At 42.6% G+C, this 72,089-nt stretch overlaps 1 protein-coding gene across 1 annotated transcript; it reads right to left on the reverse strand.

Moving 5' to 3' along the window:
- Window positions 1-305: 305 nt before the first annotated feature.
- Window positions 306-32,581, reverse strand: ZNF445 (zinc finger protein 445). The gene is made up of 7 exons (XM_043595931.1): window positions 32,462-32,581; window positions 13,039-13,613; window positions 10,418-10,586; window positions 9,989-10,065; window positions 9,580-9,706; window positions 8,715-8,825; window positions 306-7,716 (listed from the first exon to the last, which is right to left on the reverse strand). Exons 2-7 carry the CDS (start codon window positions 13,471-13,473, stop codon window positions 5,558-5,560), a joined length of 3,078 nt encoding a protein of 1,025 aa, XP_043451866.1. The 5' UTR covers window positions 13,474-13,613; window positions 32,462-32,581; the 3' UTR covers window positions 306-5,557.
- Window positions 32,582-72,089: the final 39,508 nt, after the last annotated feature.

The following is a 72,089-nucleotide window of genomic DNA, read 5'->3' on the forward strand; positions in this document are numbered from 1 at the left end:
ACGTAGGCATTGTTTCCTGTTTCCAATGCTCCTTCACTCCAGCAGTGGCAATTCCCTCTGGTAGCAGCAATTGGGTCCAGCTTGCAGTTCTGTCATCATAAGGCCCTCCTTTTGATTCAGACCAACACCAGCCCAGCAGTGATCTCTGCATACATCTGAATTCAGCCCCACAGGTGCTCTCTTCCAATGTCCTACCCTTTTATAATTCTGTTCCTGCTTTGTAGCTTGCCCTGTGTAGGTGGGATAAATACTGTGCCCCCAAACAGATTCAGATGTTGAGACAAAGGACACCACACACATCAGGATGTTATGAAAAAGTTTATTCTTCACATAATGCGGCTCTCTGGGAAGAGCAAGACAGGCACCCCAGCCAGTCAGTTGGCCTTGATTGCAAGGAAGGGCAAGTGACTGATTTTTATTGTGGTTAGGGGTGTGGGTTTCCAGGGCAATGGTTTGCATAAAGTTCACCTCAAGTGTTAAGATAGTGCCTGGTTTCCTTACCAGTTGGCCCAGATGTGAGGCAAAATGGGGAGGGCTTGAAAGCTGTCAGTTGTCAAACATCAAAAATGGGGTCAGACTCCATTACAGCACCCCCCACCCTCGTCCTGGGGTGGTACCAGGTTTCAAGTCACTACCTCCATGAACATTAGCTTTTTTTTTTTTTTTTTTGGCTTTTTACTTAGATATGCCTACTGAACACAATTCTAAGTTCTTTTTCTTAAAATAATTGGTATGGTTTTTGACTCCTGACTATAACCTGGGTGATACAAGTCTCTTTGCTATTCTTAACAGGGTTATTAGGATTAACGTAATATGCGTGGCAGTTGGGCATAAACATTTACTCCCCTTTCTTCATTTACCTAATAAAGTGGAATGGCTAAGCATCTCCATCCACAGGATCCCATTTCTTAAACTTTTCTTTTTTCATTTCTTAAACTCTTGAGTCTAAAGCTTTTGACCTAACTTGCTAGACTTAGGCCAAAAAGGTTAAAGAAAATATAATTTCCTATAAACTGCCTGTCTTGGAGATGTGTCAATACATGGAGAACATCCTCATTTTTTTTAACTGATGTGTAGTATTCCATCACAGATGGGACCAGAACTGTTCAACCATTCCTTTACTAGTAGCCATTTGTGTTGCTACAGATTTTTGTGGGTGAGGAAACTGGAGCCCTTGAGAGATTAAATGGCTCACTCTAAGTAACATTTCATAAATGGTAGGGCCAGGATTTCTAGAAAGTCATGAGATAACAGAGCCCATGCTTAAAAACACTTTTATTTTTAAGTATTTTAAGCAAACAGTTAAAAAAAAAAAAACCCACGCTATCCTGTTAATCAACATGTTGACCCATCTACATCAATATTTAAAATGAAATAAAAACACAACTGAAACTTCCATGTACCCTCCCTGATTCTATCTGCAAATCCCACCCTGGAAAGGCAGAATACGATTTTCACACAACATTTTAATACATGATTTTATGCTCATCATATAATTTGAATCCACAGGAATATATTATTGTGCAAAACAATAACAACATTGTTTACCATATGCCAACAATGCTTACATGCCAGCCACTAACCAAAACACTTTACATGCATTATTTCATTAATCATCCCCCCTCCCCAAATTACCTTGTGAGGTTGGCAACTACTATCCCATTTCATTAAAAAAGTGAAACACAAGTTTAAATAATGTGCCCACAGATACACATTTAATTTGACATAAATGGGGTATACTGTACATAGCTTCTACAACTTTCTCAGCATTTTTGATTTATCTATGTTGAAAGATGTAACTAGCTCTTTCACATTCACTTCCCAAAGTAGCAAGAACCACCCCTTTTATTTTCTTTTATTTTGCTTTTCTGTTGAAGGACATTTCGGTTTTTCCCACTCTTGCTACCTAAACAGTACTGCAATAAACAGTTTTACACAGATGTCCCTCCCCATGTGAAATTCTTCTAGGATTTGTCCAGGAGTGAAGCTGCTGGTGACACACACAACTTTACAAGGTTTTGCAAGCTGCCTGGTACAGGAGCTATTACAATTTCCACTCCCACCACAGTCAGGTCCTGCTGTACCACACACATGCCCATGCAAGGGCTTACAGAAACCTGTCATCTTGAGGCGTGTGAGATGGTACATATTAACTGACACTTCCTGTGCTTTCTTCTCTGTACATGCCTCTGTGTGGGCTGATGGTCAGTGAGGCTGGGATTAACCATACTGAACAACCGATTCAGACTTTCCAATACCTACTCTTTTCTGGGGGCTCCCAGCCCTCTGGCTCTCCCCAGCCCCAACTCCACTTCTTCCTAGGCAGTAAGAGAAAGCAAGGCAGGGTTCAAAGAAGACTGCATGTTCTCTAGGGCGAGATGGGGTACGACTTGAGAACTGGTGGCTGGGGCGGTCAGACACTGTCAATTGGAACTGCACCGCTGAGCTGCTAACTCGTGTGCCGGTGGGGGACCTCCAATCAACACTGTGCTCACGGTCCCTTCAAAACACTCCAATTCTGACTTAGCTGAACTAAACTCAGTTCCATATTCCTTAATAGAGGTAATTTTGTGCAAAATCTCCTCGGCATGGCAAACAAACAAGCACCCAGCTCTGGCCTCCGGAGCACCCTGTCTGGCTGCAGTGGCAGGCGTAACTCCTGGAAACTTGGATAATACTTGCAGAGTAAGATACAGGCACAAGGAGAGGTGGGACCAGGGGAGAGGCCTTAGGTGGATGAGGGGTAGGGAGGGCCGGGCCTTGAAGGGTGAGGACCTGGGAGAGCATGGGTAGGGTCTACACTCGTGGAGAAGGGAGTCAGCACAAAGCAGGCCAGTCCAAGGGTGTTCAGGGGCAGGCAATGAAGTTAAATCCAACACTGATTACACCAAAATGTTTAGCAGTTAGCTCTAAGTAGTAAGACTTTTCTCCTTTTCCTTTTACTTCATCTGTATTTACTAATAATTCTAGAATAATCGTGTATTACTCATATAATTAATATTATTTAAAAACTCAGGTTATTAAACAGACTCCATCAGCACAACCCCAAGATATTAAAGTCTTACCTCAGCATACAGGGATTTCTGTTGATTTTTACTTCTTTGAACATTTCAAATTGTGGTGTGAATGTTTAAAAGTAAGTATGTCTCACTTTATAAAAATGGCAGTAGAAAACCCCTATTGGGGCATGAACTCTATGAGGTGACAGTGGCACAAGGAATTGGGGGAGGGTGGTGAAAATACGAACAGAAAAGGGTATTTCCTTGGTTGTAGCACCAACTGATTTGAAGCTGAAACTGACATGGAGCTGCAGTTCTCGGAGGGCTCTGGTTCCAGATATCAGCTACCTAACCCAGAGCCCCGTATACCAAGTCCTCTTTTGGCACTCCTAGGATCAGGGAGCTTGATTACTCTAATTTTACACACCCGAAAATAGATGAAGATGTTCAGTGACTTATCCAGGATCATTTTGCCAAGAAAAGTCACACTGAGCCTGAACTCAGATCTGATAACTCCAAGGCCCTTCCCATGACCCTGGGCCCTCAATACATGGGTCTCTGGTCCCTGCCCAGCCACTTCTAGAGCCAGTTTTTGCTACTTTGCCAGTGATGGGACACCCAATTCCAGGCCAGAGGCAGCTGCTGCTGTAGGAAAAGGGTGGGAGAGCCAGGATGACCGAACCTTCCTGAATACAAAGCTGAATGGGGACCAGAACACAAACATGGATCTGCCGCAGTTATTTCCCTCTTCCCCACCCCTGCCTATTCCATGTGACATCACCACAAAGCATCAAAGCCTTCATTTTCACCCACCTACGACAATCCAGAAAGGATAAGAGTACTTGTACTGTACTGAAAGTACATTTTTTAGGTTCGTTTCTTCTTACTATAAGAGATGGCCTGTCCACCAGGTGTACCCTGACTCACAGCAGTAAAACATAGTCTGGGATGGTGCTCTACTATCAAGTGAGATATTTTATTCTTATATTCATAATGTGAGCTCTTCAATAATCAGAAGTAATGGCTACCTACATACATTTTAGAAAAGTCAGTCCTTTACCCTTACACCACCAGCTGATTCTTGCTATGTGCTTCAAGTCAAGTTGGCAAATGAGATGGGGGTGCCTCCCCCCACCAGGCCACCTTTCCTCCAGAGGGCATCAGTCAGGTGAACTGGTACCTTTGGGTTGAACCCGATGCCAGCACCGGATCTGACATGAGAAGAAGGCTACATGAAGGTTAGAGGGTCCTGTAGTGTCCTGTACAGATGCAAGTGCAATACTTAAACATTTACAATTGTTGCTGAGAGCTGTACGTCTTGTAGAAAATTCAGACGTTTTGAGGGGAAAGGAGATAGTCCCATTCATGGAAACTGGCAGCAGGGATAACTAACTGCATGAATCCCCGGGTCTGCGGTTAACCCTTGTAAATGTTAATTCACAGAGTACATTACTCCTAAACTCAAAACTGTCCCAAAGCTCCCCACCTCCATACCTCCCTGTGAAGCAGCTCCGGCCCCTGGGGGGACTCGATGGTGCTCACGCCACTTGGCCCACCAGCTCTCTGGGGCCCCTTCTTCTGCTGGTTCCCTCGACTCTAGCCCAAGGGCCTCCCTACTATTCTCCAAGATACCAGACAAGACCCCACCTCCTGTGCCTGGACCAAGTTTCACCTCTTCAGTTGAAGCCCTCTCTAACTAGCCTACTTAAAATCGCAACCCACCTCCTAATCCAGCACTGCCTCTCACTCTTCTCTGATTCATTCTGTCCACAACACATATCGCCATCCAAAGCACTATGTATCTCATTCGTTCACTGTCTGTAAAGATCCAAGACAGCAGATTTTTTGTCTATTCCAGTCACTGCTGGGTCTCTAGCACACACAACAGTGCCTGGCATATGGAAGGTGCTCAGCACATTTCTGTTGGAACACATGGCCCATTGCTGACCCTGCAGACTGTGGGTGGAGACAGCAATGGGGCACTGGGAGAGCCCCATTCTCCAGGTGATTAAGTCCAACCCTGCTCTCTTCCACGTGCCACTGAGACAACTGTATGCCCGTGGCAGATCTCCAAAGCCAGGCGTGAAGGCCAAAGCTGCAGCCAGAACTCCCAGGAGGCAACTGGGGAGACTAGGAGTTCTTGCTGTTGCTGCTGCTGCAACTTGTGAGATCAAATAGAATACACACCACCACAGTAACCAACTGGCCCCTTCCCAGCAGCCGCAGCCCATCACACCACAGACATTTCATCAAACAACACAGGGCAATGGTATCCGCCTTTAGACTTATACCTAAGTCTGGGGGAGCTCCAGGCCACTGTGCAAAGGCCACTCGTGGGGCCCAAGCCTCCAGAAGGGCCCCCAAAAATAGGTTGCTGCTCTTCCCCAGCAGGTAGGAAAGGAAATGCCCTGAGTTTTTGACCTCAGGATTCTCTGCCACCAGCTTCAAAAACAGAAAGGGCTGGACCCTTTGTGAAGGCTTTTTCCACACTGCCCACAATTAATGGTTCTCTGGCAGGGCAGCTAGGAACCCCTCTCCCCCCACTGTCAAAACCCAAGCTAATCTCTAATATGGTTTTTCATATGCCGAGCCAAATTTGAAGACCACCTGAAGGTATTCCCACACTCTCTGCATTTGAAGGGCCTCTCTCGGGTATGAAATCTCTTGTGGCTAATGAGCTGTGAGCTTTTGTTAAAAGTTTTCCCACAGGTGCTACATTTGTGGCCCTTTTTCCCAATGGGTATGTTCTGGAGTCCGGTGAGCCTGGAGCTCTGGTCACAAGCTTCCTCAGAATCTTCAAGTGGCTTCTCCCCACTTGGTTTTAATTCCTGTAAACTCACCCCTGTGTCCTGGCAGGAAGATAATGCAGCCAGGCTGCATTCAGACTGTGCCACTCTGGTGTGTTTTCTTTGATGAATGCGGAGAGTATGTCTTCCAATGAAATCTTTCCCACACCACTGACATTTAAAAGGTCTCTCTTTAGTGTGGATTCTCTGATGATTAACAAGGCGATGTTTTCTATCGTAAGATTTCCCACACAGATTACACTTATAGCGCTTCTCTCCACTATGTATTCCCTTATGATCTACAAGACTTCTTTTGCGTGTAAAAGTTTTCCCACATTCTTGGCACCAAAAAGGTTTCTCACCAGTGAGGATCTGCGGCTGCAGATTTGGAGTGTTTTCACTTTCATGGCACTCGTACCGTTTTTCCAAAGAGTGAATCCTCTGATGTCGGGAGAGGTTAGAACTCCATCTGAAAGCTTTCCCACATTCCCTGCACTTATAAGGCTTTTCTCTGGTGTGAATTCTCTGATGGATGAGGAGGAACGAGTGATTGCGGAAGGCTTTGCCACACTGGCTACATTTGTAGGCTTCCTCTGTACTGCTCGGAGGAACCTGGAGCACTGTGTCCTGACTTGAAGATGGCCCATCCTCGGGTCTTCTTTGAATGGCATGCTGCTTCTTATGAGCAATAAAGGCTGACCGATGGGTAAATTCTTTTTCACACTCACTGCATCTGTAGGGCTTCTCACCTGTGTGAATTCTCTGATGATCAATGAGAGATTTCTTCCGAGTGAACGTTTTCCCACACTGCTGACATGGAAAGGCTTTCTCCCGAGCAGGGGGACCCTGGAGCTGACCGCAGCTGGAGGCCAGTCTGAAGTCCTTACATTTGTCTTGATCATAGAACTTTTCTTCCTGGTGCATTCTCATATGACGAGTGAAATTTGATCTCCACCTGAAGGTTTTCCTACATTTGGTACATTTATAAGGTTTCTCCTGAGTGTGGACCCTTTGATGTTCAACAACATACGATTTACAGTGGAATGATTTCCTACACTGACTGCAGTCAAAAAGCTTCCCCCTACTCTGGTCTCTCAAATGATTATCAAATCCTGAGCCACAGGTGAGAGCTTCCTCACACTGATTAGACTCAAGAGATTTCTGCTTCGCATGGGTTTCCTGGTGTAGGCGGTAGGCAGACAGGCGTCTGAAAGCCTTGTCGCATAAACTGCATTTATAAGGTTTCACTCCAGTGTGAATCTTCTCGTGTCGCACACAGTTTGAGCTCCACCTGAAGGCTTTCCCACACACCCTGCATTTAAATGGTTTCTCTTGAGTGTGAAGTCTCTGATGACACGCGAGATGAGAGCTATGACTGAAGGCCCTCCCACAGTCACTGCACTTATATGAGGTCTCCACCATGTGAAGATTCTGTGCACGCTGGTGATGTGGGCTAAGGCGAAAATCTTTCCCATGTACATCCTTTGCATTCCCTTTTAGTCCAGCATGAATTCTCTGATGGAGGCTAAACCCGCCAACGATGCGCCTGAGCCCTTTCCCATATTCCTTGTAATCATAGTGGTATGAACTCCCTCTGAAGTGTCTGCCACAGCCATGTTTCAGGGATCGCTTTCTTCTGGGAACTCTCAAATACGTAGCATGTTTTAAATTAAGACTAGCACTTCTTCCTGACTCTTCAGATTCTTTTGCTGTCCTGTGACTGAACTTGGTCTCTTCCTTCTTAACTCTTGATTGTATGGGGCTTCCACATTGTTGCTTTAGCCTGCTCTTCTTTTCAAGAGATTCTCTGAGCCTGATTCCCTCAGAAACACTCATCACACAACATTGTGATGGCACAGCAAAGGTTTCTGCTTCTTCCAAAGGTTCATGTTTTAAGACGAACTTGTTTGTTTTAATCTGGAGCTCACCTCCTGACACAAAATAAAACAAACGACAGTGTACTTTTTCCCCATACTTGGAACTGCAGAAAGCACCGAAGGACAAAAAAAAATGCCACAATCTTGGGTGGTGAGGCTTTTGCCTGACTACCAATACCTTTACCAAAGAATCAGGGAAGGCAAAACGTGGAAGAGTATTCCAGATGACAGGGAAGGGAGGAGGAGAAGCAAGGTGGCCACAGAAGCTAGACATATGCAGAAATCACATCTAGTTGAAAAACAGAGTTGAAAAGTGAGTGTTAAACAGCAAAAGAGGGGAGAGGAGTCCTGGCATAAGAGGGTAAGAAGGTCCACAAGAGCCCAGGGGAGGGATCCATGGAGGACTGGATGAAAGAACTGAATGTCAAGCCTATCGCAGGGGCAAAGAAGAGAAGCTGGAGTGAAATCAGGGCTCTTCATAGCACAAAGGGACAGGCACGGGCCTACGGGCCAGCAGGAGTGCAGCAGAGGGAGGAGGAGGACCATCACTGACTGGAAAAGACTGCAACAGTGAAGCCCTCCAGTGGGCAAGAACACTTACTGAAAGGGTTTCTGGGGAAGGAGCAGGGCCAGAAACAAATGTCTAATAGGCCAGTCTGGAGGTGGGGGAAGGCCAAAAACCCAGCATTCCTTAGCATCACTGTTAAGGATCTTCCTTCTAGCAAACATCAAAGTTCCCTGTGACTTACTTGGTATAAAAGACTTTAAGAAAGAGAAGAGTTGGGGTGCCCACGTGGCTCAGTAAGTTAAACATCTGACTTGATTTCGGCTCAGGTCATGATCTCATAATTTGTGAGTTCAAGCCCTGTGTCGGGGATTCTCTCTCTCTCACTCTCTCTGCCCCTCCCCCACCCCTGAGATAAATGAAAGAAAGAAAGAAAGAAAGAAAGAAAGAAAGAAAGAAAGAAAGAAAGAAAGAAAGAAAGAAAGAAAGAAAGAAAGAAAAGAGTAGATGTGAGAGAAGCAGGATCTGGAGGGTCTCTGGAACTCACCTGCAGGGGCAACACCTGGATTCCCCTTGGGCTGAGCTCCTTGGACATTCAGGCCCCATGGCTCCCTTGCCTCCAACCAGGAAATCAGAACAGGTTTGGTGAATGGCCCCACTGCAGAAGAGAAGGGAATGAGATGAGATGGAAGGGTAGATAAATCATACAGAATTATTCTCCAGGACCCTCTCAGGCCTCAGGTCCTGGCAAGGACGAGGGAAAGGCCAGGGAGGCTGGTGGAAGAAGCTAGGACAGGAGGCCCAGGCAGCCATTTCCAACAGCTCTGAACAGAGATAAAAGAGGCTGAAAGATGGGGCGCCTGGGTGGCGCAGTCGGTTAAGCGTCCGACTTCAGCCAGGTCACGATCTCGCGGTCCGTGAGTTCGAGCCCCGCGTCAGGCTCTGGGCTGATGGCTCGGAGCCTGGAGCCTGTTTCCGATTCTGTGTCTCCCTCTCTCTCTGCCCCTCCCCCGTTCGTGCTCTGTCTCTCTCTGTCCCAAAAATAAGTAAAAAACGTTGAAAAAAAAAAATTAAAAAAAAAAAATTAAAAAAAAAAAAAAAAGAGGCTGAAAGAAGTCACAGCCAAAAGAATCATTAGGATTTTCTGGAGGTGGGAGCCACGTGACAACTCACTCAGTTAAACCAACCAACATTTTTTTGGATGTCTAACTAGGAACTGGACATATATGACTTTTAATCTTAACAATAACCCTGCATGACAATCATCATTATCACCAAGCTTCAAGAGAAGAGCCTGAGGTGACAGAGAGCCAAGATCTAAGTCCAGGTCAGGCCCCCGTCTAGACACCATAACAAAAACTAAGAAGGCAGAAGTAAAAGTGGGTAGAAGTATGGGGAAATTAATGTCTTACCCAGAGAAACCATGTTCCCATAATTCTCCAGCATCACGTCCCTATATAAGTTCCTCTGAGCAGGGTCCAGCCATCCCCACTCATCCTGGGAGAAGATCACTTCCACGTCCTTGAAAGTCACAGCCTCCTGAAAAACATAGTCCTATGTCCAAGAGCTGGTCTACAGCTCCCGGCTTTTGTAAAGGGGTAGGCTCTGAGTGAGAACAAGATGGATCTGGTAAGGGTGAAAAAGAAGAGCGCCACGCAGCAGAAGAGCTCTGGGCTCAAGGGGGATAATCTGGTCTCTAGGACATAGGTCTCTGGATGTGAGGTCACTGGACACAGAGACTCAAGATGAGGGGGAGCCTCAGCAGCTCCATTAGGCAGCAATGCTGGGATGTCACGAAGGACCAAAGGTCCTGTGGCTCACCTGAGGCTGGGCTGTCAACAGGTCTCCTGGGCACCCCTCTCTTTGGGAAAGAGCAGGAGCCTGGGCAACAGGAGGCTCTGAAGGAGAAGAAAGAGCCATGAGAGAAGGTAACCCAGCTCTTGGCACCCCACTGAGTAGGCCTACTCTTCCCCCACACAGAGGACTCCTGGGCCCATGAGCAGGTATGGACTATTGTTAAACATCCATTTCACATTTCCCCAATGTCCACTGAGGGATGGGGGGTGAGCAGTGGGGGGTACAATGGGAGGAGGAAAGTCTAGGTGGACATGGGTCACAGAAGGCAAAAAGGACACAAAGCTAAGGGCCAAGATAGAAAGGGATTCTCATGTGAGGATAGATGGTGAAATGACAATACTAATCTGGGATGTGTGGCATATGGCTGGGGTCTTAGAGCCAGATGGCGAGTACCGGATTGCCCAGCCAGGAAGTCACACACTCCTATTTCATAGGGAGGCTCCAGGTGGTCCCCAAGAGTAGAGCTGCTCCTGAGAGGTGAAGCAGGGGGCCATATCTGTGAGGCTCGCAGGGTTCCTGTACCCATCCAACGCACGTCTGGGCTCTGGGCAAGGGCTGGGTCCTGGCGGGAAGAAAATGTTGTGAGAGAATCCCCATGGGAATCAGAAAGCAAACTCAGAGAAGAGGCCACATGGCCAATCTTTAGGGGCAGGGACCCAGGGAAGGGCAGGCCAGGCCCTTTCTTATCTATAAGTAGAGGGAAAAGGAGGAGGAGAAAGCCCAAGGGGGACCTCCTCACCCCTCAGCCTCCCTAGCCTCTAATGTGGACCATGAGGGAGACAGGTGGAGTCAGATTTCAGCTACAACATAGGAAACACCCAGCAAGGCAATGCTGTCAGGCCTCAGGTGCTGCAGTGACTCCTCCCCACTAACCCTCAACCCCACCCCTGGTCTGGAACTTAGAAATGAGAGAGAAGAGATTTATCCCTGAGTTAAATTGATAATGGTTCACAAGAGAGATGCAGACAGATAACATCTCCCAAGTATCAGGGACTGCTCTAGGCAGTGATAAGCAAAGTGACTTCAAAGGACAGCTCCCAGACATTAATCTGATTGAGATAGTAAGTAACACTACCAGTGAGGCAATATTACTTGTGAGGGTCAGCCATGGGACCATAAAAGAAGAAGTCTCAGATCCAAAAAATGACAGTGCCCATCCAAGCAAACACTTGGAAAGAGCCAATTTGCCCTGGGACTTCAAATGGCTCCAGTCTCTTAGGCAAGGCTATCCCTGATGGAGAAATGAGGATAGAAAGCTTATGGCTAATGAACTGTAAGTTTTTTCTGGTTCTCTGGCCAAGACACTGACTACACTGCTATGGACGAATCTTAGCCTGAGGCTGTTAAACATCTTAAAGATGATGATCCTAGTCCTCCCAAACCCTACCAAAAGGAGAATAAAGAAACAATACTTAACGATGGAAGCACACAGCCCAATGAGTTTAAGGACAAACATTACCGGGCCCTAGTTGCTCAATTCTTATGAACCATAGGGTGATTCTGTAATTTTATGTGCATCTTGAGTTTTTCTGCTCACTTTTCAGAATTTAGAAGGTGTTCTCCCAGCCTGTTTTGTTTTCTAATTTCTAACTACTTTCAACCAGGTAGACCCTGTCTGCACATTTGGCAATGTTTTCATGGATTTTCGAATTCTAAATGAGTTAAATGTAACCAAGCTACAATTATGTGCCTACTATGAACCTTATTTGCTTTAATAAATTATTTTTCAATCCTTTTGAACATCTTGGTGTTTCAGCAAAAATGATAAATGCTCTTTTAGATTTTTAAAAATAGTAACGAATGTTACGCAAAGAGCTTTCTTGTTTAAGTCATACCTTGAATTGATTTATTACCATTTACTGGTAGATGTTCAGTCAGATGTGTTACTCAACTGACTTAATTTTCATATTATATTTGGGGGAAGAGTATGCCAAATACGTTTCAAATATCTTAAAGGTGGGGCGCATAGGTAGCTCAGTCAGTTAAGTGTCCGGTGCTTGATTTCCACCCAGGTCATGATGATGGTTTGTGGGATTGAGCTCCACGTCAGGTTCTGCACTGTCAGCTTGGGATTCTCTTTCTCTCCCTCTCTCTGTCCCTCCCCCACCTCTCAAAATAAATGAATAAACATTTTTTAAAATCTTAAAGGTAACTTTCATTTATGCATGCATCATATATGTAGACTTACACATATTTTTATTGAAAAAAAATTTTAAAGCCTATAAAAATGATAAATCCTCTTTAAAAAAAAAAAACCCTCAAGCTACAGGAAGCACTGAGAGGCTTGCTTGTGTGTAGCACAAGGGGCACACAGAGCTCACTTTAACTGACTGGCTGCTCTTTGCCAGCCCTAGAGCTCTGTTTCCCAGGTCTAAGGCTGGAACTGGGGACATGGTAGGCACTCAAATAGACACTGAACAAATTTGTTTGCATATCCTTTTCAATAAAGTGAGGCTCTGAAAGAATGTGAGCAAGAACAATGAGGCTGTGGAATAAATCTTCCAATTTCCTGGCCCTGGGCTGACCCTCAGTACTCTTCTTACCCTTGACCCCTGCAGAGAATAAATCCTCAAAAGCTTACTAAGAAAGAAGGAACATGTTACGAGTGCACTGCATTTATAGGTCTTAACGGGCACACAGAAGCCAAGAGTCCTGACTCTAACAAGCAAGAGACATCACCCCCGCTTAACCGGTCAGTATCCAGTCAAATTGGGTCTGTGGAGATAGACTCCCATAATCTAAGTTACTGTGTCCAAAAACTCATTACTGTTATCTATGGATACTTGCTGACCCTCTTCCTGGAGCTAACTGTCCTCTGGGAGGGCGAGAAGGGCTGCTGCTAAAAGGTCCTTGGATCAGAGCCCAGTTCTCTGCTGCTCAGGTGCCGTGGGAATGAGAAGGGAAGACTTTCCCTGCATTCCTCAGTGCTGAGCGTTCAGAGGCCCAACCCAGTCCCTCTAGACAAGCGGGCTCACTGACAGGCAGAGTTCACTGAGTACTACACACTTGCTCACCCTCAGCCTCCACGGTGTCCCATCGACATCCCTCTGCAGCTCTTCCAGCAGGGCCACGGCCTCCCCACCACTCTCAGGGTGATGCAGCTGTACCCAGGTCCGGAGCTCCCCAGGCAAGATGCTAAGGAATTGCTCCAGCACCAGCAGTTCCAGGATCTGGGCCTTGGAGAGAATGTCAGGCCTCAGCCACCAGCGGCAGAGCTCCCGGAGCCGGCTCAAAGTCTCTAGGGGCCCAGAAGATTCATGGTAGCGAAGCTGTCTGAAGAGCTGGCGGAACAGCTCCTGGCCAGAACGGTTGAGTGTCTGTGGCCTGGCAGCCTGCGCTGAAGTGTAGCCTTCATCCTCTTCTTCCTTCTTTACCATCTGAAGCCGCCCTTGTTCCCTTGAAGCCCGGGCCTGAGCTGGGTGGACAGCATACCACCTGCCTGGAGGCATCACTCCTGTTCAGGGTCTACCCAGCAGAGTGCAAACCGAGTCTATGTTAGCTGTGTCGCTGCTGGGACCTCAGGAGTAGTTTTTCAACACAGTGGTGGGCAACGTCATTTGCTGGGGCATCAGACATCACTGGTAAGAGACTAAAATAACAAATATTACTGTTCAGGAGGATGAGAATGATGGTGCAGTTAGATCCTGGTAGCCAGGTCATCTTTGGATGTACAAAAAGAGGGCACATGACCGTTTGCATACTCGTGCCTGCCCATATCAAGCAGACCACAGGGCTAGATTGTCACATTTTGGGGTAAACTAAGATAATATCCCAGAATACAGGAAAGCATGTACAGGGCTTGTATGCCAAAAATTACAAATGGCAGATGAAAGAAGCCAAAGAAGATCTAAATAAATGGACAGACATACTATATCATGTACTGGAAAACTTGACAGAATAAAGATGTCAATTTTCCCCCAAAGGATCTACAGGTTTAATGCTATTCCTATCAATATCTCAGCAACGTTTTTTTTTTTTTTGTGTGTGTATATATATATATATATATATATATATATATAGACAGACAAGATTATCCTAAAACTTATGTGGAAAGGCAAAGGAATTACAATAGCTAAACAATTTTTCAAAATTAGAATAAAGTGTGGGGAAATAGTCTATTTGATTTCAAAACTTAGAGCTACAATAATTAAGACTGTGAATCCAACAATTGCCCTAATAGGTATTTACCCAAACAACACAAAAATACTAACTCAAAGGGATACATGCACCCTGATGTTTATAGCAGAATTGTCTACAATAGCCAAATTATGGAAACAGCCCAAGTGTCTATCAACTGATGAAAAGATGTACAAACTGATGAAAGATGTAAAGGAGATGTGGTATATGGAATATTATTCAGCCATAAAAAAGAACAAGATCTGGCCATCTGCAACAACATGGATGGGGCTCGAGAATATTATGCTAAGTGAAATAAGTCAGCCAGAGAAGGACAAAAGAGCAAAGGGGAAAAAAGAAACAAGAAACAGATTCTTAACTATAGAGAACTGATGGTTACCAGAGGGGAGGTGGGTGGGGTATGGGTAAAACAGTTGATGGGGGTTAAGGAGTGCACTTGTGATGAGCACAGGATGTTGTATGAAGTGTTGAATCACTATATTGTATACCTGAAACTAATACAGCACTGTATGTTAACTAACTGGTATGTAAATAAAAACTTAAAAAAAAAAAAAGACTGTGGTAGTGGTGGAGGAAATGACACATAAATCAGTGGAAAAGAAAAACCTGAAATAGACTAACACAAGTATACCCAACTGATTTGTAATATCAAATGTGACCTTACTAATACTGTAATATAATATTTTAAAATGTCTCAAATAAGCAACTCAAAAACAAAACAAATGCTGATTAGGAATCCCCTAAATAACTATGACCCCACCAATGAATTAAGAACTGTAATTTGGAAACACTAATCCAGTTCTCTACTGAACTTATTTGCCTTTGTAATTCGTCATAAGGGCCACTTACTGGAGACAGCAGAGCTTAGTGTACAGAGTAGAGAACATACACTAAGACCTACCTAGGTTCAAATCTATCTCCCCACTACCTGTAAGACAGTAGGTGCACTTTACCTCTTTACCTCTTAAAATCTCTGTGGCCTCACTGTATAATATGTGTGTGGTTGTGGGATTTAACATTTTGGGCCCTCAATGAATGTTTGCCTCTTCACATTGGGGAAAGAGCTTATGCTGCGGGCCACATCACTGCATAGGAGTCTACTCTGCAGAATGTGCTCAACTGATTTTTTAGAAAGGTACAAAAGCAATTCAAAGAAGGAAGGATAGGGGCGCCTGGGTGGCTCAGTTGGTTGCGCGTCCGACTTCAGCTCAGGTCATGATTTCGCGTCTGTGAGTTCGAGCCCCACATCAGGCTCTGTGCTGAGAGCTCGGAGCCTGGAGCCTGCTTCGAATTCTGTGTCTCCCTCTCTCTCTGCCCCTCCCACGCTCATGCTCGCTTTCTCTCTCTCTCTCTGTCAAAAATAAATAAACATTAATAAAAAAAATAATTCAGAGAAGGAAGGATAAGCTCCAACTAATACTGCTGGAGAAATTGGACATTCATAGGCAAAATAATGAGTCAATTTAAGCCTAACATCTTACACAAAAATCAATTCAAAATGAATCATGGCCTTAAATATAAAACATAAAACTATACAACTTTTAGAAAAAAGCATAGGAGAAAATCTTCAGGAGCTAAAGCTAGGCAAAGAGTTATTAGAATTGACACCAAAAGCATGATCCATAAAAGGGAAAACTGATAAGCTCAGGGAAAACTGATAAATTTAAAACTTCTGCTTTTGGAAGACCCTTTGTCGAAAGGATGAGAAGACAAGCTACAAACTGGAAGATAATATTTAGAAGCCACATATCTGACAAAGGACTGGTATTTTACTATACAAAGAATTCTTGGGGCTCCTGGGTGGCTCAGTTGGTTAAGTGTCTGGCTTTGGCTCAGGTTACCATCTCACGGTTCGTGAATTCAAGCCCTGCATCAGGCTCTGTGCTGACAGCTCAGAGCCTGGAGTCTACTTCAGATTCTGTGTTTCCCTCTCTCTACCCTGCCCCACTCACACTCTGTCTCTCTCTCTCTCTCAAAAATAAACATTAAAGAAAAAATTCTCAAAACTCAACAGCAAACAATCCCGTAAGAAAATGAGTGAAAAACATGAAAATACATTTCACCAAAGAGGATATACAGAGAATAAGCACATGAAAAAATGTTCAACATAATTAGTCATCAGGGAAATGCAAATTAAAACCACAATAAGATAATTACTATACATCTATCAGAATGGCTAAAATAAAAAAAACAATGACAACACCAAATGCTGTCGAGGATACAAAGAAACCAGATCACTCATACCTTACTAGTGGGAATGCAAACTAATGCAGCCACTCTTGAAAACAGTGTGGAGGATCCTCAAAAAATTAAAAATAGAACTACCCTATTGATACCCTAGCAATATCACTACTAGAAATTTATCCAAGGGATACAGGACTGCTGATGCATAGGGGCACGTGTACTCCAATGTTTATAGCAGTGCTCTCAACAATAGCCAAATTATGGAAAGGGCCTGAATGTCCATCAACTGACAAATGGATAAAGAAGATATGGTTTATATATATAATGGAATACTACTTGTCAATGAAAAGAACAAAATCATGCCATTTGCAACAACATGGATGGAACTGGAAGGTATTATGCTGAGTGAAATAAGTCAGAGAAGGACAGGTATCATACATTTACACTCATATGTGGGTCTTGAGAAACTTAACAGAAGGCCATGAGGGAAGGGAAAGGGAAAAGAAAAATAGTTATAGAGAGGGAGGGAGGCAAACCACTAGAGACTCTTAAATACAGAAAACAAACTGAGGGTGGAAAAGGGGGGTGTGGGAGAGGGGAAAATGGGTGATGGGCATTGAGGAGGGCACTTGTTGGGATGAGCACTGGGTGTTGTTTGTAAGCCAACCTGACAATAAATTATATTCAAAAAAAGATTGGTTCACTGAAAAGATAACAAAATTGATAAATCTTTAACCACACTGATGAAGGGAAAAAAAAAGATCCAAATATGGAAATGAGAAATGAGAGAAGAAACATACTACTGACTACTGGAATTTTTAAAAGATAATTTTTGCCAATAAATTAAATGCATTACATGAAATTGACAAGTAGTTACAGTAGTTATAAAACACAAACTACTAAAATTGGTTCAAGAAGAAACACAAAATCTGAATAGACCTGTAATAAGAGATTAAATTAGTAGTCAAAACTACCCATAAAGAAAAGCAAAGACCCAAATGGCTTTATTGCTGAATTCTCCCAAATATTTAAAGAAAAAAATAATACTGATTCTTCATAAGCTCTTCAAAGACACAGAAGAGAAGAACACGTCCCAGTTCATTCTAGGAGGTCAGTATTACCTTGATACCAAAACCAGACAGACAAGTATCTCTTATGTATATAAATGCAAACATTCTGGACAATATACTAGCAAAATAAAATCCACTAACATACGAAAAGAATTATATACCATGACCATGTGAGATTGATCCTAGGAATGCAAGATTGTTTAACATATCAATAAACACAAAACAAAAATCACATAATGATGTAAATAGGAGCAAAAAAAATTTTTTTACAAAACCCAAACTTTTCATAACAAAAGCAATCACTAGAAATAGAACGGAACTTCTACTTCTGGCAAAACACCTCTACGAAAACCCACAGTTAACATCAAACTTAGTAGTTAAAAACCAAATGTTTCCCCCCAAAAAGTGAGAATAAGACAAGGATGTCCACTCTCAACTCTTCTCTTTAACACCGTCCAGGAGGTTTCTTAGGCACTTAGGTAAATTAATTAATTAATTAAGTAAGTAAGTAAGTAAGTAATTTTAAAAAGGGGGAGGGGGGGGAAGCTTTCAGGGAAAATGGCTGGAAATAGGAGGATCATTGGCTCACCTAGCCTCACCTCACCCCACAGATACACCTGATAACACCCATATCAGTGTAAATAACCCAGAAAACAACTGAAGGCTAGAAGCACAGATTCTCCACAGCTAAATGTATAGAAGAGGCCACAACAAAGAGGGTAGAAAGGGCAAAGACATGGACAGGAGGGAGCATGTGGGGTGGACAAAGGACATGAACAAACCCCAAACCAGGCACCCAGGTACAGAGGACCTGTACTGGGAAGACAAGTCTCCACAATATTTGACCGTGAAAACCAGAGGGGCTTAATTTCTCAAGTTCTTACAACCAGTGGTACTTAACACCTGGAACTTTAAAAATTAGCGGGATCAGCTCTGGGAAGGGCAATGGGAAACTAAGTCTCTGCCCTTAAAAGGAAAGCACAACAAACAGCCCCACTGAGATTCGGCAGAGAAGCAGCAGTTTGCAAAACACCTCGGTATACAACAAAGAGATTTATTTACTAATCTCAAAAGCATGTGCTGGAGGAGCAGGTATCTTTAGGAGGCTTCTCCAAGAACAAAAGAGCTGGTAGGAGCCGTTTCCCTCTCACTCCCCACAACGTACATACAGGGACACCTGCGGGAACCAGCACAGTGTGAACACTCTCCACCTAGCTTGTTAACAGTGCTGCCATCTCCTGTAACCGACCCCCTCCAATAAGCCCTCAGCACCATTACATCCAAAGTGGTACCACGAGCCTGGCAGTGTGCAAGCACCCCCAAGGGGGGCCAGCACCAATCCAAATTGACTCCTGCCCAGCAGAAAGGGGAAGACAACCACACACATTAGTCTCCGGGGCCCCAGCAGTGGGCCGGGGGCAGACATCTGGTCTGGCAGCAGGCCTCACCTACTGATGAAAGCTTCTCAGGGAACAACACAGGGAGAGTACCCTGCAGTTTGGTGCTACCACAGCTCTGGAAAACACATGGTCTAACTTAATTCAAGCCCAAGATGGCCCTTGACTGGCCCACTAACAACACAGGATACAAACCGTGCCCACAACAGGCAAAGACAGCCATTGCAGATGCTGGATAGAAGGCAAACATGGCTCAGCAACAACAGTAGGGAACATCTAACACACATAAGAGATATATTTACAATGCCAGGCTCTGGTGAATAAGGTACACTGTGCTGCAGGGTACTATAGGACCTCTTCTGTATAAGGCCACTACTTCCAACAGGAAGAGACATAGGTGACTTTACTAATATACAGAAACAGACACAGAGACCTAGACAAAATGAGGAAATAGGAATATGTCCCAAATGAAAGTACAGAACAAAATATCAGCAAAAGACCTAAACAAAATGGAGATAAACAAAATGGAGTTTTCTATCAGATAGAAAACTAAAAGTGATGGTCATAAAGATACCCACTGGACTTAAGAGTGGAGGACCTCAGTAAGACCCTCAACAAAGAGATAAAAAATATAAAAATGAACCAGAGATGAAAAACTCAATAACTGGAATTAAAAATACACTACAGAAAATAAAGAGCAGACTAGAGGGAGTAGAAAAATAGATCAGCAATCCTGAGGATAGAGTAATGGAAAGTAACCAAGTTGAACAGGAGAGAGAAAAAAGAATAATTAAAAATTAAAGTAGATTAGGGAATTCAACAACACCATCAAGCATAACTTTTGTATTATAGGGATCCCAGAAGGAGAAGAGAGAGAAAAGGGGACAGAAAATGTATTTGAAGAAATAATAGCTGAAAACTCCCCAAATCTGGAGAGGGAAACAAACAAAAAAATCCAGATCCAGAAGGTACAGAGAATCCCCCCCAAAATCAACCCACAGAGGTCCACATCAAGACACCTAATAATTAAAATGGCAAAAACTAATGATAAAGAAAAAATTTTAAAAGCAGCAAGAGAAAAGAAGACAGTTACATACAAGGGAAACTCTGTAAGGCTATCAGTGGATTTTTCAGAAGGGAGTGACATGATATGGTCAAAGTGCGAAAGGAAACACTATGCAGTCAAGAATACTCTATCCAGCAAAGCTATCATTCAGAAGAGAAGGAGAGAGAAAAAGTTTCCAGACCAACAAATCAATTCATCAACTAAATCAGCTTTACAAGAAATATTAAAAGGCACTCTTTGAGAGGAAAGGAAAGACCATAAGCAGGAGTAAAAAGAATAGGAAGCAAAAATCCAGTAAATTAAGTGTACCTATAAAATTCAGGCAAGGGATTCACAAAATAAAATGATGTGAAGTATGGCACCATATACTTAAAACATGGGTTGGAGAGGAATAAAAATTTAGTGCTTTTAGAATGGTTAGTGCTTTAAGCAACCACCAACTTAACATACAGCACTATATACATAAAATGCTATATATATACACCTAATGGTGACCACAAATCAAAAACTGATAATAGACATGCAAATAACAAAGAAAGGGGAATCCAAGAATATCACTAAGGAAAGCCAGCAGACCCAAGAGAGAAGAGAGCAAGAGAAGAAAGGGACAGGGAAGAACTGCAAAAAACAACCATAAAACAAGTAACAAAATGGCAATAAATACATATCCATCAATAACTACTTTGAACGTAAATGGACTAAACGCTCCAATCAAAAGACACTGGGTGACAGAGAAGACAAAAACCCAAGACCTGAGTTTATATGCTGCCTACAAGAAGACTCACTTCAGACAAGAAGACACATGTATATTGAAAGTCAAGGGATGGAGAAGCATTTATCACTCAAATGGAAGTAAAAAGAAAGCCAGGTAGCAATCCAATGCAATGAAATAACATCCATATCATAGGAGTCCCAGAAGAGAAAAAGGGGCATAAGGCTTATTTGAACAAATTATAGCTGAGAACTTCCCTAATCTGGGGAAGGAAACAGACATCCAAGTCCAAGAGACACAGAGAACGCCTTTCAAAATCAACAAAAACAGGTCAACACCATGATATATCATAGTGAAACTGGCAAAATACAAAGATAAAGAGAGAATTCTGAAAGCAGCTAGGGACATACGGGCTTACCCTACACAATAGACCCATAACGGTAGTAGCAGACCTGTCCACTGAAACTTGGCAGGCCAGAGGGAGTGGCAGGAAATATTCAATGTACTGAATAGGAAAAATATGCAGCCAAGAATCCTTTATCCAGCAAGGGCGTCATTCAGAATAGAAGGAGAGATAAAGGCTTTCCCAGACAAATAAAAACTGAAGGAGTTCATGACCACTAAACTAGCCCTGCAGGAGATCCTAAGGGAGACTCTGAGTAGAAAGCAGGAAACACTACAAGGACCAGAGACATCACCACAAGCATGAAACCTACAGATAACACAGTGGCACTAAATCCGTATCTTTCAATAATCACTCTGAATGTAAATGGACTAAATGCCCCAATCAAAAGATATAGGGTATCAGAATGGATAAAAAAACAAGATCCACCTATATGCTGCCTACAAGAGGCTCATTTTAGACCTGAGGACACCTGCAGATTGAAAGTGAGGGGATGGAGAGCCATCTACCATGCTAATGGATGTCAAAAGAAAGCTGGAGTAGCCATACTTATAACAGACAAATTAGATTTTAAACTAAAACGTATAACAAGAGATGAAGAAGGGCATTATATCATAATTAAGGGGTCTACCCATCAAGAGCTAACAACTGTAAATGTTTATTGTCCCCAACCTGGAGCACTCATATATACATATCAACTAGTCACAAACATAAAGAAATGTATAGATAATAATACCATGATTGTAGGGGACTTTAATATTCCACTTACAACAATGGACAGATTATCTAGGCAGAAAATCAATAAGGAAACAATGGTTCTGAATGACATGTTGGACCAGATGGACTTAACAGATATATTCAGAACTTTTCATCCAAAAGCATCAGAACGCACATTCTTCTCAAATGCACATGGAACATTCTCCTAAATAGATCACATAGTGGTAACAAAATAGCCCTCAACAAAAATAAAAGGATTGAGATCATACCATGCATATTTTCAGATCACAATGCTATGAAACTTGAAATCAACCACAAGAAAAAATTTAGAAAGTCCCCAATACATGGAAGTTAAAGAACATTCTACTAAAGAATGAATGGGTCAACCAGGAAATTAAAGAAGAAATTAAAAAATACATGGAAGCAAATGAAAATAAAAACACAACAGTCCAAACCCTTTGGGAGGCAGCAAAACCAGTCCTAAGAGGAAAATACATTGCAATTCAGGCCTATCTCAAGAAATAAGAAAGGTACCAACTACACAACATAATCTTACTCCTAAAGGAGCCAGAAAAGGAACAGCAAATAAAGCCCAAAGCCAGCAGAAGAAGGGAATTAATAAAGATTAGAGCAGAAATCAATGGTATAGAATTGAAAAAACAACAAAAGAACAGATCAATGAAACTAAGAGCTGGTTTTTTGAAAGAATAAGCAAAATTGATAACCCCCTAGCCAGACTTCTCAAAAAGAAGAGGACCCAAATAGATAAAATCACAAATGAAAGAGGAGAAATCATAATCAGCACCACAGAAATACAAATAATTATTAGGGAATACTATGAAAAATTATATGCTAACAAACTGGACAATCTAGAAGAAATGGACAAATTCCTAGACACCCACATACTACCAAAACCCTAATGGGACGCAACAGAAAATTTAAACAGACCCATAACCAGTGAAGATATGGAATCAGTTATCAAAATCTCCCAACAAATAAGAGTCCTGGTCCAGATCGATTCTACCAGACTTTTAAAGAAGAGTTAATAACTATTTTTCTCAATCTGTTCCAAAAAAATTAAAATGGAAGGAAAGCTTCCATACTCATTCTTTAAAGCCAGCATTATGGTGATTCCCAAACCAGACAGAGACCCCCACAAAAAAGGAGAATTACAGGCCAATATCCCTAATGAATGTGGATGCAAAAAATCTCAGCAAGATACTAGCAAATCAAATTCAACAGTATATTAAAAGAATAATTCACCATGATCAAGTGGGATTCATTCCTGGGCTCTAGGACTGGTTCAATATTTGCAAATCAACCAACGTGATATATCACATTAATAGAAAGGGTAAGAACATATGATCCTGTCAATAGAGGCAGAAAAAGCATCTGACAAAATACAGCATCTTTTAATAAAAACCCTCAAGGAAGTTGGGATAGAAGAAACATATCTTAACATCATACAGGCCATATATGAAAGGCCCACAGCTAATATCATCCTCAATGGGGAAAAACTGAGAACACTCCCTCTGAGATCAGGAACACAACAGCGATCTCCACTCTCACCACGGTTGTTTAACAGTGTTGGAAGTCTCAACCTCAGCAATCAGACAACAAAACAAAACAAAAGGCGCCCCAATTGGCAGCGGCAGAGGAGAAGGAAGGGGAGGAGGAAGGGGAGGAGGAAGGGGAGGAGGAAAGGGAGGATGAGGAGTGTTTAACATAGTGTTGGCAGTCTCAGCCTCAGTAATCAGACAACAAAACGAAATAAAAGGCAACCAAATTGGCAGCGGCTGCAGTGGTGGAGGAAAGGAAATAGGAAGAGTAGAAGGGGGCGGAGGTGGAGGAAGGGGAGGAAAGAGGGGAAAGATGGGGAGGAGGGGGAAGGGAGGAGGAGGTGAAGAGGAAGAAATACGCAGAAACTGTTAGAAAAGGAGGATCAAAGATGTGGCGCCTAGCTGGCTCAGTTGGTAGACACTCGACGCTTGGTTATGAGTTCGAGCCCTGCATTGGGTAAAGAAATCACTTAAAAATAAAATTAGGGGCGCCTGGGGGGCTCAGTCGGTTGGGTGATTGACTTCACCTCAGGTCATGATCTCCCGGTTCGTGGGTTCAAGCCCCGGATTGGGCTCCGTGCTGACAGCTCAGAGCGTGGAGCCTGCTTCTGATTCTGTGTCTACCTCTCTTCACCTCGCCTGCTTGTGTTCAGCCTCTCTCTGACTCTCAAAAAATAAATAAATGTTAATAAAAAAATTTTAAGAAAAATAAAAATAAAAAAAAGTAAATTAAAATTTTTAAAAGCTACTATGACTCATGAGTGATATAAACATCCACCTAAAAGGTCTAAGAGAATCAACTGAAAAACTTAAAATATGATAGGTAATTAAGAAGCTGAATGTCGGGGCACCTGGGTGGCTCAGTTGGTTAAGTGTCCGACTTAGGCTCAGGTCATGATCTCACGATTCATGAGTTTAAGTCCCGCATCAAGCTCTGCACCGACAGCGTGGAGCTGTCTGCTACAGATCCTCTGTCTCCCTCTCCCTCTGCCCCTTCTCAGCTTGCTCGCTCGCTCGCGCGTGCGCGCTCTCTCTCTCTCTCTCTCTCTCTCAAAAATAAACAAACATGGGGGCACCTGGGTGGCTCAGTCAGTTGAGTGTCCAACTTCGGCTCAGGTCATGATCTCGTGGTTCATGAGTCCAAGCCCCACGGCAGGCTCTGTGCTGACAACTCAGAGGCTGGAGCCTGCTTCAGATTCTGTCTCCCTCTCTCTGCCCCACCCCCGCTCATACTCTGTGTCTCTGTCTCTCAAAAAATGAATACATGTTTTTAAAACATTTTTTAAAATATTTTTAAAAAGCTGAATATCAATGTATAATCAATACTTTTCTAACATAACAGCAACAACTATTTAGAAACAGAACAAAATACCAACAACAACTAAAACATAAAATACCCAGAAATAAAGCTCTTAAAAAAATGTACACAACTTTAATGGGGTAAATAGTAAACTACCAAAAGACAAAGTATATCTGAAAAAGTCTTAAGCATATGAAATCTAGTATTTCCAAGACATCAATTCTCCTTAAATTAATTGAAAAGTCTATAAAATCATAACAAACCCAATATAAACTTTCTTCACAGTTGATAAACATCTACAAATTACAAAAATTAGTAAAGGTCAACAATAGTGAAGACAACCTTTTATTTTAAAGGTGGGAAGATTTGTCCTACCATACAATTCAGCTTATTATAAAAATATAACAATTAAAAGTGAGTATTATTGAAGGAATACACAAACTGCAAATAAAAGGAATAGCACAGAATCCAAAGACTTATATGCACACACTGATCTGGGATATGACAGTAGTGGCATTACAAGACAGTGGAAAAGGACAGACATCAATGACTTGCATAGGGACGACTGGCTAGGGAATAAAAATAAAAGTACAATTACACACAAAATGAATTCCAAAGACTTAACTTCAAAAACAAAAGAGTAAGAACCCCAGAGTAAGAAAGGATTTCTTAAGAAAATAAAAGGAAAAGTGTGATATACGACTACAATATTTGAAAACCTCTTGACCAGAAAAAAGAATAATAACAAAACAAAAAACAAAACAGTGATAGAAGCGTAAATGCATACAGCCACCAGGAAAGGTAGTGTGAAAGTCTATAGCAAAACTATGAAGTCCCATTACTTCGGCTACAGGAATTTCACTTCTAGGAATCTCCCTGGAAAAACACTTGCAGAGGTAGATATACAGACATTCGCACAGGTGTTCACTAGAGTACTCTTTGTAGTAACACAATATTGGAAATAAATGACCTGTTCATCAATAGAAATAAATAAAAGCGTAGCACTTCCTAGGATGAAATATCTAGTACAACAGTTTTAAAGACTGTACTGGACTCTTAACATTACTGTTTCACTGTCTGCTGGGTGCTCAGACTGTGTGGCCAAGGTTAACAGGCAAGTAAATGCTACTCACACAAGAGGCCAGAGCACGATTCTATTGCTAAGAAGAAACAAAATACACACCTGACTCAAGTAGTACAAAACTTACTCACAAGAAGAGAAAAGAGAAAGAATGCACAAGATTCAACCTCTTGCAATCCATTGCTTTCTCCATGCGCAGCAGATCACTTTCGCAGGCAACGTGTTTAGGACAGTGTGGAGACAAGCACTACACCTAATGCTGCAATAAGACCCTCAACCCCTTGCCGGTGGGGTCTGAAATAAAGAAAGCAGGGGTAGGCCTGAGGGTCACTGACACATGCAATAGGCAGAACAAAGGGGTATACACTAAGCAAGAACAGAGAAAAATAGTCCTTCAGAAGGCAATAAGCCCAGAGTGCTCTTTATCTCTTTGCAAGGAAATGTCCCCAGCTCAAGGCTACTCTAAATGCTGTTACGCAAGAGAGGAGAAGCTGCTCTTGACCGCCTTGCCCATCAATAACAAAACATGTTAAGATATAAAAAAAAAAAAAAATCTTAGATATAATTGTAGAAAAAATCTAAAACCATATATACGTCTAAGTGTAAGTACGTGTGATGAACATAAGTACTCAAAGGAATTTAAGATGGCTTGGGCAATTCACAAAAACTCTTACTGAATACAGGAGCGGAGAGTTTGAGAATAGTAGTTAAAGGAACCTTTAGTTTATTTGTAGTTATTTCATTTTTCAACATAACATATGTGTACTACGCCTCTCTCTTTTCTTTCTTTTAAGAACGCATGTAGAAAATGACGATTACAGGGGTGCCTGGGTTGCTCAGTTGGTATCTGACTTCAGTTCAGGTCACAATCTCATGGTTCATGGGTTCAAGCCCCTCATCAGACTCTGCTGTCAGCTCGGAGCCTGGAGCCTGCTTCAGATTCGATGTCTCCCTCTCTGTCTGCCCCTCCTCCACTTGTGCTCTTTCTCTCTCTCTTTCTCTCTCTCAAAAATAAATGAACATTAAAAGAAGAAAGAAAGAAAAAAAGAAAGAAAGAAAGAAAGAAAGACTGCAAAAATGCCAAAATGTTAGAAGTGCTTAAACTGGTGTGTCTGAAATCTGCCTCCCTGTTACTTTACTCATTATATATTTTGTCTTGTCCCATTTTCCTAAAATAATAAGTAAATTATGGGACAAGGTTTAAAAATTATAGTTATTAACTAGTTAAGACTTAAAATAAAAATAAAGTACAGCTGGAATATGCACAAAAACTTTCTTAGCCTTGCTGCCAGAGTGTTCTCACCCATTATCTTCTCCAGAATGTGGGATAAAGCCTTTCCCTTCCTATTAACCAGTGTTCCGTGAATTTTTACATGTCACTTTTACAATCATCAAAGTAATCAATAATTCTCTTTGCCAAACACACTAAATGAGTATCAAGCTGCTCCCAGGACACAGGGACAAGAACTGAGGGGGAGAGGCAGCAAGCCTTGAAGGGGTACAGAGAGCAAATGGTGGCTGTACTCAAAAACCACAAATGGAAAAACCAACCAACGTGACCTTAGATCTCCTAAAAATTAAGAGACCAACCTAAGACATGACCCGGCAAATAAGAAGAGAATGAAAAGAGCAAAATGCTACCCCTAAACACAACATGCAAAAGAAAAAACAAGACCAAGAATGTTAAGACAAAGAGACAAAACAAACGGTCCACAAAAGGGGTGAGATAAACAGCCGGCCTCGGTACCTCTTGTAAAGGGTCCCATAACTGAGTGCACCAAGTCACAAATGATGTTCATCGTCCCCTGAAACCATCCTCCATCTCCTGCGACCATTAAATACATTTAAAGAAATCACTCCCTTCACTCCGAAGCCATCTCCTACTTGGTTATAAACCAATACCTATTCGCTATCTCCCAGACTCCGCCAATGCTGTCAAGACAGAGAAAAAAGAGTGACTAACCAGACGGAAAGAGCTCATGCCAGAAAGCAGGCTGCCATCCAGCTAACACACACAAAAACACTACACTCCTGTTCCAGGGCATGAAGAGTCAGTCCAGTCAAGAACTACATTAGGGATCATGCATGCTGAGGAGTCAGCTAAAGTTCTGGCAGAGAAGTGAAGCTTTGATGTGGAAAACCAGTGGAGAAAAAGAAGAAGTACTGGAGAAACAAAAGCAAAGGAAAAGGAGGGAAATGATAAAGTAAGTGGCTGAAGGCCTGCAGACACACCTGAAGACCAGCAACAACAAAAGAAGGCTGAGCCGAGCAAGAGGGACAGGCTCCGGCCGTGCTGAGCCCCAGCAGCAGAAACAACTGCTCAGAAGGCAGCTGAAAGTCAGAGGAAGAGGGACAGAGACTTTCCCCAACAAACCTGCAGAACAGACTGGAGAAGAGCAAGAAACCCAAGTAGGAAAGGACTAGAAAGCTGCTCACAGTGACCAGAAATCTGGCAGTGAGGCTAAAGAGAATGAACTTGAGCCCAGAGACAAATGTTCTGAAGGAAGGCACCCAGCAGGAAATAGAAATGGCAAGACCTACCTCAGGAAATGGAGATCCACAGCACAATTAGCACCAAAAATAAGCCTCCAAGCAGGCCTGTTCTAAAGCAGCTGCTACAGAAATGTCCAAAGAGGCCAGCGAAGTATCTGGACACAGGTGATGAGAAGACTAACTGACAGGAAAAAGAGGGCGAAAGCCTAGGAACCTGGCGAGGGGTTCCAGGCCTTCAATCGGGGAGAAAGGGTTGGCCTAGCCTCTGCAACCATGAACATGGAGAAAGCTAAAGACCTCCAGGGCCTGTCAGACTCTGGAAAGACCCAGGGCACAGTAAAGACATGGGGGCCAGTGAGCTGAAGCTGCCCAGTTAAATTCAGGTTTCCTAATGCCTCAGGGTTTCTCCATGTCCCAACCAGCTTTTGAGAACAGAAATAAAACTTCACCCATCCCAGGCCTAGGAGGCAACCTGAGCTGATCGGGCCTCTTCTCCCAGAGCTTCATACCTTAGGCCCAGTCTCAATCCTGCAATGAAAATGGCTTTGTAAAAACAGGGGAAATCCCAAACAATTATCTGGGCATTTTTCAGGGTCAGTTTCCTTTTTTGTCATTTTGCTTCTTCAGCTCATACATGACGTACTTCGTTTTCTTTTAAAATCCTCATTTATGGGGCACGTGGGTGGCTCAGTCGGTTGGTTAAGTGCCGGACTTCGGCTCGGGTCATGATCTCACAGTTCGTGCATTTCAGCCCCGCGTCGGGCTCTGTGCTGACAGCTCAGAGCCTGGAGCCTGCTTCAGATTCTTTGTCTCCCTCTCTCTCCCTCTGCCCCTTCTCAGTTCACACTCTGTCTCTCTCTCTCTCAAAAATAAATAAATGTTAACAAAAATTTTTTTTAATCCTCATTCAGCAGTCTCTTATTCCCGTGTTTTTCCTACCAGTGTGAGGGTACATATGCTTTATTTTATACGCTGATAAGGAAACAAGAAAGACTGCTTCCAGTACATAACTAGAGTGTTACAGTATACTTGAACCCGTACATCAGTTAAGAAGTGAGCTCAAACCTAGCGCCCAAAACTTGGTTTCTCAGTATCATTCTCCAATAAACCGTGAACATGGAGAAAGGAACTAGGGATCTTTGGAGAAGTGGTGGTCTCGGGGGCTGGGGAAGGGAAGATACAACAAACACAATTAATGTATGGGGCCAGAAAGTCAGGGAAAGACACCAAAAAGGATGTGGACACTTTAAGGGGAAGCAGGAGCCACTGCAAAGAGCCCCCAAGGGCCAAAGCTGGAATAATTTAAGCAACAAAATAAGTACCATCAGCACCGCATCATAGCCCAAAGGATATGTATCCAACATCACACACTTACAAATAATTGAAGAAATAAAACAAAGGGAAAGAAGGCACAACTCTTCCTCAGGAAATATTCCAATTATTATCTGGAGAAGGAATAACAGAAATCAAAGTCACCACTAGACCATTACAGTGATAAGATCCACCAAGAAGGCTAATCGGTGGGTGAACAGTAAAGAAAAGCAGGATATTGCCATGCAAGGTCTCAAAGTATCTTCCCCCAAATAATCACTAGTTACAAAGGGAAAGCCAGTATCTTTACAATGGTGACACATGGAAGACACCACTAGGTCAAAATCAGTATTGACAGTAATAACACATAGCAACATCATCCTCGATTGAAGCAGGAAAGAACATCTGACAAAACCAAAGTGAGAGTCATTCTAAAAATACCCATACAACATACTTGAAAAGTGTCAACGTCATGAAAAACAAGGAAAGATGGAGAGACTGTCACATATTGAAGGAAAACAAGAAGACAGGGCAACTACACGGAATGGTGGAATGAGGGATTCTAGATCGGATCCTGGAACAGAAAAAGGTCACTAGTGAGAAACTGCTGGACTCTGTAATTAAAGTCAGCAGTTTAATGAATAGCATTGTACGCTGTAAATTTCTGAAGTTTGAGGACTTATACTATGGTTACGCAAGATATTAACTCTAGGCAAACTGACCAAAGAATATAAGGGAACTCGGTACGGTTTCTGCAACCCTCTCTAAGTCCACAACTATTCAAAAGAAAAAGGGTGTTTTTTTTGTTGTTGTTGTTTTTTAAATATATACTTATTTTTGAGAGGGGGGCAGAGAGAGAGAGGGAGACACAAAATCGGAAGCAGGCTCCAGGCTCTGAGATGTCAGCACAGAGCCTGACACGGGGCTCGAACTCACGGACCTTGTGATCGTGACCTGAGCCAAAGTTGGACGCTTAACCATTTAGGCCACCCAGGCGCCTCAAGAAAACGGTCTCGGAATGGAAGAACTGTTATCACTTTTTTCTGATGTATTTCTATCTTAGATTTAAAAAACAAAACAAAACAAAACTGTGGCAATCAAAGATATTAAATATTGTTATTCTTATCTCAATTTAGATTCATTCTTTTATTAACAGTATTTACTGGGCACCAGCTATGCCCCAGGCACCAAGGACTACATAACGAATAAGGACACCAAAAACAAAACACCACAAGAAACCAAAACAAATAAACAAAAAACACCACCGCCTTGCAGAGCTTACAGGAAGACAGAAAATGAAGAAAACACATGGCACGTTAGATAGGCATGTCTGGTCCGACACACTGTAATAAAACAAGGAAGGAGGGTAAGAGGTTTAAGATCAGGCAGAAGTTTAAGCTCAAAAATCCAATCTTGTACAGCATCTCATGATTCACCTGGAGAGTTCTTTCAGAGCATTTCTGATACAAAAATCCTGAAGACTGACAAAGAAGGTAAGTTACGGTTACTATACGTTATGTATTTCTACTCCCAAGCAACTCCGACATCACAGAATGCCCTTGCACTGATACTTCCTGGATACGAGGAGCCTCAGAAAACTTCAAGTGGCAGACTTAGTATTTGTGATGCTGTTGTCAGTTTCCTTTCTAAGTATATACTGAGGGTTTATCTTCAAAACATTCCCATCATTTCGACCTCCAGTAAGGACTACATTTTGAACCAAAATTTGTCCGCCTTTCTTCAGCATCAACACGACAGGTAAGAGCACCCCCATTCATCAGACCCTCAACACACACACACACACATACACACACGTGTAAGCAGATGCAAGTTCTCCAAAATCCCTTCATCAAATTATGACTAAAACCACTCACTGACATTTCCTTGCAAATAATGTACTAATAGTAATGCGTTTTCACTTCTGCACTACATACAGCTCGAAACAGGGTGGTGTTCTTTCCTGGCCACCACTTGTAACTTAGAAGGGGACCGACCATTCTCTGACTTCTTAGGCCTATGCAAGTCAGAGACAGTACGGTGGTTTTAAGAGCTGTACCTTATCTTTAAAAAACCCTTTTTGTTAAAAATAAAATCTTTAAAAATGTATATTGAAAAAATTAAAACTCCCTTTTATATGCTACACTTTCATTTTGAAAAGAGGCAGCCACCCTAATACACAAGATTCTGCTATTTTCCTGCACAAGCGTCACTTTGTGAGCATTACAGCTTTGTGTAGTGTGTACTAACTACGGAAAATAAACTGCAACGAAAACGTTTCCTTTTAATTATCCTCACAGAAATATGTCTCGGTGGCGTCCTAACTAACGCTAGCACCAATTTTGACCGCTATGTGAACAAATGCATTCCGCCTGTTGAAGGTATCATCATTTTCAAACCGCAAGGGTATGAATGTACTTAATGCCGCTCAATTTTGCCACACTTGAAAATGGTTAAAGTGGTCGATTTTATTGTACCCTATGGTAAGTATTATGTACATTTTAGCACAATACTTTTGCATCCCAATAATACTAAGTTTTTAAAGGCCACAGTACGATCCCATTTCGAAAGGCACACGCACCCGTGTATGAATGTGCATAATTGTGAGCAAATTTTAAAATGTCAGGAAGCATCCAGACGAAACTATTTGCGGACTGCGGTTATTCTCACTTTTCTGGCTCCCACCCGCGTCATCTAATTGTCCCTAATGAGTACGCTTTGTTTGCATAATTGGGAGAAAGGATAAAGCACAGAAGCCATTACTCCCAACTCTCTGCCCGGGGCTGCAAAGCGCTTCCAGCTACACTCCTCACCGCAGCGGGGACCGGATCCCCGCCCGGCCAGACCGCCCGCCCCGGGCGCCGCCTCCAGGCCGGGCCTCAGCCAGCACCCCCGACCCCTGACTCTCACCCCGGGAGGGGCCGAGCGTCCCCGCCGCCCTCCCGACCCGTGCACCCCCACTGTCGGTCGTCCCCCCCCCGCCGCCCCCCCGCCCCGCCCGGTGGCTCACCTCCCCAGGTCCCCGACACCGAGTCCTCCAGCCACACCACCCGCCCAGAACCCGTGGCCCAGAGACCAGCTCTCCGGTGGCCCAGGTCGCGCAGGCGCGCCGCCGCCCCGCGTCTCGGCGGCCGCTCTAGGAAGCTGGGAGGGCCAACGTCTCGCCTTCTCCCTGGCGCCAGCGCGGTGCTCAGGGCCTGTGAGCCACCTGACCTGTCCTCAGCAACCCTGTCTTCCCCTCTGGGCGCCTGCCCTCCACTCTCTGAAAAGAACAGTTTTAAATCCAAATGACAGCCCTGCCTTAGTTTAAAGCTAAGTTCTCTTTTCTGCTTATTATGGATCTTTGATAAGAAATACAATTGCTGAGAAGTCTGTTTTGCTTGCTGTTTGCTACGAGCATTGTGAAACCTTTCCTGAATGTAACCCGCTATGTAATAGAATAAGTTGTGAAACTTCCTAAATGTAGTCTGGTATGTAATAGAATAAGTGATTGTGAGAGGCCTGAGAAAATTGAAACTTAAAAGCTTAAGTTATGGGAAACTGAAACCTAACCAAGCTTAACCAGCTTGTTCCGCTTCTGTACAATTGCTTGGCATGCCCATGTATTCCTGATCAATCATTATTGCCTGGCACATCCGTATATTCTTGATCAACCATTGTTACTTGGCACATCCGTGTACTCCTGATCAATCATTGTTGCTTGGCACATCCGTGTGTTCCTGATCAATCATTGTGATACCCGTACCCCCGGTTGTGGTCTGACCTAAAGGCAGGAACCAATCGAATACTGTTAAGTGTCCAACTTTAAACACCAACCAATCGCAGCTCTGTAACTGTGGAAAATTCCTGATTTCCCCATGACTTGTTTGTACCTGTCTATAAAAGGGGTGTAAAAACCTCTCTCAGGGCCTCTTGGCGTCACCGGCAACGGGGGCGCAGAGGTCCAGGTTCGAACCTGCAATAAATGACCCTTGCTGCTTAGCTTTGACTCTGGACTCTGGTGGTTCGTTTTTGGGGGTCTCTTAGACTCTGGGCGTTTCATTTGGTGCGTTGGCCGGGAAGGCCCCCCCCAAACCCACCAGACCCCAAGTCAACGGGTCATTTCTGAGACCGATCGGTAAGTAAGCCGGCTCTGTCTGTGTCTGTGTCTGTGTCTGTGTCTGTGTCTGTGTCTGTGTCTGTTGTCTGTTCGTTTCTGGCTCTCCTGCGCGGGATCTGTATCAGTGACTGACCTAGCCCTGGCGGACGCGCTATAGGGAAGTCAGTCGGGACCAGTAGGAGACGTCCTCTGGCTCCCGTCTGGGGCACTATTTTGGCCCATCAGGACTCTGTTCGGGTTACGGACACCCGTTCTGTATCTGGTCTCTTCTCCAAGGCACTTTCTGTTTGCCGCCGCGCTTGCGATTTAACTTGTCTCTTCTCCCCTGCAGGTATATCCAACTCGCTTCCGGAACAGAAACTAACTTGGCCCATTTATCTTTTCCTATACAGGCTATGGGACAGAACCAGAGTACACCTCTCTCCCTTCTTCTAGCTAATTTCAAGGATGTCCAGGCTGGAAGAAGGGAGAGAGGCCATAACCTAAGCCTGGACATCCACCGGTCGAGACTCATGACTTTCTGCCAGTCTGAGTGGCCCACTTTCGGAGTGGGCTGGCCTACTGAGGGCATTTTTTGTTTGCCTATAGCGGCCAAGGTCAGGGCCACCCAGACCAGGTTCCCTACATCCCCGTCTGGCAAGATCTTGTTGAAAACCCTCCACCCTATCTTCCCCCTCCCCTTGCACCCCAGGCCCTGCCCGAAGCGGCCGCCCCACCTGTTGCCCGCTGGTTGCCCCTCAAGGGGAACCGGGGGGCGGGAAGCGGCAGCTGTGCCAGAACCAGGGAGGCTACAGGCAGCAGCCATGCCTAGCCCTATTAAAAATGAAACCAACCGTGAAGGGCCAGCCGGCCAAACTCGCGGGCGCACCCAGTGTGAGCCAAGCTCTCGCCTCCCCCACTCCACTGTAGCCCTACCCCTGCGGGAAATAGGACCCCCCGATGAAACGGGCAATCCCCGACTCCAGTATTGGTCCTTCTCCACCAGTGACCTATATAATTGAAAAACCCAAAATGCTCTGTTTTCTGATAACACTAGAGATCTTATAGCCCTCCTAGAGAGCATAATGTTCACCCACCAGCCTACCTGGGATGACTTCCAACAGCTTTTGCGAATCCTGTTCACCACGGAAGAAAGGGAGAGAATTCAACTTGAAGCGCGGAAGCTGGTCCCTGAGGAAGATGGTCGACCCACTGTTAACCCTGACCTCATTAATGCAGCGTTTCCCCTGACTCGGCCTGATTGGGACTACAACGTGGCAGAAGGTAGGGGATGACTGCTCATTTATCGCCAGACTCTAATGGCGGGTCTCTGGGCTGCAGCATGCAAGCCCACCAATTTGGCCAAGGTGTACTCGGTAGTACAAGGTAAGACAGAGAGCCCTGTCACCTTTTTAGAGAGATTAATGGAAGCCTTTAGGCAATACACTCCCATGGACCCTGAGGCTCCTGAAAATCAGGCTGCTGTTGTAATGTCGTTTGTAAACCAGGCTGCCCCTGATATCAAAAAGAAGCAACTGCGCTCGGGGTCAGAGCCATGGCCAAACCCCTTTACATGAAGTCTCTAAAAACCAACCATCATTTAAATGGTCTGCGGAAGCTGAACAGGCATTCCAACAGATAAAGAGAGCTCTCCTATCGGCCCCAGCTCTAGGACTGCCCAATATCTCTAAGCCCTTCCACTTATATGTGGATGAACATAAAGGCATAGCCAAGGCAGTGCTAACCCAGCATCTAGGTCCGTGGCCCAGACCAGTGGCCTATCTCTCAAAGAGAAAAAAAAAACTGGACCCTGTAGCCGCAGGATGGCCCCCTTGTCTCCGGATAATAGCGGCTACAGCCCTAATGGTTAAAGACGCCGATAAGCTGTCCCTGGGTCAAGAGTTACATGTCACCACACCCCACGCCATCAAAGGAGTACTCAAGCAGCCCCCCGATAGGTGGATGAGCAATGCTCGGATGGTCCATTATCAGGGACTCCTGTTAAATCCCTTGCGGACCACATACACCCCTCCCCGAACTCTAAACCCGGCCTCGCTGCTACCCGACCCTGACCTGGACTCCCCGCTCCATGACGGTGCCGACATCCTAGCGCAGATCCATGGAACAAGGAAAGACCTACAGGACCGGCCATTACCTGATGCTGAGGTCACCTGGTTTACTGACGGAAGCAGCTTCGTCCATCAAGGACAGAGGTATGCGGTATGCGGGGGCAGCAGTGACATCTGAGACTGAAGTGATATGGGCAGAGGCTCTGCCCACAGGCACTTCTGCCCAAAGGGCAGAACTAATTGCATTGACCCAAGCATTAAGAATGGGGCGGGACCGCAAAGTGACTGTATATACAGACAGCCGGTATGCCTTTGCCACGGCCCATATACATGGGGCAATATACCGTGAGAGGGGACTACTCACTGCTAAAGGCAAAGACATCAAAAATAAAGATAAAATTCTGGCCCTATTGGCCGCTCTTTGGGCCCCTAAAAAACTGGCTATAGTACATTGCCTGGGTCACCAAAAAAAATAAATAAATAAATAAATAAAAATAACTGATCCAATCTCTCGAGGAAATAACCTCGCTGACCAGACTGCACGCCAGGTAGCACAAAACCCCATTCAAGTACTCCCTGCGCAGCTACCAGACCCAGGGCCCCGAGATTTACCCCCACAGCCTGAATACTCAGAAGATGATCTTATCTGGATGCACAAGCTCCCCATGACCCAAGTTACAGACGGATGGTAGAGGGACTCCAGAGACCGCCTTATCCTTCCCGAAAAATTGGGCCACGCAATCCTGACAAAAATACTCCAGAACGCGCACCCACACGCCACAGCCCAAGGCCACCGAAAAAGAGGAACCATACCAGGAGCCCACTGGGAAGTGGACTTCACCGAGGTAAAGCCCGGCAAATACGGCTATAAATACTTACTAGTGTTCGTAGACACTTTTTCAGGATGGACTGAAGCCTTTCCAACCAAGAAGAAAACGGCGCAGATAGTAGCCAAAAAGATCCTAGAAAAAAATTCCTGCCCAGGTATGGTTTTCCAGTCATGATAGGGTCAGACAATGGACCTGCATTTGTCTCTAAGGTAAGTCAGGGATTGGCTTCCGTACTTGGGGCAGATTAGAAATTACATTGTGCCTACCGGCCCCAAAGTTCAGGACAAATAAAAAAAAAAAATAAAACATTAAAAGAGACCCTTATTAAATTGACTATGGAGACTGGCGCTAATTGGGTAGGGTTACTCCCTACGCTCTGTACAGGGTTTGTAACTCCCTATACAAGTTGGGCCTTACACCCTATGAAATCATGTTTGGCAGAACCTCATTCAATTAGACCAAGATAACAGCCTCTTGTCTTCTCTCAGGGCTCTACAGCAGGTTCATGAGGCCGTGTGGCCTAAACTAAAAGAACTGTATGAGGCAGAACTCCCACCCACTCCTCATCAGTATCATCCAGGAGACTGGGTCCTCGTCAAGCGACACCAGCAGGAGAACCTTGGACCCAGGTGAAAAGGACCTTACCAAATCATCCTGATGACTCCCACCGCCATCAAGGTAGATAACCTCCCCACCTGGATCCACCACACCCACGTGAAGCCTGTCGACCCGTTGTCTGACCTCGTGGGACACACTGATAAAAATACTACTTGGACTGTAGACCGAGTAAGAAAAACCCCCTCAAACTAACCTTGCGCCGTGCCTCCCCTAGACATGTTCAGGATAGTAACCCTTGTCCTACTAGCCCTCAACCTCAACCTCCTGGAGGGAGGACTAAATGCCCCCGTTGACAAACAGGAATTGTACGGAGCTCTGTATGGAAGGCCCTGTGATTGCAGAGGTGGCGTAGTTAGAACCCTTACCCTGCCACATGGTAACAGACTAGTAGCCAGCTCTGTAGGAAGGGGTGGTCACTATCAGCGAAGATACACTCAAACCCAAGACTGTGGGACCACAATTGCTCACTTAACCCAGACCTATGACATCACAGGACCCCAAAAACAGCAGTGGTTATGTGTTGACAAACCTAGGCCCCTGCCCCCCACAGCAGAATGCCCTTGCTCTACTTTCCAGGAGTCGATGCATAGCTCTTGTTATGACTCCTATCAGCAATGTATAGGGCCAGACAACTCCACTACCTACTTTACAGCTATCCTACAGGGTAACAGGGCAGCAATAGCTAGTGATAATAATATGCAACTTCAAGCCGGCTGCCGTGGCTCAGTTGGAGCCGCCGTCTGCTGGAACCCCCATGCCCATCCCTAGTTTAAACTTTGCAACTGGCAGATCCAAACGAGCTGTGGTTGTTATCCCCCTCCTGACAAGCCTAGGAATTACAGGTGCATTAACTATCGGGACAGCAGGATTAGGAGTCTCCATACACTCCTATCTGCGACTCTCTCGGCAACTAATTAACAATGTCGAGGCCTTGTCAGGGACGATCCAGGATCTGCAAGATCAGCTAAATTCCCTAGCAGAAGTGGTGTTACAAAATAGAAGAGGGTTAGATCTGCTAACCGCAGAGCAAGGTGGCATCTGCTTAACCCTACAAAAAAAAGGTTGCTTTTATGCCAATAAATCAGGAATAGTTCGGACCAAAATTAAATAGCTCCAAGAGGATCTCGCACACCGAACAAAATAATAAACTTTATCAGGGACAGACTAAACACCATTCAGGTTATGGTCCTTAGACCACAGTATCAGCTCCTAGACATGGAAAGTGAGCTTGATTAGGTAACACTGTAGGACCCAAGATTGGGTCCTCAGGTACTTGAGAAAGGGGGGAATGAGAGGCCTGAGAAAATTGAAACTTAAAAGCTTAAGTTATGGGAAACTGAAACCTAACCAAGCTTAACCAGCTTGTTCCGCTTCTGTACAATTGCTTGGCATGCCCATGTATTCCTGATCAATCATTATTGCCTGGCACATCCGTATATTCTTGATCAACCATTGTTACTTGGCACATCCGTGTACTCCTGATCAATCATTGTTGCTTGGCACATCCGTGTGTTCCTGATCAATCATTGTGATACCCGTACCCCCGGTTGTGGTCTGACCTAAAGGCAGGAACCAATCGAATACTGTTAAGTGTCCAACTTTAAACACCAACCAATCGCAGCTCTGTAACTGTGGAAAATTCCTGATTTCCCCATGACTTGTTTGTACCTGTCTATAAAAGGGGTGTAAAAACCTCTCTCAGGGCCTCTTGGCGTCACCGGCAACGGGGGCGCAGAGGTCCAGGTTCGAACCTGCAATAAATGACCCTTGCTGCTTAGCTTTGACTCTGGACTCTGGTGGTTCGTTTTTGGGGGTCTCTTAGACTCTGGGCGTTTCAATTGTACATGAACTAACCGGCATTTCTCGCTTCTGTAAACCTGCTTGCTTAACATATTTTCCCCTTCCCCTTGGTTCCTCAGAAAGGGGAGAAACGAGAGACCTGGGCAGACTGTTTGCCTAGTCATCTTGGTCTGTGAAAAACAAACTTAGCTTAAATCCGCTTGCTTAACCAGCTTGTTCCGCTTCTGTACAACTGCTTGGCGTAACCAAGTATTCTTGACCAATCATTAAGACACTCACACCCCAGTTGTGATTTGACCTAAAGGCGGGACCAATTAAATTCTGCTAAGTGTTTAAATTAAGATATCACCCAATAACCGCTCTGTAACCGCGAAGAATCCCTAACTTCCCCATAACTTGTTTGTACCTGTCTATAAAAAGGCTGTAAAAACCTCACTCGGGGCCTCTTAGCGTCACCGGCAACGAGTGAGCGGAGGTCCAGGTTCGAACCTGCAATAAACGACCCTTGCCGCTTGGCTTTGACTTAAGGCTCTGGCGGTCTTTTGTGGGAGGTTTCGGAACTTCGGCCATTACACTCTCCAATGCCCTGTCAGGCCCCAGTGCTCTATCAGTCTTGCCCAATTTGCCACATCCCCTCCAGCGTCTCTGCCCGGCTGCCCTCCAGGCCTCCGCCCGCCAGGGAAGACTAGGATCCAAAACTAGGGGGCCAAAATAGCGAGCGCCAAGATCTAGCTGACCGGTTCTGGCCAAAGGGAGAGCTATTATGCGGGCCGCTCGAGACTCCAGGAGGACCTCTTCTCCCCATCACACTACATCTAGGGACACTTGCTGATTTCCAGCCACAGGCACACAAACCTGTGCCTTCCCATGCCCCCCATTTATTTTTTCCTGAACAAAATTTTAATCCTGAGTGCATTTTAAAGATCTTTCTGGCTTTTATTCAGCAATTCCCAAATCGGGAAGCAGCCAGTCTAGCAGATAGAATGGAAAGAGCTGGAAGAACTATACAATGCTAGAGATTTCACAGGCAGAAGGGAACAGGAAAAAATTAGATGAGGCAAAAAGGTAGATTGGTGATTGCGGCGTTACTTTCCTTAAGGGGATGCCAGGGTTTCATCAGGTAGATTACCTAACTAAAGTAATCAGGAAATTCTTGATTGACTTGTTAAGGACAGCGAGCCCCAAATGGAGTCGCTTATGCTAAGAAAAATCTTCAGGAGCCCGCCTATGAGGAAGGAAAACCGAGACAAATCTTTATTTAGGTTTGCAAATCAGGAAGGGCAACTCAACTCAGTGGGTGTGCCCATCTGAAGAAGACAAGGGGAGATGGTATTTTTAAGGCTTAAACCCACACTGGGAGAAAATTTTCACTGGGCATGGGCTCCTCAGTGGTTGGCTGACTTTTTTTTGCTCGGTATTGTGAGATGGGAGGACTTTTCAGGTGTCTAACCCTCAAGATGCTTATCATGATTCCAAGAAAGTTCTGCTCTTCTAAGGACTCCACAGAACAGTGGCTGTTGCAAGATGGAGTCAGAGTTGTCAACCCCTTCCCTGGCCCCCTCTCTTCTTCCCCCTCATGTCACCGAACTGAACTTAGTTGCAGTTTTGGCTGTCCCACAAACAGAATCTGAAACCAATCAGGAATTTCCCGATCCACATTAGTTAGGTAATCGCTCTGATAAGAACCCCTGCCATCCCCAGAAGAAAAGTAGCCTTGTAATAACCAATCCACCTGTTTGTCTAGTGTAACATTCTTGTTTCTGTTCCCTTCTGTCTATGAAACGTATTGCCTTGTACTGCTCTCTGAAGCTTCTTTCTATCTGCTAGACTGTATGTTGCTCGATTTGTGAATCACTGAATAAAGCCAATTAGATCTTTAAATTTTGAATTTTGTTCTTTAACCAACTGGTTTCAGATTCTATTTCTGGGAGACCAAAATGCAAGTAAATTACCAAAACTGTTAAGTCTTATTTTGGTAATGGGGGGAGGGGGGAGGTGGCATAGCATATGCAACTCCATTTTGGTCCTGTTGTCTTTAACAATCACCCCATTTTAGTCAGACTCTCAGCCTAACTGAGAGATGTGAACAAAATTTAAGACATTAATGCACTACTCCCAGCTATACCACTCTGGAGTTCTCACAGTTTTTGTTGAATCTCTGTGTGGTAATCAAAGGCCACAATGTCAGGTTCACATTCTTTAAATTGATTATTCTCTCTGTTACTTTTCTAACTTCAAAAAAATATTTTAATGTTTTATTTATTTTTGAGAGAGAGAGAGATGGAGTGTGAATGAGGGAGGGGCAGAGAGAGAGAGTCAGAGACAGAGAGGGAGACACAGAATCCAAAGCAGGCTCCAGCCTCTGAGTGTAACGCCCGAAGCTCGAGAGACCCCAAAGAACGAACCACCAGAGTCCAGAGTCAAAGCCAAGCGGCAAGGGCCATTTATTTCAGGTTCGAACCTGGACCTCCGCGCATTCACGAACAGTGAGGCTCCGAGGTCCGGAGGGGAGTTTGAGCAGGCTTTTTATAGGCCGAGGTAAACAGTTTGGGGGATTTCCAGTCAGCGGGGGAGTTGATTGGTTGACATTAAGCTGGGGGGGGGGTGTACGGGTAATGCACTGATTGGGCAGGAGTTGGCGGACGCGGCAAGCAATTGTACAGAAGCAGAACAGGCTGGTTAGGTTTCAGTTTCCCGTAATTCAAGCATTGTACAGAAGCGGAACAAGCTGATTAAATTTCAGTTTGCTTAAGCTTCTCATGAGCTGTCAGCACAGAGCCCGACATGGGGTTCAAACCCACGAACCGCGAGATCATGACACAAGCTGAAGTCAGAGGCTTAGTTGGCTGAGTCACCCTGGTGGCCTGTGACTTTGTAATATTAGGGAGATGATCTCCTTAGTGGTTAGTGGATGCAAGCATGCCTTTAAAGCTTTGAGTGAACAGAGTGCATCAGGGGGACTACTATGGTTACCAAAGGTAGAATACCTCCCAGTGTCTGGAGTGCACTTTGGAGTCATGGTGCTCAAGATACAAACCAATCAAGGTCAAATAAATGACCCAGTGAGGAAGACCTCACTGAAGGAGTCGCTTTCTTAAACCAATTGGCTGGGTGAGTGATCTTATTGTAGCTGAGACTCACCCCTCCCTAGAAGCATTCGTCCAAGTGCAACCAGTAGTGTTGGCTACAGCACAAGCACCTCCCTGCACAGCTAAAAGGTAATGAAGGGCTATTCTAGTATGGGGAACAACTCTGGCCAGAGTGTTTAGGGATTTTTGTTGGGCAGTTCTGCTTTAGCAGTAGATTCTGGAATATCTTCAAGAGTTAAGTAGAGGTTCATGATCATAGCCTCATCTGCACTCTAGCTCCTAGAGATCCACCAAAAGAAGCAAATTCTGAATCGTGAATGCTTTCTGGCAATTCCTATTTGTTTCAGCAACACAGATTGAGGGAAATTGACCAGTGAGGTGTTCCAGTTTCATAGTTGGCAGTTTAGCGGTTCAATTAGATAACCCCAAAGGCACTGCCCGGTTAAGTGCCAGCCATCTAGGTATTCATAAGCCAAAGAAATATGCTTTTCCTCAAAACCACCACAGACAAAAATAAATGCTGCTGGGACACACGCTGCTCCCATCAAAGTATTATTATTAATGAATTTATTCACTAGGACTTTTCATTTGCCCAGGTAAGTCATGGATCAGTTAGGCTTTCACTGCACTTGGGAAGGTAATTTCTTGTTCTAAAATAAAACATAGTTCTAAGCTCTTTGGAGAGTGGGTGCATGTGGAGAAAAGTGCAGTTCTAGGCTGGAGCAGTTTGGGTTTAGATAATCATAAGAACGTCATTGTAAAAATGTACTATACTGATGTTTTCAAAGTGTCCCTGCCTGTCTCAGTCCATACAGTTATGGCAAAAGAAAGGTTAAAGCAAAGGCGCTGAATGTTCTGGACTCTGCAGGTGGCTTCGGTTGCAGTTTATGGTTTCATTGGGAATGGAAGAAAAACTGGTCACAGGGAGGACCAGGGGGGCTCCAGCATCAGGGACAGATGGGGGGGTTTTGATGACAAATAGAGCAGTCTGAAAGGTTATCCCCTTTAAGAGTGGCTTGGGAGATGTGGGTGATGCCATCTTTCCAAGCCAACGCCAACATGAAAGAGAGAAAGAGCAAAAGAAAGGCTTTCACGTTTGAGGCTAGTGAAAGTATGAATTCTTGCTCTGGTGTCTTGAAAGGAAACTGTCTACCACATGAAATCATCAGCTTCCTGGGCAACTTGGCTTTAAGGTCACCAGTGCAAGAGGAGGACCAAGTGTCAGGAGGATCCTTTTCAGCTGGGAGATGTGTGCCCCAAAGTTCAGTGCTTTCTAGTTTTTCAGAAGTATTGGTTATCAGGAGCACTTGGTAATGTTCCCTTCCAACAGGGCTCAGGGACCATGTTCCTCTGGGGGCTTTTCCAAAATACCAAATCATGAACAAGAGGATATTTTGAATTGGGGATATGGAAGAGATTCTGAACCTGGTGTTGAGAGGTTTTAGCATGAGACACTGAAAGAGCGGACTTAGGCCGGCCGACTCCATTTTGTTCTGTGTCCTCCATCTTGAGTGACTATGTCTCCGACATGGCCCCCTTCCCAAGAAAACCGCAGAAAGAAATTCCCGTTCTAAACCTCAGACCACGCCTCCTCCCCTTGAGTAACTTCCCACTCACCCGTTCAAACTTCCCATTCAAACCACGCCTGGCAACCTGTGTAATGGGACTTGGACCCTTCCTCAGCCAATCGGTTAAGGCCACGACCATTACCCCACCAACTGCCCCTAGATCCCTATAAAACCTTTGTGCTTTTAAAACTCTCTCTCTCTCTCCAACATCTCACCGCTGCGTCGGTGCAGGTAGGGGATTGAGCTCGAGCTAGCTCGAATAAAGGCTCTTTGCTTTTGCATCGGACTGGGCTCCCTGGTGGTCTTTGGGGATCACGAATTCTGGGCATAACGACACTAGACTTACAGTACAACAAGGGATCGACAAAAGGTTGTACACCAAAAGACATTGGTCTACTGGTGACTATCTCACAAAGAGGGTACTGCAAAAGTCAGCAAGGCCAGAGGCAACACCTCAGGCCAAGGGAGTCCAGCAGTTTCAGTGAGTTTGGAGATTTTTGAGATTGGTGATTCCATTAGTTCTTTCAACCTTGCCTGATGACTGAGGGTGATAGCAGCAGTGACATTTCCAAGAAGTTTGCAAAGCTTTAGTTACAGCTCATCTGATCTTCAAAGTGAAGTGGGTGCCTCAGTCACTAGATAGTGTGAAGGGTAAACTCCAGGGAGGAACTGCATTTGCCAACGGTTTGTTTTGCCACTGTGAGTGTGAGGGTGTCATCCTTTCAGCAAGGGAAGGCTTCAATCCATCCAGAAATTATATATACAATAATAAGAATATATTAATAATCCATACTGGGTGGCATTTGAATGAAGGTGCTCAGATGGTTCCAGAAGGTCTGAGGACTCTGGAAAGAAAAATAATTTTTCCAGGTTAAGAACCTGACAGGTCAGACATAAGACACTGATAAACAGTTTTTATAATTTTTTAGAAGTCTGTCCACCAGTATTTATTTATGGTTTGAGTCATCTTAGCTGCACCACGGTGGTTAAATGAACGCAAGAACAAGAAGGTAGGGCTTGTGAGGGAGTCAGCGTAGGGGCTTAGGGTAGGCTCCCACAGTGTGCCAATTTGGCATATTTGAATATTTTAGCAAAGGTTACTTAAGAAACAATCAGTTCAAGGACACTTAGACACATCTCTGTCCTCCTGAAAGCAGGAAACAAATCTCCCATATGAAAAATAGCCTCCCTATACTAAGAAGTAGAAAGACACCCTTATCACCAGCGATATGGACTTTAAAGTGGAGAAAGCTGTAGAAATAAACCTTGTTACTTTTTCACCAATCTACTTCCTCAGCCCAAATTCATTTTGCTTTGAATTCCTTACCAATTACAGCTTCCAAATACCTGTTTTCCTTATCCTGTAAATTCCTCACTAATTTCTCATCTCTCTTTATCTAAAATGTGTAAAAATTGCCATCTTGGTCATTTCTTTAGGTTTCAATATCATTATTGGACCTCCAAGCACACGCAATAAAACTTTCTGGTTTTCTCCTGTTAACCTTTCACATGTAAATTTAATTCTTAGTCCGGCTAGAAGAACTTGAGGGTAGAGGAAAAATTCTCCCCCTCTTCCACTAGGAAGAAACAAGCAGCCATGTTGTCTCCCATGGTCCCAACTGTTCATTCCATTTACAAACATTGTTTGCCCATTGTGATTTCTATGACTCGGGAGCACATGTCACAAGACCTTCAAGAGGACAAAAGGCAATGTCGAGCTCAAAGGGTCAGGGTTTTTTTTGTTTGTTTTTTGGGTTTTTTTTGCAGAAGCAAGAATTGACTTCATCCCCATATGCCAAAACCTTTATAGTTTTTGTTGCTACTACATGAAAGTCAGTTGGGACATTTCCCTAAACTCATTTTCAGTCCTCTTTGTGTGAACCTCAAATTGATGACAGTAATTTCAGAAAAATAAGAGAATAGCAGCAAGGAATCATTTGCTTACTGTCCATTTTTCATTGGAGTCCCAGTGGATGTGAGAAAACCTTTTTGTTTCCATTAACATCCAAAAATCATGGTTGATCCTAAAGGCATACCAGCTGTCATTATAAATATGATATCAATAGTTTGTTCTTCAGATAATTGGCATGCTCAGGTAAGGGTGTATAGCTCCGCTTGGTGGGCTGATTTAGCTTGTGGGAGGTTTCCCCTCTCAAGTAGTTCATATTGCATAGTAATAGAATAGCCAGTTTGGAAAGTCCCTTTTTCATTTTTAGAGGATAACCTATTAACAAATAAAATTAGATCGGGATTCATCAAAGAAGTGTGTCATAAATCCAGACTTGGTATCATAAAATGGGACATGATTACCTTTCTGTCGTGGGGTTCATTTTCATCAGACAAGGACAGGATTAAGAATGTTGCAATGTTGCATACTAACCTGTATGTTAGTAGTGAGAGCAGAAGGATCTCATAGGAGGTTGGTCTGCATGCAGAGAAATGATGAGTCAATTCAGAATTAAGAAGACTTAGGACGGCATGTGGAGCTTGCGAAATAAACATCATTTCCTAGGACTAAATCCATGGAAATGTTTACTAACTTTGCAGCTTCAGTAAGGCCTTAAGGCAATTGGGATGGACACGAGCAAGTGAATCAAGTTTTATGATATAATAGGCAATAGGCCTATTCTTATCAGCACGCTCTTGTGTGAGCATTCACAGGGCTTGATTATCTCTCTACTGCACAAAAAAGGTGAAGGCCTTTGAATAGTTAGATAGCCCTAGGGCAGGAGTTCTTATAGTGCTTTTGTAAATCTCATAATGGCCTGCTCACTGCATTTTCAGGAAGGTCATAGAGTGGAGAAGTTGATAGAGAAAAGTCAGGAACCCAGAATCTATGATATCCAGCTAGGAGTAGAAATCCAGAAAGCTACTGCCGATCATGGGCCTAGAGAATGCTTGAATAAGCTTAAAATTATCTTTGGAGACAGTTGGATTCCTACAGCACTTACATTATGACTAGGTAAATCAAGTCATTTCTCTGTACAGACTTCCTGTTCTTTCTCAGCTAACTGTTGCAGCAGATAAATGGAATCTTATACAGATGCTTCTTTGGTAACTGAGCATTGCAGGAGATAGTCTACATACTGTAAAAGGGTTGATTTCCCAGGGAACTGAAAGACTTAAATCTTGATGGACCACTTGGGAGAAATAAGGGGCCTCAGTGAACCCTTGAGTCACCACTGTCCAGGTACATTACTGATTCTAAATAAAAGCAAACAAGTATTGGTAGCTGAGGTCTACAGAAATGCTGAAGAAGGTTGAACATAGGTCTACAACAGTGAATCATTTTACATCTGGTAGTGTTGCATCCACATGACTCCTGAAACAGAATGCTACGGGCACCAGTGACAGTCACAACAAAGTTTATTGCAATTGAGAGGCAAGGCCGACCCATCAGGACTGACACTCTTGATCAGAGTGCGGCCTTGAACAGCTGGGGTACAGAGTTTTTATAGCCGACCACATCATCTTATCATCACCTGGGAACAGAACAAAGAAATAGTTCCCAGATGGGGGTGGAAGCAGTTCAGACCTTCTGTGGTTAAGCCGCAACCAGTTGACCTCCTTGACCCTGCCTCTGGCCCACTTTTTCAAAGTTCTCAACATGCCCTTGCCCCAATCCAAACACCAATCCAATTGAATTCCCTTGAACTTTTGTTCCCTTGATTGATAGGACAGGCCTGTTATCTCTTAACCTACAGTGTCAAAACAAAGCTGTTATTTCTCAAGACTACAGGTTAGCCCTACACTACAATTTAACCTTTACAGTAGGACTTGTGACAACAGGGTGTTAGGGTTTGGAACAACTGGGAAAGGGGAATAACTCTATATATTTTTTCCCCTAAATAAAGTTCTGCACTCAACGTGGGGCTTGAATTTGTGACCCTGAGATCAAGAGTTGTATGTTCTACTTGGGGTGCCTGGGTGGCTCAGTCAGTTAAGCATCTGACTCTTGATTTTGGCTCAGGTGATGATCTCATTGTTCACGAGTTTGAGCCCTGCATCGGGCTCCGCACTGTCAGCGTTTAGGATTCTCTCTCTCTCTCTCTCTCTCTCTCTCTCCCTCTGCCCCTCCCCTACTCTCTCTCTCTCTTTCTCTCTCTGTCTCTCTGTCTCTCTCAAAGTAAATAAATAAACTTAAAAAAAAGATTTGTATGCTCTACCAACTAAGCAAGCTAGGTGCTCTGGGAATAACTATCTTGTTTAATAGCTCTCAAGTCTTAGACAAATCTCTATCCCTACCTACAATATTTCTGGACTGGCAAAGTTGATATGTTACAGGGGCTGGGGCAGGGAATGATTAGGCCCTGGGCAATTAGGTCTTCTATTAGCGTGAGGTCTTGTATAGCTTCAGATTTTAACAGATATGGAGATGACTTGGGAATAGTTTTCGTTAGGTCTCTCTGAATTTTTATAGATTCTGTTTTTTTATTCTCTCAATGTCAGTATTAGAGGTCTCCCGCAGATATTTGGACACCTCGATTAAATTAGGGATCTTTTGCTGGAAATTCTCCCCCTGCTTATTAAGCCTGGATTGTAAGGAACATTAAAACATCAGCTTTAGGTTAGTCAGGATATTCTAAGGTAAGGTCTATATTAGGGGCAAAAGAGATCTCTATTTTATAGACTGATGGGAGCTGTATCATAGCAAAAAGGAATGATTTCAGTGAAAGTTCTTAGTCATTTGTACTAGTTGAGATAAAAACTCTCCCTGAATTTAATTGGATACCCATCTATGGAGATTTTTGTCATTGTTGTTGTTTTATATCTTTGTTTCTTTCTTCTTTTTAACTTAATTTAATTTAGTATTTATTTATTTATTTATTTATTCATTCACTCATTCATTTATTTATTTATTTTTACTCTGAGGGATTTGTTGGCCTATGAGAGATCAGGTTTCAAGCAGAGTACAGCTCTGGTATCAGAATTTGGCAAGGTTTTCTATTGATTTTAATTTTAGTTTCCCCTTGGCTGTTTATGAAAATAACTAGCAGCAGTTTACTGGAGAATCCTTCGAAGTCCTGTCACCCCTGGGAGGGGCCCATATAGGGCCCTTCTTCAAAAGCACATATAGGGGTATTTGAGTTATTTGAAGGATTTGCACAAAACCTTTGGGGGCAATCTTTTTCCAGTGTCCCAGTTGATTATAAATGAGACAACATGTCTGGGTGTTTTGATGATGGACCCCTAGGAGGCTGCAATGGGGGAAGCCCAGGTATTGTTTTAGGTTTCTGGCCTTACACCTATTAAAACTGTAAGGACACTAACTTAGCAGACCTTTGTTAACAGTCCATTCCAAGATCCTTTCAAAGTGCTCAGCTATGGTCACAAATTCACTCAGACCTGTGGCTTCCCATCCTATTTTCTGCCTTGGAATCAATCCACTAATCCTAGGAGGTATTACATCTACACATAAGGCAGCTGGAGCAGGTTGGGTAGTATCATCCATTATATAGAAACCAGAATGCTATAGGAAGAGAGTTCAGACACGCTTTAGTCTGCCTCAGATTCAGCTTTCTTTGGTTCACAGGTTTGATAATAGACCAATCAGTGCAGGCAGGGAAGATGCAAGGAATGGCTTTTAAAATATCTGCTGCAATATTTTACAAGCGTTTTCTGATCCATAAGGAGACGACGTTGCAGACTGAGAATCTTGAATATCATTCTTGGGGTTATGTCATTCTGCTTCCTGTCTTCTTTTCTGAGCTTCACTGTATGCACAAACTGGTAAAAATCTGGAAGTCCAGGATCATAGGCCCTAATGAGAACTCTAAATTCTTCAGAAAACTTTAGGGGATCCTATCTGGGTTTAGGAAATTCTTTAGGGCCTTTAGTTCAGTCTTCGACCGAGGAGAGGAGATAACTGAAAATGATCACCAGTAGGCCCAGTGGTCTAAATTTTATTTTTGAGGTGGGGAGGGGCACCAGGGAGAGGGAGAGAGAGAATCCCAAGCAGGCTCCACTCACAGTGTGGAGCCCAATACAGGCCTCGATACCATGTTGGTGATCTTATTTTAAAACATAACTCTTTCATAGTCTCTTCAAAGTGGAACAGCAATTCAAATAGAGGATTAGTAGATTGCGAGTACTCAGGTACAAGTCACATCAGTCTTATAGTCTTTGGTTTCAGGGACCTCTTGTGTCTTTAATTTTTATTAGCCTTTTGCAATGAAGCTGTTTTTACATCTGGAAGCCCTTTGGAGGCTTCTACATACCAATCAACATAGGTATTCCATTCTGTTTGATTTGGGAACCCTTGCTTTCAAGTGCTCTTCTTAAAAGAATGACCTAACTGGAATGTTCTCCATAATGGTCATTACAATTCTAGGTTGTCTTTAGTAAGATTTTGCCATTTTTGTAGAAATCTATAGCTTTCGGGACCACAGTTCTTAGAAGCAAAGTAAGCAGGTGTGCTGGAAGGTAGAGCACTCAACTCTTCAGAATTTGAGGAGCCATCTCTTTAGTTAAGCCCCGAATCTCTTAAAGCCAAATGAATACCTAATTTGGATGGGCTCGGAATTTTATGGTGGTAACTTGTAAAACACACGTTTCCTTGAGATTGACAGATGCCCTAATGTCAATCTAAGCCATTCAGTGACCAGCACAGGAGTCTCAGAGTTAGGTGACAGGTGTGCTAAGTGTTCAACCTACACCCACCAAATTTACAGTTTTGGCTTCTAGGATTCCCATAACAATAGATCTATTATTTCTTTACCTTATGTGCACATTAGCTGAAACCAACAATAACCAACGACATACAATTGTGGATACCATCAGTAACCAAAGAAATGGTACTATAGACTAACCAAGGGCTAGGGACTAGTATGTATTGTTGGAGACTCCTGTCAGCCTAAACTAACCCATTAGCCCCAGACTGGAAAGCCATTAAGACTAGAGAGTTCCAACAGAAGGGAAACAGAACTCGGATCTGAGAAAAAAAATGACTCATGGCCTTCGGAAACAGAAAGATGGAGAACTAAGGGTTCACAGGCACCAAAGCCTTTCCCATTGTCCACATGGCCATTATTGGTCTCCTTTTGATCCCATCCTTATTGCCAAAACCGCTAAAGAACAAAATTTGGGGTGCTTGGCTGGCTCAGTTGGAAGATCATGTGACTCTTGAGAATACTTTTAAAAAAAAAGAAAAATTGATAAGCTTTAAAAGAACAAAACTCAACAGAGTAAATTTTAAAGGTCTTACTGGCTTTTATTCAGCAATTCATAAACTGGACAGTATCCAATCTAGCAGGTAGAAAGGAGCTCTGAAAAGTTACGAGGCAAGAGATTTTATAGGCAGGAGGGAGCAGGAAAAGGTAAGTTATACTAGACAAAAAGGGGAATTTGGTTATTCCAAGATTACTTTCCTTATGGGGGATGGGGGTTTATCAGGCAGATTACCTAACCTAATCAGGAAATTCCTCATTAACTGATTTAAGAATCCATTTCTGGGACAGCCAAAATTGTAATTAAATTTGGTTTTGTGAGTTGGGCTTAGCATAAGCAACTCCATTTTGGGCCTGTCATCGTGTCTTCAACATTCCTATAGGTAATTTCTAGGGAGGCTCACCTACTGGATGAACAATGGCATCATATGCCAATATGTGGAATCCTGGGAAAATGGGTTTTGGGGTGGAGTGGCCATGTGAAGAAGAGCTGAAGCAACATCAGCCCACTGCCTAGCCTCTGTTGGAGCAAATGTCTTCTATCGACAGTGCCAGCAACCTGGAGGATGTGTAGGCAATGTTATAAAGGCCATCTGCTGCCTTTGGGGGGTATGCTACAAGCTCCTGTGCCAAGGGGCCAGGTAGCTGTTCTGGTTATCTCTGGCATATGCTTTCTAGTGGCAGGCTTCAGCATGTTGCCACTTGATCTTTCAGTAGGAAGGATGTACATCTGTGCCGAGGCTCCACTCCACCCATCTGAAACACCCCAGGATTCTTTTCAATGCTCCAGTCACCAAGGATGGCAACAGAGAATGGAGTCTGATACTAGAGAAATGGTGATGATGTGGAAGAGAAACAGATGGCATGCTGAAGCAGGGTAACTGAGGAGAGTTCAAAGATGATTTACAAAAGGTGGATGGCTTAAGGAAAGTTGACATGGTGGTATAGAACTCCAGGGCTAGCAACCACTTTTAGGAGCAGGCTAACTGACAGAAGCTGTGGCCTTCAGTGAAGGGGCATAGCCAACCCATGGTCAAGTACAGAGGGAAGTGGAAGAATAAGTATTTTGGACCTGACTCTCCTTCTGATCTCCTGCCAGAGACTGGCACTGGTTTAACCCAACTGGAAGCTGGAGGGCAGTCCAAGGTCAACCTCCCACATCTCGGGACAGGGTTGGGAAGGACCAAGAATGAATATGGAGTGGCAACTGGAAAATATCTGTGCATTGAAACTGCAGTAGGTGACTGATGTCAGCCTTCTATGACCATCTCGAGTGACCTCAAGGGGAAATCAAGAAAAGGAAGAAGCAGAAAACCAGTTAAGCAGAGATATACAAGCAATATTTTTAAACAACCAGATATGATAGAAATATAATGTACTAAGATGACCTAAGGGCCTTTCTCATGTCTATGTGGAAATCAGTAAACCTTAGTTCTTACAACTGTAGTAGATTACACCTTGTGAAGCACAAGTGTTTGGAGAGCTGTTTGCAAGCATGTATACCCCTTTCCTTTTTTTTGTATATAATATCCCCCATAGCTAACAAGTTTTGGAGCAGTTCTTCAGAGCAATCTGAAAGACCATTTCCCAGGCTATAGGCTTCAGTAAAACAAAGAATAAAGCATTTATTAACCTACTTTGAGGTTGGCTTTCTTTCAGTCGACATATCCAACATAACTAAAAAAGAAAATGGGAACAACTTACCACTTGTCAATGCCTAATTTCTCCATTACTTTCCTTTTGAAATAATAATCTTAGAAAACTTGACTCCAGGAGGCAGGTGGTACCAGGTGGGGGGCGCGGGCAGATTGAATATTTACAACCACCCATGGAATGAGTTTTGAGTTTTGTCTGTTTGAGAATGAAATGTTCCCATCATAGAGGAGCTTGAGAAGGTTCTCTGTGTTTGGGGTGTGTTTACTGGATGTTTTACAACATGACTAGGCAGTCAGCACAGATGACACCCAGACTGATGTGGTGGAACAGATCCATCAGAGTGGCCCCACTGGCAATGCAAAGCTGGCAGCAGCCACTGGGAGAACAGCTCTGTTTTGAGATCCTGCACAGCGTTTGAAGCTCAGCCCACTTCTGCCAGCACCCGATTTCTCTGAGAGCCATAGCATGGAGCCTGTAGCAATGCCTCTTCTGGTCAGACTCCAAATCTCGCAAGCTCTATTTCCTGAGTACTTTACCTCCTTACAGATTGGGTCAGTGTGATTGGTATGAGCTCTAGGTAGAGCTTCTCCAATTTTAATGTGCATATGGACACAAATCACCTGGGGTTAACTGGTTAAACTGTAGATTCTAACTGAGGAGGTCTGGGAGGGGCCAAAGACTATTTCTGACAAAGTCCCAGATGTGTCCATGTTGTGTCCTATACGAGGCTTTGAGCAGCAAGGTACCATGTCCATCACTGGCTCTTAACTTGCTGCCCCCTATATTATATGCCCCTGCAAAGCTTTTATTTATTTTTATTTAAAAATTTTAATTATTAAGATATTTTACATTTTTAATGTTTACTTATTTTTGAGAGAGAGAGTGCGAGTGGAAGAGGGTCAGAGAGAGAGGGAGACACAGAATCCGAAGTGGGTTCTAGGCTCTGAGCTGTCAGGACAGAATTGATGTGGCCTCGAACCCAGGAACTGCAAGATGAAGAGACCTGAGCCAGAAGTTGAATGCTTAACTGACTGAGCACCCAGGCATCCTCTCCCCCACCCCATGCAGAGCTTTTAAAGAAATTGTATCCCATATCAATTAAATCCACAGCATTTTGGGCAGGACCCTGGGGATTCCTAGTACTTTAAATCTCCAGGTGGTTCTCTGAGGCTGAGAACCTCAGAATTTAGGATGCTTCATTTTACCCTGATTCCCTCCTGCATGCAAAAGCCACATGCTGAAGGTTTTGGCTAGTTTGTTTTCAAGTTAAAATGTATCAGCTTTTTGCATCTAAAATAAGAGGGGCATTTCCCCCTCAATTTTTTTCCCTCCTATTTTGAAATGCGGAAAGAATTTGGGTACGGTGAGTAGGGATGAATGTCAGGATTGTGACCAGAGAAAAAAAGAAAAGAATGTAAAACTAAGAATTAGCTGTGGTCAAGTGACAAGAAATGAAATTGTTCTGATGAAATTTTCACTCCTTTTCTGGCCACAAGCTCTGAGACCCTCTTTTGTGGGTGAAAACAGGAAGTAAAAAAGGTGTCTCCTCTTTTGGAAGGTGATCTCTTTTTAAGTGAATTTTTAAATTACTGTGTAATTTATACTTAAAAAAGTACTGATGCTTTAAGTAGTAAAAAAAGGATTTAAAATGGAATTCAGCTTCCCCTCTTATTGGACCCCACCTCACCCCCTCCGTCATCCCTAAATCCTCTCCCATAGTTCTGCAAATAGAGTATGCTTTGCCTAGCAGGGGTGGAAAGAAAGGATCAGGAAGCCAAGAAGGGGAGTTTGAATTCCATTTGTAATGGGGTGGAGGATCTGTCTATCTTTGGGTCAGGCCAGAGCCGTGAGGAAGAGATTATGGAAACTGTGTTTTTTGTTGTATCCCAAAGTACTCAGAACAGGATTTAGCATATAGTAGGCACTCAGTTAATAGTTGTTGAATAAATAAACGAATATTCTCTAAACCTAAGCCAGGTTGGTAGGCCTTTTCTCTCGTGACACTTTTTATATTCAGCCTATACCTTAATTATGTTTTTATAGAATCTATGCCTTTTGCTGGCTTCAGCTATCTTGGATGGAAAGGACCAATTCTGATTTTTATTTTTACATGTCCAAATTGAGATTTCATAGTTTTCCAAGTAATACCAGATTTGTCATTCAAATACTGTATTTCGAGCAATAGTGTATAATGGTTTCCATGGTTTTATATCCCTCTAACACAACCAACACTTGCTACTGTTAAAAGATTAAGTTGTGGGGCGCCTGGGTGGCGCAGTCGGTTGAGCGTCCGACTTCAGCCAGGTCACGATCTCGCGGTCCGCGAGTTCGAGCCCCGCGTCGGGCTCTGGGCCGATGGCTCAGAGCCTGGAGCCTGTTTCCGATTCTGTGTCTCCCTCTCTCTCTGCCCCTCCCCCGTTCGTGCTCTGTCTCTCTCTGTCCCAAAAATAAATAAACGTTGAAAAAAAAATTAAAAAAAAAAAAAAAAGATAAGTTGTGACTTGGGGCACCTGGGTGGCTCAGTCAGCTAAGCAGCTGACCCTTGATTTTGGCTCAGGTCATGATCTCACAGTTCATGAGTTTGAGCCCCACATATGGCTCTGTACTGATGGTGTGGAGCCTGCTTGAGATTCTCTGCCTCTCTCTCTGTCCCTCCTCTGCGTGCACACTCTCTATCTTTCAAAAGAAATAAACTTAAAAAAAGATAAATTGAGGCATATTAACATTTTTAAAGAGTTTATATGAGGAAACATTGCTTTGGACTGAGTAGCACCAAATTGGAACTGGCTAGGAGGACTCCATCAACAGGAGCTAAGGACAACACTTTTATAGAAAAGATTGGTAGCAAAGCAAGGACATTATTTGATTGGCTATACCTTAAGCAGTTTGCGTTATTTGGGAAAGCCCAGTTGGCTGCTGGTGATTAGTTGTTTTTCTTACCAGAAAAACATTGAGGCATTACAGGAATTGACTCTGACTTAGATTTTGGCTTCCTTATGAGGCTACCAAGGCATTAAAGCCACCTCAGTCTAATGGTCTCCTTGTTTGATTTATCAATTCTCACCTTAAGGGTGACCCCAAATCTGGTATTAGTGCCACTCTTGGTCACTGTCAGGTTTTAATTGTTCTTGTCTTGTTGTGAGAAACCCATGAAACTTATGATAAGTTATGCTATCAGATTTGTGGAAGGATTGTTTTTGCTCTTTATTTCTTTGTCATTTGTTTATCTTTATCCAAGCAGAGTGAGACCATTTGATATATTGCTGACGTCTCCAAACATGTATTTGAGATTCTTGAGAGAATACAGAGCACCATGGAGACTACAGTGATGGCTATGAGGGGGATATTACTAAGAGACTGAAGTATATCCTTTAGCGAGGGCCCCCATGAACCAAGCCAGTTGGTATCAAATAAATTAAAGAATGTACCTACCTACAGAGGTATCAACCTACTTTAGCCTATTTTAGTGGCTTGTTAATTTCTTGTATTTGCTATAGTACCAGAGGTGTTGATCCAAGTACAGTATGAGGTATTTGCTAAAGCAGAGACTCCTCCTTGTTCAGCTAATAAGTAATTTAAAGCAATTTTATTATCTAAAACCATCTTAGCAAGAAACCCTAGGGACTTTTGTTGTGCAACTATGGCCTTGGTGCTAGCTTCAGTGATAGTTGCCAGAATTGAGAAGCATAGTTTCGCCATGCGTTAGCAGAGAAAAAGCAAGTATCAAAAAAGCAAAAGGAATAAAAGATTTCATATTGCTTGGAGATGAAGATCTTGATCACTGATTTTGGGAGCGTCGTCCACCTCAAGATGCCATCTGCTTCCGTTGAGAAACCTCTCTAGTCAATTTTAATCTTAGATCTCTAGCTGGCGTGCAGGTCCAAGAGTCTGCAAGGGACCTTTTAAATTCTTTTCAATGTTTTTTTGTTTTTTTTTTTTTTAATTTTTGAGAGACAGAGCACAAGTGGTGGAGGGGCAGAGAGAGGAAGACACAGAATGTGAAGTAGGCTCCAAGCTCCGAGTTGCCAGCACAGAGCCCTGCACAGGGCTTGAACTTCCCAACCGCGAGATCATGGCCTGAGCCGAAGTCGGACGCTCAACTGACTGAGCCACTCAAGAACCTCAGGGGCCTTTTTAATTAGGAGATGTGGACCCAAGATTCAGGGCCCTGAAATCTGGCTATTATTGTCTTTGTAGTGAGGAGGACCTGGTATGGTCCCTTTCTATGAGGTTCAAGGGCAGTCTTTCTTCTTAGTGATTCCAAGTCAGAAGAGTAGGAGCGGGGGCGCCTGGGTGGCTCAGTCGGTGAAGCATCCAGCTTTGGCTCAGGTCATGATCTCATGGTTCATGAGTTTGAGTCCTGCATTGGGCTCGGCGCTGATAGCTCAGAGCCTGGAGCCTGCTTTGGATTCTGTCTCCCTCTCTCTGCCCCTCCCCCACTCACACCAGCTCTCTCTCTCTCTCTCAAAATAATAAGTTAACATTTTAACAAATAATAATTAAAAAAAAAGAGTGGGATAAAGTTGGAGAGTCAAAAACAGATATTTGGGAACCTAGAGAAATTCAAAGTCTAGACCAGTTTACAGGTAGTAGCAAAATCTCAAAGACAATGAACAGGACAAGAATCTGATATTCACAAGGGTGTGTAATAGTTTTTTACTGCAAGATAATTTTTCTATTCACAATTACTCCAATTTTTAGAAAAAATAATCACAGACTAATTTGTTTGCATATTAGTCTAGTATTATTAAACTTGGTTTTATTATTTACACAAGTGCAACAAAAATATGATTGACCAGACTTTTTAAAAGTCTCCTTTGCTAAAACTTCTTACAAGGACTCTTAGATTGGACTTTTAAAAGCCTCTTGAGGATAGGAAGCTAACCCAGTGATTTGCTAGATGTCACGTGAAATACCTATAGATTTGGGTGAATTTTTTATTTCTTGAAGTTTGGAAATAACTTGATATTCCTGGGGCTGCCGGGTATGCCCTTTCTTACTCAATTGGTAAGACTGGGAACCCTGTAAGAAAAATTCCAGGAGATTTTTTCGAGGGCCTTTACTGGCTCCATAAAGCCAACCTTAGTTTCTTCTTTTTCCTCTCCTTCTTTTTTTCTCCCTCTCCTTCTTTTATTCCTTTCCTTCCCTGCCCCTGCCCCTCCCCTCCTCCTCCTTCTTCTTCTTTAATGTTTATTTACTGATTTTGAGAGAGTGAGAGAAGGGGTTCATGGGTGTGCAAGCGGGGGAAGGGCAGAGAGAATCCCAAGGCTGAATCTCGCCCTCCCCTGCCCCTACCCACCCCCCCCCCCCCCCCCCCGCCGCTGTCAGTGTGGGGCCCAGTGCAGGGCTTGATCTCAGGAACCATGAGATCATGACCCGAGCCCAAATCAAAAGTCGGACTCTTAAATGATTGAGCCACGCACGTGCCCCGATAAACTGTCTGGTTATATTGAATTCTGTGCACATCATTTTTTTTTTAATTTTTTTTTCAACGTTTATTTATTTATTTGGGACAGAGAGAGACAGAGCATGAACGGGGGAGGGGCAGAGAGAGAGGGAGACACAGAATGTGAAGCAGGCTCCAGGCTCCGAGCCATCAGCCCAGAGCCCGACTCGGGGCTCGAACTCACGGACCTCGAGATCGTGACCTGGCTGAAGTCGGACGCTTAACCGACTGCGCCACCCAGGCGCCCCTGTGCACATCATTTCAAACTATGACATTCCAGTCAAAGTTGTGGCTATAAAACCAATGTGTCCATTGTGTCCTCTTACAAGAATAGTTTTTTTGTTGAATTTATGCAACTCAGTAGAGTCTAAAAAAAAAAAATACTTCGTAAGAGTTTCAAAATTCTGAAGGGATTAGTAGGTAGGAAAAAAAGGTAAATTAAACCTTTAATTCTGTTTACAAAGTTATAATTTACCAAATTACTGTAGGGTATATATGTATGTAGCTGAAGAGAAAAAAGTGAAAGATCTTAAATCTGGAAGACAAAACATTAAAGAACTAGCAATGTTTCAAACAAAAAAAATTATAATCACCTTTATCAGTTATTTTTCTCATATTCAGTCACTTTACATTCATTTGTTTTATCTAACAAATTTTTCTTTTGGGGGGAATTATTGGAGGGTATTATTTATTTTTCAAAATTTTATTTAAATTCTAGATAGTTAACATATAGTGAAATATTGGTTTCAGGAGAATTTAGTGATTCATCACTTACATATAACCCCCAGTGCTCATCCTAACAAGTGCCCTCCTTAATACCCATCACCCATTTAGCACATCCCCCATCCACCTCCTTCCTTCAGCCCTCAATTTGTTCCCTATCATTAAGATCTCTTACAGTTGGTTTCCCTCTCTTTTCCCCATTCCCATATGTTCATCTATTTTGTTTCTTAAATTCCATATATGAGTGAAATCATATGGTATTTATCTTTCTCTGACTGGCTTATTTCGCTTAGCAGAATACACTCAAGCTCCATTCACGTCACTGCAAATGGAAAGATGTCATTCTTTTTGATGGCTGAGTAATATCCTTCCTCTCTCTCTCTCTCTCTCTCTCTCTCTGTCTCTCTCTCTCTCTCTCTGTCTCTCTCTCTCTCTATATATATATATATACCACATCTTCTTTATCCATTCATCAGTCAATGGCCATTTGGGCTCTTTCCACAATTTGGCATTGTTGATAATGCTGCTATAAACATCAGTGTGCATGTACCCCTTTGTACAAAAACCTGTATTTTTGTATCCTGTGGGTAAATACCCAGTAGCAATTGCTGGGTCACAGGGTGGTTGTATTTTTAACTTTTTGAGGAACCTCCATACTGTGTTCCAGAGTGGCTGCAGCAGTTTGCAGTCCCACCAACAGTGTAAGAAGGTTCCCCTTTCTACATCCTCACCAACATCTGTTGTTTCCTGTATTGTTAAGTTTAGCCATTCTGAAGGTGTGAGGTGGTATCTCATCATGGTTTTGATTTGTATTTCCCTGATGATGAGTGATGTTGAGCATCTTTTCATGTGTCTGTTAGCCATCTATACATCTTTAGGAAAATGCCTATTCATGTCTTCTGCCCATTTCTTCACTAGATTATTTGTTTTGGGAGCGTTGAGTTTGATAAGTTCCTTATAGATTTTGGATACTAACCCTTTATCAGATATACCATGGCATTCTCCCATTCTGTAGGCTGCCTTTTAGTATTGTTGTTTCCTTCACTGTGCAGAAGCTTTTTATCTTGATGAGGTGCCAATAGTTCATGTTTGCTTTTGTTTCCCTTGCCTCTGGAGATGTTTCAAGTAAGAAGTTGCTATGGTTGGGGTCAAAGAGGTTGCTGCTTGTGTTCTCCTCTAGGATTTTGATGGCTTCCTGTCTCAGATTTAAGTCTTTCTTCCATTTTGAATTTATTTTGTGTATAAGAAAGTGGTCCAGTCTCATTCTTCATGTTGCTGTCAGTTTTCCCAACACCATTTGTTGAAGAGAATGTGTTTTTTCCATTGGATATTCTTTCCTGCTCTGTTGAAGATTCACTGACCATATAATTGTGGTTCCACGTCTGGGTTTTCTATTCTGTTCCGTTAATCTATATGTCTGTTTTTCTGTGAGTACCATACTGTCTTTAGGAGTACAGCTTTGTAATATAGCTTGAAGTCTGGAAGTGTGATGCCTCTAGCCTTGCTCTTCTTTTTCAGGATTACTTTAGCTATTCAGGATCTTTTGTGGTTCCATGAAGATTTTAGAATTGCTTGTTCTAGCTCTGCAAAAAATGCTAGTGGGATTGCATGAAATGTGTAGATTACTTTGGGTAGTATAGACATTTTAACAATGATTGTTCTTCCAATCCATGAGCATGGAATATTTTCCTATTTCTTTGTGTTCTCCTCAATTTCTTTCATTAGTGTCCTATAGTTTTCAGAGTACAGATCTTTCACCTCTTTGGTTAGGTTTATTCCTAGGTATCCTATCGTTTTGGTGTAGTTGTAAATGGGATTGATCTTTTGATTTCTTTTTCTGCTGTGCCATTATTGGTGTATAGAAGTACAACAGATTTCCATAAGTTGATTTTATATCCTTCAACTTTGCTGAATTCATGTATTCTAGAAAATTTTCTGATGGAGTCTTTAGATTTTCCATAGAGTATCATGTCATCTGTGAATAGTGTTAAGTTTGACTTCTTCCTTGCTGATTTGGATGCCATTTTTTCTTTTTGTTGTCTGTGTGCTGAAGCTAAGACTTCCAGTACTATGTTAATGAGTAATGGTAAGAAAAGAGCAATGGGGAGGTTGGCCATCCCTGTCTTGTTCCTGACTGTAAAGGAAAAGATCTCAATTTTTCCCCACTGAGGATATTAGCCATGGGTCTTTTGTGTACAGTCTTTATGATGCTGAGGTATTTCCATCTATCCCTACTTTGTTGAGGGTTTTTATCCAGAATGGATGCTGTAGAGGCGCCTGAGTGGCTCAGTCAGTTGGGCAGCCGACTACAGCTCAGGTCATGATCTTGCAGTCTGTGAGTTCGAGCCCTGCATGGGGCTCTGTGCTGACAGTTCAGAGCCTGAAGCCTGCTTCTGATTCTGTGTCTCCCTCTCTCTCTGCCCCTTCCCTGCTTGCTCTCTGTCTCTGTCTGTCTCAAAAATAATATTAAAAAAAATTTTTTTTAAAGAATGGATGCTTTTGCCCAATGCTTTTCCTGCATCTATTGAGAGAATCATATGGTTCCTATTCTTTTTTTAAAAAATTGATGTGGTGTATCACATTGATTGATTTGGAAATATTGATCCATCCCTGCTGCCCAGGAATAAATCCTACTTGATCATGGTGGCTAATTCTCTTAATGAGCTGTTGGATTTGATTTGCTAATATCTTGTTGAGAGTTTTTGCATCCATGTTCATCAGGGATATCAGCCTGTAATTCTCCTTTTTAGTGGGATCATTGTCTGGTTTTGGAATCAAGGTAATGCTGACCTTGTAGAATGAGTTTGGAAGATAAAACTGTATGTTAATTGTTCTTCAATTAAAAAAAAATTCCTGGGGTGCCTGGGTGGCTCGGTTGAGTGTCCAACTCATGGTTTCAGCTCAGATCATGATCTCGTGATTCATGAGTTTGAGTCCCACATTGGGCTCTGGCACTGGCAGTGAGGAGCCTGGTTGGGATCCTCTCTCCCTCTCTCTCAAAATAAATAAACTTAAAAAATATTCCTAATATTGCAAAAATTAAAATAGAAAATTATCTTAAAAATGTTTTTGACATATGATTTTATTTTTATATTTTTAAGTTTCTTTTAATTCCAGCTAGTTAATATATATATACACAGTGTTATATTACTTTCAGGTGTACAATATAGTGATTCAACAATTCTATACATTACACAACATGTGTAATGTTTCTTCATCACAAGTGTACTCCTTAAACCCCATCACCTACTTAGCCCACACCCCACCCATTTCCCCTTTGGTAATCATCAGTTTGTCCTCTATATGAGTCTATGAGTCTGTTTCTTGGTTTGTCTCTCTTTACCCTTAACTCATTTTTTCCCATAAATTCCACATATGAGTGAAATCATATGGCATTTGTCTTTCTCTGTTTTGTTTCACTTAGTATTACACTCCCTAGCTCAGTCCATGTTGTTGCAAATGGCAAGATTTCATTCTTTTGTATGGCTGAATACTATTCCATTGTATACATATATACACTTGTTCTTTATCCATTCATGAATGATGGACACTTGGGCTGTGTCCATATCTTGGCTATTGTAAATAATACTGCTATAATCATAGGGGTGCATGTATCCCTTTGAATTAGTGTTCTTGTACTCTTTATGTAAATACCCAGTAGTGTGATTGCTGTATCATGAAGTAGTTCTAGTTTTAACTTTTTGAGAAACCTCTATACTGCTTTCCAGAGTGGCTGGACTAGTTTGCATTTCCACCAACATTTCAAGAGGGTTCCCCTTTCTCCACATCCACCAACATTTGTTGTTTCTTGTGTTACCGATTTTAGCCATTCTGATAGGTGTGAGGTCATATTTCATTGTAGTTTTGATCTGTATTGCCCTGATAGTAAGTGATGATGAGCATCTTTTCATGTCTGTTGGTTATCTGTATGTCTTCTTTGGAGAAATGTCTGTTCATGTCTTTTCCCCATTTGTAATTGGATTCATTGTTTTTTGACTGTTGAATTTTAGAAGTTCTTAATATATTCTGGATACTAGTCCTTAATCAGACATGTCATTTGCAAATATCTTCTCCCATTCTATAGGATGTTTTTTTATTGTTTTCTTTGCTGTGCAGATTTTATCTTGATGTAGCCCCGTAGTTTATTTTTGCTTTTGATTCTCTTGCCTCAGGAGACATATCTAGTAGGTAGTTGGTATAGCCAATGTCAAAGAGGCTACTGCCTATGTTCTCTTTTAGGATTTTCATGGTTTCAGGCCTCACATTTAGGTCTTTCATCCATTTGAATTTATTTTTATGTATGGTGTAAGAAAGTGGCCTAGTTTCATTATTTTGTATGTTGCTGAACAGTTTTCCCAACACATTTTGTTGAAGAGACTGTGTTTTTCCCATTGGATATTCTTTTCTGCTGTGTTGAAGATTCACCATACAATTGTGGGTTTATTTCTGGATTTTCTATTCTGCTCCATTGATCTATGTGCCTATTTTTCACTGGTACAATATTGTTTGGTTTACTATAGCTTTGTAATAAAACTTGAAATCTAGAATTGTGATGCCTCCAGCTTTGGTTTTCTTTTTAAACACTGCTTCAGCTACTCAGAGTCTTTTGTGGTTTCATATAAATTTGGGGGGGTTTTGTTCTAGCTCTCTGATTTGATAGGGATTGCATTAAATGTATACATTGCTTTGGTAGTATAAACAATTTAACAAGATTTGCTCTTCCAATCCATGAGCATGGAATGTCTTTCCATTTCTTCATGCCACCTTGAATTTCTTTCATCAGTGTTTTATTGTTTTCAGAGTAAAAATCTTTTACCTCTTTGGTTAGGTTCATTTCTTATGGTTTTTAGTGCAATTATAAATGGGCTCGATTTCTCAATTTCTTTTCTGCTGCTTCATTATTGTTGTATGGAAATGCAACAGATTTCTGTACAATGATTTTGTATCCTTCAACTTTACTGAATTCATGTATCCAATGAATTGTATTCTAACAATTATTTTGGTGAAGGCTTTTGGATTTTCTATATAGTGCATCATGTCATGCAAATATGAAAGCTTGACTTCTTCCTTGCCAATCTGGATGCCTTTTATTTGTGTTGTCTGATTGTGGCTAGGACTTCCAGTAATATATTAAATAACAGTGGTGAGAGTGGACATTCTGTCTTGTTACTGACCATAGAGGAAAAGTTCTGTTTTTCCTCATTGAAGATGGCACTAGCTGTGTGGGTTTTTCACAGATGGCCCTTATTATGTTGAGGTATGTTCCCTCTAAACATACTTTGTTGAGACTTTCCATCATGAATGGATGTTATACTTTGTCAAATGCCTTTTCTATGTCTGTTAAAGTGATCATATGGTTCTTGTCTTTTCTGTTATTGATGCATCATGTTGACTGATTTGCAAATATTGAATCACCCTTGCAATCCAGGAATAAGTCCCAATTCATTGTGAATTTTTTTTAAAGGTATTGTTGAATTCAGTTCGGTAGTATTATATTGAGATCTGTATTCATCAGGGATATTGGCCTATCATTCGCTTTTTTAGTTTTGGTGTCAGGGTAATGCTGGCCTCATAGAATAAATTTTGAAGCCTTCCTTCCTTTTCTACTTTTTGGAATAGTTTAAGAAGAATAGGTATTAACTCTTCATTAAATGTTAGAATTTGCCTGTAACACCATCTGGCCCTGGACTTTAATTTGTTAGGAGTTTTTTGATTACTGGTTCAACTTCTTTGCTGGTTATCAGTGTGTTTAAAGTCTATTTCTTTCTGTTTCAGTTTTAGTAGTTTATATTTTCTAGGAATTTATCCATTTCTTGCAGGTTGTCAAATTTGTTGCCATAAAGGCTTTTTTTTTTTTTTTTTTGGCTTTTTTGGCATGCACTTTTTAATAATATTCTATTATGATTGTATTTCTGCAGTATTGGTTATTTCTCCTCTCTCATTTGTGATTTTACTTTTTTGAGTCCTTTTTCTTTTGTTTTTTCTTGATAAATCTGGCTAAAGGTTTATCAATTTTATTGGTTTTTGCAAAGAACCAGCTCCTGGTATCATTGATCTGTTGTCTCTTTAGTTTCTTTATCATTTATTTCTGCTCTCATCTTTATTATTTCCTTTCTTCTGCTGGTTTCAGGTTTCGTTTGTTGTTCTTTTTGTAGCTCCTGAGGGGCGTTATGTTGTTTGAGATTTTTCTTGTTTCTTGGAACCAGGCCTGTATTGCTATAGAGTTCTCTCTTGGAACCACATTTGCTGCATCCCAAAGGTTTTGAACCATTGTTTTCATTTTCATTTGTTACCGTGTACTCTCTTATTTCCTGGTTGACCTATTAATTGTTTAGTAGCATGACATTTAACTGCCATGTATTGGTGGTCTTTCCAGAGTTTTTCGTACAGATGACTTCTGGTTTCATAGTGTCGTAGTCAGAAAAGATGCATGGTATGCAAGGCTGTGATCTACTTGAATTTACTGAGGCTGGTTTTGTGGGCTAATGTGATCTATTCTAGAGAATGTTTCATGTGCACTTGGAAAGAATGTGTATTCTGCTATTTTAAGATAGAATGTCCTGAATAGATCTGTTAAATCCATCTGGTCTAGTGTGTCATTTGATAAGGGAACTATCAATTAGTTCCCTTATGTTTGTTTTAACTGTTATATATATTTTGGTGCTACCATGTTGGGTGCATACAACAAATTGTTGTATCTTCTTGTTGGATCGCTCCCTTTATGATTATATACTGTCATTCTTTGTCTCTTATTAGTCTTTGTTTTAAAATCTAGATTGTCCAATATAAGTATTGGCACTCCAGATTTCTTTTGACATCCATTTGTATGACAGACGGTTCTCCATCCCCTCACTTTCAATCTGCAGTTGTCTTTAGTTCTAAAATAAGTCTCAGGAGTTAAGATGGTGGAGAAGTAGGGGGACCCTAGGCTTTCCTCATCCCTCAAACACAGGTGCATTGAGGTCAAATGACTTGGAATACCCAGGAAGTCAATTTAAGAACTGGCATAAGGATCTCCACAGTTGTTAGGACACAGCGTGGCAGGTGTGAGGTGTGTGGAAGTGAATTGAGGGGAGAGAAAAACAGTGGTGCTGCGGAGGGGAGGGAACCCTTTCTATAGGGAGAGAAAGAGATAAAGGTTGAGAGAGTGAGGCGTTTTGCACAAGATGAAAACCTCTCCAGACCATGGAGTAGGGAGTGAGGGGTACTGAGTGTTGTGCACTATTTGCAAACAGCATGTGCAGCTCAAATTCTGAGATTTTGAAAGTGCAAGACTTTCTCTAGGTTGGAAATGTGGTGTGCACTCCTGGGAAGGAGGGAACTGGCCCTGGAGTGCATAGAGTGGTGGGTTGCACTGGTAGAGAACATTCCCCTTGGAGTACATTTGGAAAAGGGTATACTGCCTCTCCGAGGACAAAAGACCCTGCAGGGATCAGCAAGAGGCCCCTCATTGGCAGAGGACAGAGGCGCACACAGAGGGCAGATAACTTGGTTGCTGCTTTTCGGGGGGCTACACCATATGTTCTGCACAGTGCACAGGAGTGGGACTGTTCTTCTGTGACAAAGGACATGAGACAAAGCACAGAGAAGGGTGGCAGTCTGTGTGGTGCTGGGTCCTTTAAGATTTGAAGTTTTGAATCCCAGCTGCACATTAAACATAAAATGCAGAAGTGCTGTGGTGCAGAGCCTGACTGCCCTCTTTATTATGTGAGGGCTTACTGAACAGTAGGGGGTTTAAGAACCCCTGTCCTGGGACAAGAGTAGGGTGGCACAATTTTCCCACTCACACCCAATACAGTGGGACTTCAGAGAGCAGCACAGCAGCCTCAGTGGAGGCGGGACACCCTTATACCAAACCCCACCCCACTGTGCCTGTCAACTGCATATTCGCTGGGGCAGGTCTCACTCTGAATCAGTGTAGCATGTCTCTCCTCCAGAACACCACCACAGGCAGTACCCTGTATGAACCAAATCTACTATCATAGAGTGCTTCAAAGCGTCACCTGCAGTTCTGGAGGAAATATGAAGGCTTACTTTCTTTCCTTCTTTTGTTTATTTTTTTGGAATCAATCTTACAGCTTTTTGTTTGTTTTAGTTTGGTTTTATCATTTCCTTTTCCCTTTTTTTGGATCAGCCTTCTTTTTTTTCTTTTTCTCCCCCTCCCTCCCCCATTATTTTTCTTTGGAATCAGGTGTATAGCTTTTTGATTGTCTGTTTGTTTCTTTTTCATTTCTTCTTTTTCCCTTTTTTTGGGGGGGGGGTGTGATTAGCCCCCTCCCCCCCCCCACCAGGCTTATTTTAACAAACAAATCAAAGCATGCCTAGTTTATTCCATCACTGCAAGCAAGGAGGAGCTCTGCAGAGGACTGAGCAGTGGGAAAGAGCAGCCAAAAAGCAACACTAGAGTGCACACAACATACACCAGAAACAATTCCTGAAGTGCCAAGTCCTGGACAATGTATGACCCCTTTTTAATACAGCAGTACTGTCAGGTGCAGGAAACAGGACAAGATTTCCAACATGCAAAAGACAGAGACTTAGCCAAAATGACAAGATGAAGGAATTCTCCCCAAAAGAAAGGTTAAGAAGAAATCATAGCCAGTGACTTCTTAAACCAGATATAAGCAGGGGCGCCTGGGTGGCTCAGTTGGTTAAGTGTCTGACTTTGGCTCAGGTCATATCTTGTGGTTTGTGAGTTTGAGCCCCATGTCGGGTTATGTGCTGACAGCTCAGAACCTGGAGCCTGCTTCAGACTCTGCGTCTCCCTCCCTCTCTGCCCTCCCCCTGCTCATGCTCTTTCTCTCAAAAATAAATAAACATTAAAAAAATAATAATAAATAAAACATATATAAGCAATATGTCTGAACAAGAACTTAGAACAAAAGTCATAGGACCACTAGCTGGGCTTGAAAAAAAAAATGCCTAGTCAGGCTGAAATAAAAATGCTATAACTGAGATGCAAAACTGAGTGGATACAGACACAAGGATTAAAGGAGCAGAGGAGAATAGGTGATATAGAAGATAACATTATGGGAAAAAATGAAGCTGGAAAGAAGAGGAAAGAAAAGTATTAGGTCATGGAGGTAAACTTAGGCAACTCAGCTATTCCATAAAGTGAAATAATATCCATATCATATGAGTCTCAGAAGAAAAGACTGGGGAAAAAAGGGGCAAAAGGTTTATCTGAACAAATTATAGCTGAGAACTTCCCTAATCTGGGGAAGAAAACAGGCATTCAAGTCCAAGAGGCAAAAAGAACTCCCCTCAAAATAAAAAAAAAGTCAGCAACACAACATATCATAGTGAAAACTTGCAAAATACAAAGATAAAGAGAGAATTCTGAAAGCAGCTAGAGACAAAAGGTTCTTAACCACAAAGGTAGATACATAAGGTCAGCAGCACACCTGTCCATTGAAAACTGGCAGGCAAGACGGTTGGCAGGGAATATTCAACGTGGTGAATGGGAAAAATATGCAGCCAAGAATTCTTTATCCAGCAAGTTTGTCATTCAGAATAGAAGCAGAAATAAAGAGTTTCTGAGACAAAACTAAAGGAGTTTGTGACCTAACTAACCCAGTGTGCAAGAAATTTTAAGGGGGACTCTTTGAGTGGAGGAAAAAAAAAAAGATCAAAAGCAATAAAGACTGGAAGAACCAAAGAATATCACTAGAAACACTACAAGGAATACAATGGCACTGAATTCATATCTTTTACTAATCACTCTGAATGTAAATGTACTAAATGCTCCAATCAAAAGACACGGGGTATCAGATTAGATTAAAAAACAAAATCCATCTACATGCTGCTTACATGAGACTCATTTTAGACCTAAAGACACCTGCAGATTGAAAGTGATGGGATGGAGAAGCACCCATGTTGTGACTAGATATCAAAAGAAAGCTAGAGTAGCCCGACTTATATCAGACAAACTAGATTTTAAAGACTGTAACAAGAGATGAAGAAGGGCATTATAATCATAACTAAGGGGTCTACACCATCAAGAATAGCTAATGATAATAAATATTGATGCCCCAACATGGGGGTACCCAAATATATAAACCAGTTAGTAACAAATATAAAGAAACTCATTGATAATAATACAGTAATAGTAGGGGACTCTAACACCCACTTACAACAATGGATAGTTCACCTAAGCAGAAAATCAACAAGGAAACAATGGGTTTGAATGACACGCTGGACCAGATGGACTTAACAGATATATTCAGAACATTTCATCCTAAAGCAGTGACTTATACATTCTTTTCCAGGGCCCATGGAACATTTTTAATAAAAGGTGAAAGACTTATTTGATCTGAAGAGAAACCAGCGTATTGGAACATTTTTAAGATTATATCACATACTGAGTTACACATCAGCCCTCAACAAGTATAAAAAGATTGAGACCATACCATGCATATTTTTGGATCACAACACTATGAAATGTGAAGTCAGTCACAAAAAAAGATTTGGAGGTGCGCCTGGGTGGCGCAGTCGGTTAAGCGTCCAACTTCAGCCAGGTCACGATCTCGTGGTCCGTGAGTTCGAGCCCTGCGTCGGGCTCTGGGCTGATGGCTCAGAGCCTGGAGCCTGTTTCCGATTCTATGTCTCCCTCTCTCTCTGCCCCTCCCCCGTTCATGCTCTGTCTCTCTCTGTCCCAAAAAAAATAAATAAACGTTGAAAAAAAAAAAAAAAAAAAGATTTGGAAAGCCCTCAAATACATGGAGGTTAAAGAAAATCCTACTAAAGAATGAATGGGTTAATCAGGAAATTAAAGAAGTAAAAAAAAAAAAAAAATACATGGAAGCAAATGAAATTGAAAACATGACAGCCCAAATCCTTTGGAATGCAGCAAAGTCAGTGCTAAGAGGGAACTATATTGCCATTCAGGCTTACCAAGCTTCTTGAAGCTAGAAAGGTCCTAAATACACAATCCAACCTTACACCTAAAGGAGCTAGAAAAGGAACAGCAAATAAAGCCTGAAGTACAAAACATTGTAGAAGAATGCTATGAAAAATTATATGTAACAAACTGGGCAATCTGGAAGAAATAGACAAATTCCTATAAACTCACAAACTATCAAAACTGAAACAGAAGAAACAGAAATTCTGAGCAGACCCAAAACCCGCAAAGAAATTGAATCAGTGATCAAATATTTCCCAATAAACAAGAGTCCTGGGCCACATGGCCCAATTCTACCAAACATTAAAAAAAAATTTTTTTTTCAACGTTTATTTATTTTTGGGACAGAGAGAGACAGAGCATGAATGGGGGAGGGGCAGAGAGAGAGGGAGACACAGAATCGGAAACAGGCTCCAGGCTCTGAGCCATTAGCCCAGAGCCTGACGCGGGGCTCGAACTCATGAACCACGAGATCATGACCTGGCTGAAGTCGGACGCTTAACCGACTGCGCCACCCAGGCGCCCCTCTACCAAACATTTAAAGAAGAGTTAATACCTATTCTTCTCAAATTGTTCCAAAAAAGTAGATGTAAGGAAAACTTCCAAACTCATTCCACAAAGCCAGCATTACCTTGATTCCCCAACCAGACAAAGACCCCACTAAAAAGGAGAGTTATAGGCTAATAACCCTGATGAATCCAGATGCAAACATTCTCAACAAGGTACTAGCAAATTGAATTCAACAGTACATTAAAAGGATAATTCTTTTAATTCTTATCAAGTAGGATTTATTCTTGGGCTGCAGGGATGGTTCAATATTTCCAAATCAATCAATGTGATATACCACATTAATAAAAGAAAGGATAAGAACCATACGATCCTATCAATAGATGTAGAAAAATCATTTGACAAAAGACAGCATCCATTCTTAATAAAAACCCTCAACAATGTAGGGATAGATGTAACATACCTCAACATGATAATGGGCATATACAAAAGACTCACAGCTAATTGCATTCTCAATGGGGAAAAACTGAGAGCCTTTCCCCTACAGTAGGGAACAAGACAGGGATGTCCACTCTCACCACTGTTATTTAACATACTACTGGAAGTCTTAGCCTCAGCAATCGGACAACAAAAAAAAAAAATAAAGGAACAAATAATAAACAAATCAGCAAGGAAGAAATCAAACTTTCACTATGTGCAGATAACATGATATTCTATGTAGTATCCAAAAAATTGCTAGAATACATGAATTCAGCAAAGTTGTAGGATATAAAATCAATGTGCAGAAATCCATTGCATTTATATACACAAATAACAAAGCAGCAGAAAAAGAAATTAAGTAATCAATCCCATTTGCAATTGCACCAAAAACAATAAGGCACCTAGGAATAAACTAATCAGGTAAAAGGTCTGTACTCTGAAAACTATAGAACACATATGAAGGAAATTGAAGAGGACACAAATAAATGGACAAGCATTTCATGCCCATGTACTGGAAGAGCAAACATTGTTAAAACGCCTATGCTACCAAAAGCAATCTACACATTTCATGCAATTTCTATGAAAATACCACCAGAATCTTTGGCAGAACTAGAACAAATGATTCTAAAATTTGTATGGAACCTTGAAAGAGCCGAATAGCCAAAGCAATCCTGAAAAAGAAAAACAAAACTGGAGGCATCACAATTCTGGATTTCAAGCAATATTACAAAGTTGTAGTTATCAAGACGGTATAGTATTGGCACAAAAACAGACACATAGATCAATGGAACAGAACAGAAAACCCAGATGTGGACCCGCAACTATATGGTCAACTAATCAACAAAACTGGAAAGAATATCCAATGAATAAAAAGACAGTCTCTTTAACAAATGGTGTTGAGAAAACTGGATGGCAAAATGTGGAAGAACGAAACTGGACCACTTTCTTACATCATACATAAAAATAAATTCAAAATGGATGAAAGACTTAAATGTGAGACAGAAAACCATCAAAATCCTTGAGAAGGACAAGCAGCAACCTCTTTGAGCTCATCCATAGCAATTTCTTATCAGACACATCACCAAAGCCAAGAGAAACAAAAGCAAACATGAACTATTGGCACCTCATCAAGATAAAAAAAAAACCTTCTGCACAGCAAAGAAAAATCAACAAAATTAAAAGGCCGTCTACAGAATGCAAGAAGACATCTGCAAGTGACATATTTGATACAGGGCCATTATCCAAAATCTATAAAGAACTTATCAAACTCAACACCCAAAAACCCAACAACCCAGTTAAGCAATGAACAGAAGACATGTATGGACACTTCCAAAGAAGAAATCCAGATAGCTCAACATCACTCATCATCAGGGAAATTCAAATCAAAACCATGAGTTACCACCTCATACCTGTCAGAATGGCTAAAATTCACAACACAAGAAACAAAACTATTACCCAAAGAATACAATATGGATTTGAAGCAGTACATGCACCCCAATGTTTATAGCAGCGCTATCACCAATAGCCAAACTATTGAGAGAGCCCAAATGTCCATCCACTGATGAGTGGATAAAGATGTGGCGCATACACACACACACACACACACACACACACACACACACACACACACACACAAAGTCGGACGCTTAACTGACTGAGCCACCCAGGCGCCCCAGGAAACTCTTAAAGATAGAGAACAAGGAGTGCC

Source organism: Prionailurus bengalensis, chromosome C2, assembly GCF_016509475.1.
Source record: "Prionailurus bengalensis isolate Pbe53 chromosome C2, Fcat_Pben_1.1_paternal_pri, whole genome shotgun sequence".
NCBI classification, from domain to species: domain Eukaryota; kingdom Metazoa; phylum Chordata; class Mammalia; order Carnivora; family Felidae; genus Prionailurus; species Prionailurus bengalensis.

Bases quoted from the DNA above. Each gene is read 5' to 3' on its own strand.
- ZNF445 (XM_043595931.1), bottom strand. From the start codon at position 13,473: ATGCCTCCAGGCAGGTGGTATGCTGTCCACCCAGCTCAGGCCCGGGCT. The intron at 10,587-13,038 runs GTGAGCAAGTGT...TCTTCCCGCCAG, and splicing joins GGACACCGTGGAGGCTGAGG to GACCCAGCCCTTGCCCAGAG. The intron at 8,826-9,579 runs GTAAGACATTAA...TCTCTTCTGCAG, and splicing joins TGGGAACATGGTTTCTCTGG to TGGGGCCATTCACCAAACCT.